Here is a 72089-nt window from a genome sequence, read left to right on the forward strand (position 1 = left end):
GACTCCCCAGCCTTTGGGAACATCCTCCCTGCTACTTGTGTTCCACTGGTTGGCAAATCAGTAACAGGGGAGGGGGGCAGGGAAAGAGATCAACTCAATTATAACAAAGGGGGAAGTTGGAAGACATTTTTTGCAACCGAACATGGAATGCTTTAATCATGTGTTTATTGAAGCAGATACATTTAAAAGGGAACTGTGACAAATCCAACTAGGAAAAAATACTATTCATATATCACTCAGAGAAGAAAACTAGTCAAATTCAAGTATGCAGCATTTATTATTGTTAATACAAGGAGATAGCAAGTCATGCAAACATTCAGACTCCTGCTCAACAAGTCCTATTATAAGCAACTCTGTGTATAATTGTGGTGTCAAGACAATTCCTATATTTTGCACAAGTTTATAAAAATAGGTACATTGTGTGCAAAGAAAATAAAAAGGGAGAACAATGCTAAGTGCTTTGAAGAGCTTATGTGCTACACCAAAGAGAGCTAATACAATAATATATCTACCTACAATCCTCAACATGCAGCATTCCTCATCTCAGCTGTAGGGAGTCAAGGCATGGAGGCGAGGCACTTCCTTTTTGGAAATTTGACAGAGGGAGAGAGAGGGGCAGGCAAGAGTTGAACAGGTCATTCCACTCATCATGGTGTCAAAAAACCATTGTGCTCTACATAGGAACCCTTATTCCCTGCTGTTTAATCTTACGCGAGAGTGGTTACAACACAATGGTCGGGGACAAACTACAAAGTTTCACCCTCAAACTGACATGTGCACCATCTAGCTTTATTACAGTGAAGTTCAAGAGGTGGTTTTAAAAAGATGGTAGACTGTTTCATCTTGATTACTTCGACATTCACAGCATGGAACAGAAAATTGCCAGTTAACATACAGCCCTCTTATTTTGTAGGTTAATATGGAAATGTGCGTGAGCAAATGCTGCTCCAGGGCAAATCTTTTCTATTATAAATTGTACAATGATTTGAAATCAAGTGCAGAAATCAATGATTTTGGTTTCTCCAAAATACAGTAATTGAAGCAGTTTAAAATAGATACAACAATTCAGCCAACTGATCCTAAGTTGCTATTTTTTCTGCTTATGCATCAGTTCTTGTAATTTTCCTCCCCCCACCTCAATCCCTAAAAACAAACATTTAGCAACATTTTAAAACTACCCTCGACAGGACACAAAAATAAAATAAAAGCAACTGTTAGGAGGAACAATACCTCTGATCAATTATGTCTCCATTTAATTACTATGGATCTTTAAAGCATTTCTTATTCCTCGAATTTAAATACAACATCCACTCACTTAGTTTTCTGACAACAGGTAGTCTACTTTCTAAACAAGAAAGCAAGTGTCTTCATTAAACTCTCAGCTCTTACCTAGAGTTCATTTCCAGTGGATAATTCCTATAGAGTAAAATGAGCCACTGGGAAAGGGGCTTTACAAAGGAATGGTCACAATTACAAACAATTCCTACAATAAAAGTGGTCATGGAAATCCCATTGACACTAGTAAACTACTGCAAACAATTAAAAATACCACAAATTCAGCAATTAAATAGATAGAGAGTAAAAAGGAGTTACTTTATCACTGCTCCTCTTGAAGCAGATATGCTTTCAGTACATGCGGTCTTGAACAAGTCACACAACATAAACAATTCTAATGACAGAACAAAATTATAATCAACCACTGCATCTAACCAGGAGTAGATGGCTCTGATTTGGAATAGAAAAAACTAGCTACCCATCATTAAATGTTTGTGAAACTTTAGATATATTTCATAACTGACAATAGTCATGTAGTTTATTGGGGTTTCCTGTGCTTCAGTTGAGTTCAGGCTAGGGACTGAGCAATCTCCCTAATTTGTACCTATGACACATAGGGACAACTGGTTGGGGAGGTTACAAATGAGGCAACTTACTGCTATTCTTAATGACCCAGTCAAGATAAATAATTGGGCAACTGAAGAAACATTATTTTTCTTAAGAAAAAGGAATTCAAAAATTTGATGTAAAGTTGCACAAGCCATTTTTAAAAGCTGACTTAGTGCCAAATTTAAATCAATGCATACTCTTATTGTTTATAATGAATCCTGTCTAAGGGTAGGAGGTAGATAAGGAAATTACTAGTATTTTGATGAAAATGTTGTAATTTAGGCAACGAGTTGGTGTTTTTCAAAGCCACAATTAACTCCACAATTGCCATTTTTCAGATGCTGACATACATGTCAAGTGATGTAACAAATTAAACATTAAAACATACACTGCATAGATCAAAGTATTTATGCCTATATCAGCACAAACCACCATTGAGGTGGCTTAACAATTTAGTCTCAATTGACGGAATATAGAAAAAGAATTTTTTTTAAAAAAAGGATTTCATTTAGATCCTGATATCGGCACTCCAGTCTGTTGCAGTATCAAGGAAATAAAGGTTTTTTTTGAAAGTTATTCAGAAAACACCCCATTTATTCCAAAAAGCTTTGGTATCCCACGGAGCCACTCAGCATTGCACACCCCACGGATTTAGGGCAAAAACACCATTATATAGCAGCATTCTGCAAATATGAAAATTCCTAATTATCATTAAGTTTATTAAAAAACAAATACATTCTGTAAACTTTATATTGAACGTATTTGCAAGAACATCCAAGACCGATTTCTAAGGAAACAAAAGCAGTACAATCTCCATTTTGAACGCTAAAAAAATCTTAAAGCCACATTTTATACAGAAACTCAAGATTAGTTCTTAAAATTAAAGTGTGATTTAAAATTCAAATTTATTTCACTAGTTTTGGTTCCAGCAAGCATTCTTGATTCTCAAAGTTTAGGGATTGGAGTAGCTGCTATAGCAATGCTTTCAATCGCACATTCATCACTACCTCGAAGGATTCGAAAGTATCCATCTTCTCCCCATGCTGTTCCCCAGCTATTCTTAACTATCCAGTAATTTTCCTTTGTTTGAGGGTCACTGCCATAGCCTACTAGCAACACTGCATGATTAGTAATCTCAAAGGGGTTGAATGGATCACGTAATCCAGTGTGGCGATAGATTCCTTCATGGTAATACATAAAATCATCATAAACTTCAAAAGCAACAGACACTGGACCATTTTTTACCAGCTCCAGTTTCATCACTGCTTCATTGCAAGCACCATAAAACCCACCCACATAATAATACTGAGAAATGTAGTAATGGTAGCAAGACTTCTTAATGGTGCAAGGAGTATCCATTCCAACATAAGGGAAGCAAAGTTCTTCAACCAAACCAAAATCTTGGGCATACTTTCCAGCAATCAGGTATGGAAATCCTCCATCACATCCTGGATGGGATTAAAACACACAAGTAATCTGATTATCCACATCTACAGATCATGTTGCATTTATACTAGGGGGGAAAAAAAAACTACAGCTGTGACCGTTCCCCCCCTTCCCCCCCACCAAACCAAAGAGAAGTGACATTTGTGTAGGAAATTCCAGTAGGAATCACCCATTGTAATGAAACATGTTGAAACTAAATTCAGCTGAAGTGTATTATTTATATTGCAAGTTGTAAAATTATCCAGTGCCATTATAGATTTATTTCCTCATTTTATGCCTTAAAAGGTGAGGACATTTAAGTGGTAATTTTGCCTATAGGTATAGCAATTTAAATCCAAATGCATCTGGTCAGGAAAGTCAACTTAGAGAACTGGATTGACGATTGCATACATGAACAAATCTGTCTACCAGCAAATAACTATACTGAAAGTACTAGACATGCATTTAGATTTTGATCATTAAAATATCCATGCTGACTGAAAAAAGAGGATATGTCATAACCAGGAGTGTAATACAATAATCTTAGACAAAGACACCAATTTCCACACTTGACAATGACATACTGTATGCATTTGCTAGCATGTTTTGAATTAAAATGTATTTTAATTCATATTTTGCAGCCCAAGAATTAGTTAAAAGTGTTTTGTGAAGTCACAACCCAAAATCAAAAAGATTGTTTTTAAAGTGCAGAAGGTAAATACCGATGAATCGAACAATACTGGTTTTAGTCGATTACCTTGCGAATATTGACTACAGGAAATTATCTGCTGTGTGCTCAGGATTGGTGTCTGTGTGTTGTTCGTCAGAATACGAACACGGGCTTCAAGCATCCCCATAGAAGAAAAGGAATAACAACTGCCACAGCTGCCTGGAGTAGTAGAAAGAGACAAGTGGGGTCAGACAGAACAATGTATCAACAGAAAAAAAAACTATTTATTGAAGTATCAAATAGTGGAAAGTCAAGAACATAATCCAAGTTAAAAAGGGACACACTTAATCTCCTGTATATGGATCCTTTACTCAACTATCGTACCTTAGCATGGCATGCTGACTGGAATAAAGCCCTCATAGCACTAGGGATTCATCAACCAAGCAGCTGTTGCCTAGACAGCACCATTCAAAGAAACAAGAGTGCCCCAAATCTTTCAGGACAGTAGGAAGAACTGCAGACAACCTAATTAAATGGGGATTCATGAAGGACTAGTGGCATGGATGGGGAAAACAGCAGTAAGTATATGTTCAGTCTAGATAATTTAAAAACCAAAAATAGCAACCCAGCTACAAGATTTTACCAAGCTGGATAGTGAAAGCAGTTGAATCTAATTCTCCAAGGAGTGATTCTAAAAGCAGCTCGAATAGGTTAGCAATTCCCTGTGCAGAATTTAGGCTGCAGTCAAGCTTTTGAATCTCCAAACAATGCAGTCAACAGCAAGATTGTCTTGCACCTAAAAGGCAAAGACTACAAATGAGAACCCAGAATTACAGGTGTGCTGATTGCCACAGCATTCCCCCCTCCCCCTACCCACAGTTCAATGTTTGCAAGCTGGGGACTGAAATACACAAGGTCCACATATTACATTTTCAACAAAGCAGTGCAATGGCCCTACACTTTGGAAGGTTCAATTCCTCATGCTATTCCAGTCCAATTTCAGGCACAATCCACTAGAAAACAAAGTTAGCAGGAACGTGCTCATTGTTTGGTATTGTATAGCCCCAGTCAAAGAATAGCATAACTGCTGGTCAGGAATCAAATCACTGACCTGTCCTTATGGTGGCAAATAAAATGGCAAAGACAATCTTTCATTTCCCCCCCCATCCCCCTCCAAAACAAAGACACCCAAACCACCCGCACCCCCTAACAAAGACAAGCAAGGACACTGGTCTGCATAGAATCCCCAGGTTCATTATTGAATGAACTGTCACTACTTTACATCCACTGTATGCATGTCCATCCCAAGATTGGAATGGATTTTCTGCAAATACCAAGCTGGGTATTGTAGCACAGTGGTTATGTTACTGGACCCCATGAAATCTCATGGCATCATGGGCAAGGAAACCTCCTGTTGATTACCACCTACCGCCCTCCCTCAACTGATGAATCAGTCCTTCTCAATGTTCAGCACCACTTGGAGGAAGCACTAAGAGTAGCAAGGATACAGATTGTACTCTGCGTGGGGGACTTCAATGTCCATCACCAACAGTGGCTCGGTAGCACCACTACTGACCGAGCTGGCCACATCCTGAAGGACATAGCTACCAGATTGGGCCTGCGGCAGGTGGAGAGAGAACCAACACAAGGGAAAACCTACTTTTTAAAAAAAAATTTGTTCATGAGATGTGGGCGTCGCTGGCAAGGCCAGCATTTATTGCCCATCCCTAATTGCCCTTGAGAAGGTGGTGGTGAGCCGCCACCTTGAACCACTGCAGTCTGTGTGGTGAAAGTTCTCACACAGTGCTGTTGTTAGATAGGGAGTTCCAAGATTTTGACCCAGCGACGATGTAGGAACAGCGAAATATTTCCAAGTCAGGATGTTGTGCAGCTGCTGCCCTTGTTCTTCTAGGAGGTAGAGGTCGTGGGCTTGGGAGGTGCTGTCGAAGAAGCCTTGGCGAGTTGCTGCAGTGCATCCTGTGGATGGCACACGCTGCAGCCACGGTGCGTCGGTGGTGAATGTTTAGGGTGGTGGATGGGGTGCCAATCAAGTGGGCTGCTTTGTTCTGGATGGTTTCGAGCTTCTTGAGTGTTGTTGGAGCTGCATTCATCCAGGCAAGTGGAGAGTATTCCATCACACTCCTGACTTGTGTCTTGCAGATGGTGGAAAGGCTTTGGGGAGTCAGGAAGTGAGTCACTTGACACATAAAACACAGCCTCTGACCTGCTCTTGTAGCCACAGTATGTGTGTGGCTGGTCCAGTTAAGTTTCTGGTCAATGGTGAACCCAGGATGTTGATGGTGGGGGATTCAGCAATGGTAATGCCATTGAATGTCATGGGGAGGTGGTTAGTCTCTTGTTGGAGATGGTCATTGCCTGGCACTTGTCTGGTGTGAATGTTACTTGCCACTTATCAGCTCAAGCCTGGATGTTGTCCAGGTCTTGCTGCATGCAGGCATGGACTGCTTCATTACCTAAGGAGTTGCGAATGGAACTGAACACTGTGCAATCATTATCAGCTTCATCAATGACCTTCTCTCCATCGGATTACTAGTCCAGTAACATAACCACTATGCTACTGTACCCTTATGAATTTGCAACCATCTTCAGCCAGAAGTGCCAAGTGGATGATCCACATCGGACTCCTCCCAATATCCCCACCTTCACAGAAGCCAGTCTTCAGCCAATTCGATTCACTCCATGTGATATCAAGAAACGGCTGAGTGCACTGGATACAATAAAGGCTATGGGCCCCGACAACATCCGGCTGTAGTGCTGAAGACTTGTGACCCTGAACTAGTCGCGCTTCTAGCCAAGCTGTTCCAGTACAGCTACAACACTGGCATCTACCCAACAATGTGGAAAATTGCCCAGGTATGTCCTGTCCACAAAAAGCCAGATAAATCCAATCCGGCCAATTACCACCCCATCAGTCTACTCTCAAATATCAGCAAAGTGATGGAAGGTGCCGTCGACAGTGCTATCAAGCTGCAATTACTCACCAATAACCTGCCCACCGATGCTCAGTTTGGGTCCTGACCTCATTACGGCCTTGGTCCAAACATGAACAAAAGAGCTGAATTCCAGAGGTGAGGTGAGAGAGTGACTGCCCTTGACGTCAAGGCAGCATTTGACTGAGTCTGGCATCAAGGAGCCCTAGTAAAACTGAAGTCAATGGGAATCAGGAGGAAAACTCTCCAGTGGCTGGGGTCATACCTGGCACAAGGGAAGAGGGCAGTGGTTGCTGGAGGCCAATCATCTCAGCCCCAGGACATCACTGCAGAAGTTCCTCAGGGCAGTGTCCTAGGCCCAACCATCTTCTACTGCTTCATCAATGACCTTCCCTCCATCATAAGGTCAGAAAAGGGGATGATTGAACAATGTCCATTTGCAACCCCTCAGAAAATGAAGCAGTCCATGCCCACATGCAGGAAGACCTGGACAACCTTCAGGCAATGGCCATCTCTAACAAGAGAGAGAGTCTAACCACCTCCCCTTGACATTCAACAGCATTACCATTGCCAAATCCCCCAAAAACATCCTGGGGGTCACCAATGACCAGAAACTTAACTGGACCAGCCACATAAATACTGTGGCTACAAGAGCAGGTCAGAGGCTGGGTATTCTACAGCAAATGACTCACCTCCTGACTCCCCAAAGCCTTTCCACCATCTATAAGGTACAAGTCAGGAGTCTGATGGAATACTCTCCACTTGCCTGGATGAGTGCAGCTCCAACACTTAAGAAGCTCAACACCATCCAGAACAAAGCAGACCCTTGATTGGCACCCCATCCACCACCCTAAACATTCGCTCCCTCCACCACTAGCGCACTGTGGCTGCAGTGTGTACCATCTACAAGATGCACTGCAGCAACTCACCAAGGCTTCTTCGACAGCACCTCCCAAACCTGCGACCTCTTCCACCTAGGAGGAAGAAGGGCAGCAGGCACATGGGAGCCGACACGTTCCCCTCCAAGTCACACACCATCCTGACTTGGAAATATATCGCCGTTCCTTCATAGTCGCTGGGTCAAAATCCTGGAACTCCCTACCTAACAGCACTGTGGTCGAACCTTCACCACACGGACTGCAGCGGTTCAAGGCGGCGGCTCACCACCACCTTCTCAAGGGCAATTAGGGATGGGCAATAAATATTGGCCTTGCCAGCGATACCAAAATCCCATGAATGAATAAAAAAGTACTGTACTATTAAAATGATACACAAAATATACTTGGTAAACCTGAATGAAAAAATAGTCGGATTGCAAAAATCTTACTTTATTTGGTTTGCAATTATTTCATGTTGCCAAAATTAATTGTATGTGGCTCATTACTAATTTGATTTTTTTAATAAAAACTGTGGCTTAGATTTAATGTACCTATGATCCCTTTAACAATTTTCTAATCTTTACACCACAATACATTGTAATAACTACAGATGCTATAGAAACACAGGTGCTCAATTAAACTGAATAAGCAAATAGAAATTGAAAATCCCAATCCATTTTCACGCATTATAGTTACTCCCGTTAAATAAAACTTTATGTACATTTTACTATATTTACATAAATTTACAAAATCGAAAGAAGCTGCCATTACATTTGCAAGGAAAACTTTCAAAAAAAATTTCCAAGTACTTTATTGACCTGGCCCCTCCAAACATTGCCATGACTAGCAATTTATAACAGAACTTGTAACAATTAAGTTACTGCATTTAGTACCACAGCACCAGGTCACTGTGCTAAAATTAATTGAAAGCAAGGGATGCCCCCTTACTGTCAGCATCAAGCATCTTAACTTAGTTATCAACTCACATTAAATTCTATTCCCCAATCAAAATAATTTCCTACTGTAGCAGAGAATATTCCCTTTCCTGTATTAATCATCTCTGCAGCCTCTCTAAACAGGCTAGTTTATACAAACTGTACAAAATTATAGGTAGTTTTGTGATGTGCACCCATTCCCATTAGAAACTTGACTGCGATTATCCAAAACCAGTAATGTGGATTTTCATGTCAGTCCAGGCTGGATTCAAACTAAGCAATAAAGGCATCAAGCTGAACTGCTGCATCACGGAAACATTCAAGATATAACATGATTTTAAGAGGTAGATGATAGAAGGCATGCTACGGAGCTACAGTCGGAACCTTGTTGCCACACCCACAACTGCAGGAACGGTCACATCCATGTAGCAATGTCTATGGGTAACTGGATTCACAAGCTTGGAGTCAGCAAGTGAGCCAGATGCCAAGCTGCCACCTTCTGCAATGACACCTGTACCAACATGCACCTAAAACAATCTTTCAGCCCTTGCCTCCTCCCACCCAATATTAGGCTACCTCCTTTACAAGGTGAAAGCCACACATGGAATGATGAACAATTATGCTAATGAGCTGATTACAGAAAGTTACAGCACACTACACTTCTAGCCAGCTGTGCATTTGTTCCAAGCTGTCTGCACTGAACTTCTCCAAGAAAGTCTATCCTAAAATATCTTGGAGTATTTCTTTGATATTTGGGCTGTTGGCCACTATTACATTTTCTCAAAGCTTTGTTCGATATTTGCTTTCAGAAGGTGTTGACAATTGTTCTTTCTAGCTTGCAGAAGTTACAGTAAACTGACAATTGTTTTTGTAAGTCAGGTCCCACCTGTATGCTATAAACTAAATAAGTTGCCTGCTTAAGAGGGGATAAATTTCAGATCTCCTGGCAGCCAGAATCAGTTTGTCTAGCATGCCTTCTGAAATCAGATAAAACAGTAACACTGAACATAAGCCTGACTCAGTTACATAGAAACATAGAAAATAGGAGCAAGAGTAGGCCATTCGGCCCTTCGGGCCTGCTCCGCCATTCAAAATGATCACAGCTGATTGTCTAACTCAGTACCCTGTTCCCGCTTTTTCCCCATATCCCTTGATCCCTTTAGCATTAAGAAATATATCTATCTCCTTCTTGAATGTATTTAATGACTTGGCCTCCACTGCCTTCTGTGGTAGAGAATTCCACAGGTTCACCACCCTCAGTGAAGAAATCTCTCCTCATCTCGGTTCTAAATGGCATACCCCGTATCCTGAGACTGTGACCCCTGGTTATGGATTCCCCAGCCATCGGGAACATCTTCCCTGCATCTTGTCTGTCTAGTCCTGTTAGAATTTTATATGTTTTGATGAGATCACCTCTCATTCTTCTAAACTCGAGTGAATATAGGCCTAGTCGACCCATTCTCTCCTCATAAGTCAGTCCTGCCATCCCAGGAATCTTCGTTGCACTCCCTCCATGGCAAGGACATCCTTCCTCAGATAAGGAGACCAAAACCGCACACAATACTCCAGATGTGGTCTCACCAAGGCCCTGTATAACTGCAGTAAGACATCCCTGTTCCTATACTCAAATCCTCTTGCAATGAAAGCCAACATACCATTCGCCTTCCTAACTGCTTGCTGCACCTGAATGCTCGCTTTCAGCGACTGGTGTACAAGGACACCCAGGTCTCGTTGCACCTCCCTTTTTCCAATTTATCACCAGATAATAATCTGTCTCTGTTTATACAACCAAAGTGAATAACCTCAGATTTATCCACGTTATACTGCATCTGCCATGTTCTTGCCCACTCACCCAACTTGTCGAAATCACATTGGAGCCTCTTTGCATCTTCCTCACAGCTTACATTCCACCCCAGCTTTGTCTCCTCTGCAAGCTTGGAAATGTTACATTTAGTTCCCTCATCCAAATCATTGATATATATCGTGAATAGCTGGGGCCCAAGCACTGATCCCTGCGGTACCCCACTAGTCACTGCCTGCCACCCAGAAAAAGACCCATTTATTCCTACTCTCTGTTTCCTGTCTGTCAACCAATTCTCAATCCATGCCAGTATATTCCCCCCAATCCCATCTGCTTTAATTTTGCACACTAACTTCTTGTGAGACCTTATCAAAAGCCTTCTGAAAATCCAAATACACTACATCCACTGGTTCTCTATCTATTCTACTAGTTACCTCCTCAAAAAACTGCAGTAGATTTGTTAAGCATGATTTCCCTTTCATAAACCAATGCTGACTTTGTCCAATCCCGTTAATGCCCTCCAAGTGTTGTTATCACATCTTTTATAATAGCCTAACATCAGTAGTGGGGAAAATGCTAGAGTCTAACTGGTCTGTAATTCCCTGTTTTTTCTCTCCCTCCTTTTTTAAAATAGTGGGGTTACATTTGCCACCCTCCAATCTGTAGGAACTGTTCCAGAGTCTATAGAATTTTGGAAGATGATCACCAATGCATCCATTATTTCCAGGGCCACTTCCTTTAGTACTCTGGGATGTAGATTATCAGGTCATGGGGATTTGACAGCCTTTAGCCCCATTAATTTCCCTAGCACTATTTTTTTTTTTGCTAATACTGGTTTCCTTCAGTTCCTCCCTCTCACTAGACCCTAGGTTCCCTAACATTTGTGGCCGGTTATTTGTGTCCTCCTTTCTGAAGACAGAACCAAAGTATGTGTTTAATTGTTCTGCCATTTCTTTGTTCCCCATTATAATTTCCCCCATTTCTGACTGTAAGGGATCTACATTTGTCTTCACTAATCTTTTTCTCTTAACATTTATAGAAGCTTTTACAGTCAGTTTTTATGTTCCCTGCTAGTTTACTCTCATACTCGATTTTCCCCCTCTTAATCAATCTCTTTGTCCTCCGTTGCTGAATTCTGAACTGCTCCCAATCTTCAGGCTTGCTGCTTTTTCTGGCAATTTTATATGCCTCCTCTTTGGATCCAATACTGTAAGCCACGGTTGAGCCACCTTTCCTGTTTTATTTTTGCGCCAGACAGGAATGAATAATTGTTGTAATTCCTGCACACATTCTTTAAATATTAGCCATTGCCTATCCACCGTCATCCCTTTTAGTAAAGTTCCCCAATCTATCATAGCCAACTCGCACCTCATACTTTCGTAATTTCCTTTATTTAGATTCAGGACCCTAGCTTCGGATTCAATTACTTCACTCTCCATCTTAATGAGGAATTCTATCATGTTGTGGTCGCTCTTTCCTAAGGGACCCTGCACAACAAGATTGTTAATTAATCCTCTCTCATTGCACAATACCCAGTCTAGGATTGCCTGTTCACTAGTTGGTTCCTCGTATTGGTCTAGAAAACCATCACGTACACACGCCAGGAATTCCTCCCCCACAGTATTATTGCTAATTTGGTTTGACCAATCTATATGTAGATTAAAGTCACCCATGATTACAGTTGTACCCTTTTGCATGCATCTCTAATTTCCTGTTTAATGCCCTCCACTACATCTCTACTACTGTTTGGGAGCCTATAGACAACCCCCACCAACGTTTTCTGCCCCATGGTGTTTCTTAGCTCCACCCATACAGATTCCACAGTGATTTTCTGAGCCAATATCCTTCCTCACTATTGCATTGATTTCCTCCTTTACTAACAACACTACCCCACCTCCTTTCCCTTTTTGCCTGTCCTTCCTAAATATTGAATACCCCTGGATGTTCAGTTCCCATCCCTGGTCACCCTGCAGCCATATCTCCGTAATCGCAACTATATCATAACCGTTAATATCTATCTACGCTGTTAATTCATCTATCTTATTGCGAATGTTCTGCGCATTTAGACACAATGCTTTTAGACTTGTTTTTTAAGATTGCTAGTCATCTTAGTTTTATTTTGCACTATGGCCCTATTTGTCTTTCGCCCTTGTTTTCTCTGCCTTCCACTACTGCTTCTTCCCTTTCTGTCTTTTGTTTCTATCCTTGTTTCCCCCTCTTCTGTCTCCCTGCTCAGGTTCCCATCCCCCTGACATTCTAGTTTAAACCTTCCCCAACAGCACTAGCAAACACCCCCATGAGGACATCGGTCCCAGTCCTGTTCGGGTGTAACCCGTCCCGCTTGTACAGGTCCCATCTTCCCCAGAACTGGTCCCAATGTCCCAGGAATCTAAATCCGTCCCTCCTACACCATCCCTGCAGCCACAAATTCATCTGATCTATTCTCTTGTTCCTATGCTCACTAGCACGTGGCACTGGTAGTAATCCTGAGATCACTACCTTTGAGGTCCTGCTTTTTAATTTATCTCTTAACTCCTTAAATTCATCTTGCAGGACCTCATCCCATTTTTAAAAAAAACCTGTCGTTGGTACCAATATGGACCACGACTACCGGCTGTTCACCCGCCCCCTCCAGGATGCCCAGCAGCCACTCCTTGACATCCTTGACCCTAGCACCAGGGAGGCAACATACCATCCTGGAGTCACGTTTGCGGCCGCAGAAATGCCTCTCTGTTCCCCTTACAATTGAATCCCCTACCAATATAGCCCTGCCACTCTTATTCCTCCCCTCCTGTGCAGCAGAGCCACCCGTGGTGCCACAAACTTGGCTCTTGCTGCTTTCCCCTGATAAGCCATCTCCCCCAAAAGTATCCAAAGCGGTATATCTGTTTGAGAGGGAGGTGGCCCCAGGGGACTCCTGCTCTACCTGCCTAGCCCTTTTACTCTGCCTGGCGATCACCCATTTCCTTTCTGCCTGCGTAACCTTTACCTGCGGTGTGACCACCTCACTGAACGTGCTATCCACGATAATCTCAGCATCGTGGATGCTCCACAGTGAATCCACCCGCAGCTCCAGCTCTGAAATGCGGTTAGCTAGTAGTTGCAGCTGGACACACTTCCTGCACAGATGGTTAGTAGCACCCTCAAGTCAGATAGGGTTTAAAACCCACCCAAGAAACACAAACTAGGTGAATACTCCAGTACACTAATGTGGGACTGTTGCCTAGTCAGGTGTGGTCCCTCAGAGGCCCATATGTCTGTCCCTGGACAGTACAGAACCCATAATGCTAGTCTCCTGATATTCTAGCCAACTTTTCCTCCCTCAACCAACACAAGAAATAGATTTCTCTCTGCCATATATAGAATCTTGCTGTAGTTGCCATATTTGCCTGCATAATGGTCATTGCAATATAAATGCAAGGCTTGCTTTTAATTCTGTACAGCAACCACTTTCAGAGCCTCCCTGTCCAGATATCAAGATGTGGTATTAAACTCTTCTCTTAGCCTCGAGTGTTGTAATGCTCAATACAGTTTTTGGGAAACATTGGATCCTGCTACTGAACATATTTCAGGTGATCAATTTTTTTTCAGTCAACAAAGGGCTCAGGCCGTGTTTTGGAATATGGTTCCTATAAGCTCCTGGCATTTCAGACCTTTTTTTTTTGCATGTTTTGAAATATTTTATGCTAATAAAATGTTACGCAAATCATTCATTTTTAATGCAGAATGGACTATACCTTGATTTCGAACAGGAGTGACATAATTCACTCCAGCAACATTCCTCCAGTCCCATGATTCTGGCAAAGACTCTGCAAACTTCTGGTTCTCCTCCGACACAGGCATAGGTCTTGGACGCCTATTAAAGAGCATCTAATTACTATTCAGAAATCTCAATTTGAAGTATCATGCTTCATTACTGTCTACTATTAATTCAAAATAATTTAATTGGAATTAGAATTTTTTGAGCACAAGGTAAATACTGTTTTAATTTGCTTAATGCAAAAGACTAGATCATTTCATTCTTTTCCTCATACTAAAAAATAAGCAGGAGTAGACAGCAATTTAAATGGTAGTTGCAGACTGAGTAAAATAAATAATTCAGTTAACAATGCAGGTGGCCAAGTTAGTTACCTTGTCTTAACATTAAAAAAAAGCAAACTTTAGATGAGTCAATTCCCCCTGCCGTTTCAAAATTCTTTCCCTCCAAACAAAACCTCACTTTTACCTCCCCTTTTCTCCATAGCCCCACCAAAAAAAAATTATTTACCTAATGCACTCTTGACCAAGCTGCTAAGCATCCCAGGGCCTCAGATTTTTTCTCTCCATGCAAGGATGCACACAGAGATTTACTGAGGGGAAACCTTTCATAATACAGTTTAGATTTTTTTTAAAAGTGGTGAAATTGCAATACCATAGGATATAAGAACATTAATGTATTGTGTAGAAATGAAGAATAGAGCTACCTAATGTATGCATACATGCATATTAGCAGCTTACACCTTACAAGCAGGAAAGTATCAGCAAAAAAGGAAGAACTAGACTGATAGAAGCACTGCTAACGAGGACACAAGAAACATGGATAATTAAACTAAAAGGTACGGGGCATGACAGAACACACAGGAAAGACTTCTGAAAAAGGGAAAACAGCCAGAAGTCAAGGTTAATGTAGGAACCAAGGACACAGGAAAGAGTACAATGGAGATCTTGAGTTTGAGAATTTAGGATCTAGATTAAAAGACAGACAGATGTTAGGAATGCAATAGCAATAGGAGTCTTGATAGTTAGATGGGTGGGCACTTTATTTTGCAGTCCAGATTAACAGTGCTGGGATAAGGGGTTTTTCAGTAAGACTGGAAATGGAGAGAGCAGTCAGTCATCATGGTCCACATGTGAACCAATAGTAAGAAAGATAGGTCTGAAGTCCTGCAAATGGAGTTTAAAAATCCAGGCTTAGCTGCAGTACAAGGGTGGTGTTCTTTGGATTACTCCTCCAGACACGTGGTAGAACAGGGAAGGTTAGAAAGCTCAAAACACGACTAAAGTAGTGGTGTCATGAAGATGGTATTTGTTTTGTGGAGCATTGACATCAGTTCTGGGGAAGATGGCAGCTATTCTGCAAGGATGGGCTACATCTGAACAGGATGGGGGCTAATGAATTAGCAAAAAAAGGAGTCATTTAAACTAGGTAGGAAGGGGGCAGGGAAAATAAAAGCAGTCAAATAACAAGTAGAAAAGGTAGAAATAGATGAGATAACTGTACAGAAAGAATTTAGCAAAAAGGTTATTATGCAGATGGAATAAAGGGAGAAGGGGAAAAAAATCAAATTGCCCTGTTATAAGCAGGAAACAGATAAAAGGAATGAGGTGCTACTTGGCCAAAAAAACAAGGGAAAATTAGCAGCTTTAAATATAAAAATAAAGTGCATATATTGCAATGCTTAACAGGAAATAAACTGGGGAAATTAGTGCTGTTAAATCTATACCTTCCTGTGAGACAATTGATTCTAACTGAAGCTTGGCTGAAAATTAGGCAGGGGTGGAAAATAAATATACTGGGTTGTAATATTTTTTAGAAGGGACTGAATAGGTCAGAGAGGAGGAGTGGCAATATTGGCAAAGGAGGGAATACATGCTGTAGAGGACTAAGGTACAAAAAAGATTTAGACAACACAGCTAGTGATCAAAGATTTTAAAAAGTGATTGTTACATTATTGGGCTGTACTACAGACCCCTTAATTGCAGGAGGAAAATGGAAGAGAAATTCTCTAGACAGACTGGGGAGATGAGTAAAAATAAAATTGTTCTAGGAGATTGCAATTACCCACTGATTGATTGGGATAAGGAAGGAATAAACAGAGAAGAGAATGGAATTCCTAAAATGTGGGCAAGATTTCTTCCTCAAGCAGTATGTTCACATGCTTACAATGGAAGACATGCTGCTAGATCTAGTTATGAGTAATGAAATAGATCAAGTAGATGAGTTAAATGTGGGTGAGCACCTCAGGAGAAGTTATCATAATACAATGAGGCTTAAGGTTCAAATAGAAATGGTATAAAACAAGGACCAGATTGGAACAAGGTATATTTTAGAAATAGGAGTGAGCTACTTGAGGTGGAAAGAGAATTGGTACAATGGAGTATACATCAATGAGATTTTTAAAGAAAATAATACTGCAAAGTTGCAGAATAAATGTATACCATAAAAGACTTCAAGTTTCAGAATGATGGATATCAGAAGTCAGGAACAAAAACTGAAGAGGGCCGATGGGGCTTACAAGGCATCATAAAAATGATAGACGTGAGAGAATAGAAGAAAATAAGGAAAGAGGTTAAGAAAGGGACAAGAAGGGTATGGAGGAAAGAATCTGAAAAAATATTAAGAACAGTAAAATTTGGTGTTAAGGGCAGCTTCTCAGTAGTTTAAAGTAGGTAAGTGTCCCACAGGGGTCTCTTTGGACCGCTTCTGTTCACTGCTTACATCAATAATTTGAAAGTAGGGCTAAAGGGAGTGGTGTTCAAATTTGAAAATGATACTGAAATAGGCATAGTAAATAATTTTGAGGACTAATACAAAGGATATACTGATAAGATGGTGGAATGGACAAAAAAAGTAGCAGATGGAATTTAATGTCAGTAAATGTACGTTGGTACATTTTGGGTTTAAAAAAAAGTAATTACACTTTGAATGATGGAAAGCTGGGTGATGTGGAACAGAAGAGAAATTTGGGGGCCTAGGTTTGCAAGACAATAAAAGCAGCACCTCAAGTGGATAAGGCCATGAAAAAGCTAATGGAATACTGGATTTTATGGCAAGAGGTATAGAATATAAAAGTAAAGATGTAATGGTCAATCTATATAAAACCTTAAGACCACAGTTGGAGGACAGTGTGCAGTTTTGGGCTCCACACTATAGGAAAGATGTTGAGGCAATAGAGGGTACAGCAGAGATCCCCTAGGATGCAGCCGGGCATGAGGAAATACAAATACAAACACAGCTGAAAAATTGGGGCCATTTCAATAAGAAATTAAGGGGCGATTTAAAATTATGAAGGATGGAACAGGCTTTCTGGTGAGTGTGGGGTCTAGAACACAGGATTAAATTTAGGAGATTTAGGACTGAGATGATTTGTTTTTAAAAGAGAGGATTGTGATGCTGTGGAACGCACTATTGAAGTTAGTGACTGAAGCAGAAGCCACGTCAATATTTAAGAATAAGTTAAACAGGTCGTTGATGTAAGAGGAAAAGAATATGGGAACAGAATTAAGACTATTGCTCATGTGGAGGACAAACACCAGACTGGATGTGCCAAATGGCCTGTTTCCAGGTTGTCATTCAATCTCACATGGAACAAATGGTTAAAGAACATGAGCAGGGCCACTATTAGACCAGATAACCAGGAGATGGTATAGCAGGTCAGAGAACTCAATGTGTCAATAGTGTCCACAATATTGTGAAATTTAAGATTAGGCTTAGTAGAATGAATGAGAATAGAAACATTAAAATTTGGAAAGGCTGATAAATGAGGGGCAATGGAGACTAGAAACTGCCAAGTAACTTACAACTGCACTTATAAACTCCCAAATGCCTAGTCTTTGGCCTTCTATTCACAACACCTCCAACTGTTGATTTACTCCTCACCTCCACCTTTGCTGCCCTTGTACACAGCAAAATCTTCACCGTCTCCCACCCTGACTGGCCTCTATCTTCGCTCCCACAAGTCCTAGGGATGCAAACGCGAGCATATTTTGCACACAAATGGTTTAGCCGTCTATCTTCAAGACAGCAAAGATAACTGCTCGCTTCTTTACTCCACTACCAGCTGCCTCCTTAAATCCTCTCCCCTTCACGCTAATCTCAAAATGTGAGGAACTCATGGATTTTGTCAGCAAGATAGAGATCATTCATGCAGATTCCTCTTCTGCTTCCCCACTCACAGTTTCCCTTGCCCAAGCCAAATTTTCCCCCAGGCCCCTGTACCCTAGCCCTGAACCCATCTCTCTAGTTCACCTTCCATCCCCCATCTTTTCTCTCTCTCGACACAAATCGACCATACTGTTCTCCAACACTTCTCCAATGTCTAGTATGGTGAGACTGCCCTCACTTGGTACCCCTCTTGCTTATCAGATCATAACCAGAACATCTCTACCAATGGCTTCTCTTCCTACTCCCACTCAATCACCTCGGAAATCCACCAAGGATCTATCCTGGGGTACCTCTTGATGACATTATCCATACATTGTGTGGAAGCTGACACCCTTACACTGATGATACCCAACTCCACCTCTCGACCCTTCCCTGCTTGTGCTGCAAGACTGCTCATCAGACATCCAGTCTTGGATGAACCACAATTTAGTTTAGCTAAACACTGGGAAGATCATAGCCATCATCTTCACCACAAACTCCATCCCCCTCCCCGCCCAGTGTCTCAGACCAACCCATACTGTTTGCAACCTTGGCATCCTATTCTGAATCAAGTCCTGTTGCCCATCACCGTCATCCTTGCTGACCTGCATTGGCTCCCGGTCCCCCAAAACCTCAAATTTAAAATTCACATCCAAGCATGTACAACTCTCCATAGCTTTTCCCCACCCATAGTCTCGCCCATCTACCTCTAACCAAGCTCAGCTTCTCACTCCATATCCTCTCTGTCACAAACAGCACTTACTACCACATCACATACCTCTTCCCATCTGCTTCGGAAAACCTTCTCCATGCCTTTACGACCTCCAGATTCTACTATTCCAATGCTCTTCTAGCTGGTCTCCCATCCTCCACGTCAGTAAATTTCAGCTCGTGCAAGGCTCTGCTGCCTGTATCTTATTCTGAACCAAGCCCTGTTCGCCCATCACCCCCATCCTTGGTGACCTGCATTGGCTCCCTGTCCCCCAACACCTCAAATCTAAAATTCACATCCATGCATGTACAACTCTCCATAGCTTTGCCTCATCCCATGGTCTCGCGCATCTACCTCTGATCAAGCTTTCGGTCACACTCTTTCCTCACCCTACCCCCACAAAAAATATCTCCTTGGCTTGGTATCCATTCCACTTCCCCCTTATGCCATAGGTCATTTTTCTACATTAAAAGATGCTATATAAATGTAAGTTGTTGTAGATTGGACATCATAAAAAGCATGGAAGAAAAATAGATCAGGTTTAGAAGCACCATACAGAACAGATATAAATCATTAAGGAAGGAGTATAACTAGGGAAGGACCTATGTGGGCAACAATGGAAGTAATGCAGGGAGTAGGAATTGTCCCTGAACTATAAGGCTAGTGAACCAAGAAATATGAAAACAAGATAAAAGGAGGCCAAGAAACTGGTCAGGGGAGCAAATGAAAAAAAAGCGAGGTTAGGATAGCAGGGAAATTCTAGAAGAAATGGCAGGCATTGCTATAAATATATTCACAGCAAGCAGATGAAAAAGGAAATGGTGGAGCCATTGAAAGTCCCAAACAGTGACATACCAAGTGACTAAGAGATAGCAAATACAGTAAATTAATTCTTCCTTTGTATTCATGGAGACAACCATGGAACGGTATCACCAGCACAGAAGTTGAATTTCCTGGAAGGAGGAGAAAGGAGAAACAGCGAAAAAAGAAATAAAAATTTCAATAAGGCAGTTAAGATAGGCTGAGGAAATTCAAAGGAAGACAAGACACCAGACTCAGATAGACTCATTCAGTAGTACTTCAAGTGGCTAGCAAAAATTGGTTCTCTCTTTGCTCCTTATTATACATTGGCATCACATACTCTTTTTTTTTCCCCCCATCTTCATCCACACTTCCATGGATTCCTTAAAGATGCCTGCCAGAACATATTCATTAATGGATTTTTAAGTACCCTAGGGTGTAGTCATGACCCAGGGCCTTGGTTTCCTTCAATATCTTCAGCTTGTCTGTTCAGCTGGCACAGGCATGATGGGCCAAATGGCTTGCTTCTGTGCTATATGATTACCTCCATCAGTTACATTTCAGTAAAAGGTCAGGCAAGGTATTATTCAGGATGTTTAAGGGATCAGGTAAATTCAACTCCACGAAACTGCCACAAATTCTAGAAGCTGAAGACATGGGTTCAAGCTTAAAACAGGGAAGGTGCAGAATTTAGTTTTAAATATCTTTCACAGATGTTGGCGAATGTATGGAATGGACGATCCAGGAGGCAGATAATGTAGAAAATTTTAAAGGGAAATTTGAATGCACATTCTGAGAGGCAGCAGTTTGTGTGACCAGCCATATGGACTACACCATATGTATACTTTCCTATGTACATGCACTTAAGACTTAAGAGTACTATCAAAAGAATTTAGGTAGGGTTTGCAGGAAAAAGCAAAAGAATACAAAGCACTAACATTTTTACATTTAAGTACAACTTCTGGACTTGACAAACTGTTTAAAGATTAGATTGCAATTTTGAATTAATGGAGATCACTTAACTACCTTCAACTCTACTCACTGTTCAATAAATGAAGAGATTGAAATGTTGCCAATCTTTAGCCATTATTTTCACTTTTAGCCTTTTTGTCATCTCACATCCCCAAACAGTATCAGTGCCACTCTCCACAACTGCTCCTATGCCCGCTTTAAGCATATTCTGTCCATTTTACAGCACAAAGATCAAATTACTGAAATATCTAAATAAATTCAACAATTCTCCCAGTTCAGGGAGCATTAACAGTATATTTAAGACTACACAACCTGAAATTGTACAACTTGAAAAAAGTTAACCAGTTTTCAGACTTTTAAATAGTTATGTTGCTGAAATGGTTGCAAAATTGCAGAGCATTTTGATAAACTACAGTACTGTTGTTGTACAGCATCACAAAACCTACCTCGGGATCCTTGAGCTATGACCACCGGCTCGTCTGATCAATTCTAGGATGGTGAATTTTTCATACTCTTCATAAACCTTTGCTTTCCAAGATTTCTGAACTGTATTTATTGTTTTCACAAAATCCAAGTTAGACCTATAGGGTCTCTGTGACAGGCTGAGAGGGGGGGCGGGGGGGAAGGAAGAAAAAGAGGAAGCCATTAAAACAATTCCCATGTTGCAAAGACAATATTTATCGAGTTGCATCTGAATAAGCATTTCAGTGCACAAAATCTTTTTTCTAAACTGGGGAGGGTAAAGAGAAAACAATCTGAGCTAAGACCACCACCTTTATGAAAATGTTTAGTAAAATATTGGACACAGTATACTGCCCTGAAATTCAGCATCTTGTCACTCAATATTACCCTTCCCAATTTACAAAGCTCCACTGCTGCCTGCCACCACCAACCACACCCCACCTAATGGCTTTAATGTAATAGTTCTTGGTGTGTACTTAATGAGAGAGAGAAACCAAACCAGAGACACACCCCAAATTTTTAGCATCATTGGTTATGTCCCCTCCATTCAATGTTGGAATCTTTTCCATTTAATTGCTCTCTCCCCACCACCCAAATTCTATTCATGGTTGCATCTTTGGGCTTTATCCAGTTAATTAAAATTTCAGAATTGATTTAGAAAAAATAAATTGTCTTAATAGTTTTGGTAATCCTCAAAAAAGCAGCTAAAACTTAAATTATAATAGTTCAAATGTTAAAAAAATAAATTTACACTTGACATTTTAAAACTGCATTTTCAACTGGAAGTAGATTTATCACTACTGATCAGATTAAAAGAGGACTTGTAAGAGTCAATTATTCCTGTATAGCTTTCCATGAGGCCTAAAAAGGGAACAAATTTCTGCATTAATCTAGTCTCTTTCCTACCCGCCTTTTCTCCCCCAAAATCCCTGTACATAAAAAATGGCTGCACTAAAGATGATCATGCATAAATATTTTACTTTACAAAGGGGATTAAATTTTAAATACCCATGATTCATTTTAAGAATATTTGAATTTGCTCAGAGCAGATTAACAGCTGCAATGGGAGTGGCCATTTTCATACCAAAGGAACAGCAAGCTTGCTGTTTTAGAAACAAATGCCATTTACCACCAATAGATTGCTGGAACCCAGTCTTATTGTTAACAAGAGTTGATGCTGTAGTCATAGCTACAAGAACACAAGATAGTTACAGAAAAGGAAAGCCATTTGGCCCATCTCAGTTAATCAAGGATCCTAATATCACCACATTTCAGTATCCAATTGCTTCTTAAAAGATTCCAGGGTTAATTGCCTCCGCAATCCTTCCTGGACGTCTATTCCATACGTCAATTACCCTTGATGTAGACAGAAATTCCCTGACCAGTCCTAAATTTACCTTTTATTAGTATGAATCTATATCCCCTTGTCCTGTGCTTACTATTTAAATATTCCAAGTTTATTGTTTCCATTCCCTTAACTATGTTATAAAACTATACTAGATCACCTTGCAGAACTGCTGGTTACCTTATCCCTGCGAAGTGTCTCCCCAGAGATCCTTTTTTGTTTGTCCTGCCTCCCCCATTCCACCCATTTAGTGTAAATGATCCAAGATTACTGCCCAAAAGTCTCTCTTGACTTAGTTTAGGTGCAGGTTTCTCCTGTACCAGTCCTTTTGGTTCTGAAAGTGTTTCCAGTTATTTATTGCAGGTAGCATTGTTGTTCTTACACCACATAGCCAACCACTCATTTAGATCCTCCGTCTTCTTTGTGAACTCCCCTGTTTTTCCAAACACTAGAAATATATCAGTGAATGTTACTTTGCATCTCCTATCTTTTGAGATTAAGAGGCAATCCTCATGTATGTGACCTTTAAGGTACCCATGTTATTTCTTCCTATTTCATGCCCCTCCCTGTCCGCTTCCACATGCCTTCTAACCTTTTTTTCAATAGACAACTCACCATCCTTTAGGTATCGTCTTTACAATGCACAAGACTATTCACTTTCACAAGCAAGAATCCCCCATGACTTCAACCTGACATACAAACTGCTTCTCAGTCCAAACTATTTTTTTCTAGCTGCCTCATCTTGAGACCTTAAGGGAAATTTTCTGGGGTCTGTGCTTGGAATTGCCGAGGTGTAGCCAATATCCCGGGGGTGGGGGGGGGAGGAGGAGGAGGAGAAAGAGACCATGCAGCCAGAGCACCGCCTGTAAAAGAACCCACCTTATTTTCCTTCTGTCAATTTACTCTGCTTGATTTGCCAATATCTGCTGCACCAGGGCGATCTAGTGCACCTAATCACAGACCCAATAAAATCTACCCTGGTCTCCTTCTACATTGATATAGATAGCACGCTTGGTCTACGTTCACATAATCTCAGGTATTTTCACAGTTTTCTTATTTTTACCAATCTTAATCTAACCATTACCTTGGCTTCTACCAACACTCATCTCCATTGCATGACAACCCTGCTGGTTCTCAGCTCTGATCATTCAGTCTCAAGGTCTGCCATTAGCCTGGCCGTTTCGCAGACCTGCAAAGGCTCACTTACCAAGTCTAATACTATCTATACACTCTTAAAAGTCCCTTTGTTTTTGTCTGCCATTGCAAACTCATTTACCATCTTCTCTGAAGCTATACCTTACATTAAAAAAACTCAATTACCACTTGCTTCGCCCTCCTGTGTTAGTCCTGGCTTTCTCCTCCATAAATATTGTACAGCAAACATCTCAGCCTCCATCTTGCATATACTTCTCTCTTTTGTTCTTTACTTTGCTCAGCTCATTTTCCCCCTCAATCTTTGCTGATGTTTGACAATTTGCATCATGGTTTTATCACTTTGTGCTCCTTTTGTGATAGGTATTCTTTCACTCTTGCTCCCTTTGAACGCAAGTGACTCCCTTTAACTTCCAGTTATCACAGGAAGCTGCTCGTGAAACTGACTTTCAGCAATGGAGGGGATAAAGTCAACTTTCACGTGATCTCAGCTCCTGCCTATCCAGGGGAGAGTGAGAAAAGTGGTAGGTTAGCAACACTGATCTGCTTCTTCTGAGCCCAAATGTAATTTTGTGCTCATTTAAAGGCTGGGGGAGGGAAAGATAGGCCATGGCTTGGGGGGTGGGGTGGGGGCAGTTTTGTCATTGCAAATTTACCACTGAACATGCTATGGGGAAGGATGGAAGACAAGTGCAGCTCATTGTGAAGAACTGGGATAGAAGGGGGAAAAGGAAGTTTCTGTACATCACATACTGGAAGTTAACAGAAACAAAGCCTAAATTTGGCTGGGAGAAGTTCTCTATTTAGTATAACTGTACAGTATCTTCTGGCATTATTTTCTTTTTGCTGTGATTTTGTTTTTGCAAAAAGATGCTCTGACAATCATATTTCATAGCAATTTTACAAGTTTTGTAAGACAATTACAAAGTTGAGTTAGAGTAGGATTACTTCAACTTCATGAATTTCATGTAGGATCAATTCTGTAGGTTTCAAAGCCATAAGTACTCAATTAAAAGCATTCCTTGAACACTGAGAAAACCTTGTATGCAGAAAAAAGTGTTGTGTAAAAAAATGTTATGTACTGTTACGAGTTTATACCCTCCTTTTCATAAGGTGATTCTACAACTCAATTCTTTTCAAAGTTGCTTTAAAAATCAGATTTTAACTCACTGGGTGAGAGCAAAATTTTCAGTAACGTACTGATGAGGCAAATAATCTAGAACTGCTGGCCTTTCATATACCATGCATCACATTAAATGTGAAATACACTGGCTGTAGCATACATCTATATATGCAGGACACAGAAAAAACCATCCATTTATTATTAATCTGCTTTCTTTCCTTCAGCCATCCCTCTATCCATACCACCACTACTCTTAAAATTATTTTTGCAACAAGATGATCTACTAGGGGATTGAAATTTTTCACAGCTTAATAGTGGAATTATATTAAACAAGTCTTTGCTGACCTACATTCGCTTCTAGTCTCCTCCAAATATCTAAACATTTAAGATTATTTTCCTAGTCTATAAATTTCTCCATGGCCTCAGAATCTCCACCACCCCCTCAGCTCTCTAGGCTCTTCCAGCTCCACACCTTCCTTAAATCCTCCCTTCATGACTTCAGCCTCTCATCCATCTCTTTCTCCTCTTCCCCACCCCCTCCCCCCCTATTTGCATCTGCCTAAGTCTAACGCTGGAATTTCTTCTCTAAACCTCTTTGCCTTTCCACCTCCCCACTTCCTTTAAGGTCCACCTTAAAACCCCCTGCTCAACCAAACTTTTGGTTCTCCCTACTTCATTGGTTCAATGTTCCTCAAGCCTCTGAAGTAGCCAATAGCATTTTTCTACATTAAAGGCACGTTATAAATGCAAGTTTTTATTGCAGACAATTTACTATAAATTCTAACATCAGTGTATTATTAACAAAGTTGCAGATTGTAAGTGAAATCCAAAATAGAAGCACTTCAAGTGCAGCTTGAACATGTCAAACAATCTGCTGGTGAATGGCCAAGATTGGAATTGGCTCACTTCCCCAAGTGAACCAAATTCAGTATTTCTGCAAAAGATGTATTGAATCACAATAGTGGATGCAGTTACATAGAGGATAACAGTCTGTCGGGTGTCACGGGACCAAGGCTAGGTCTTCAGTTACAATACTTATAGGCTGCATTATTCCATACAACACAACAGAAACTTGCTACATACTTAGTATTGTGTGTTTCCTTGCTGACAGGGACCAGATGTCAGATAGCAATGGAACGAAAAGTCTGCCATTCATTTTGATGAACTCTTAGATCTTAGCAGCAATGTCAAATCTGATTTGAGTTGAAACCAGTTATACATAGCTTTTGTGTCTTGTAACTGGGCAGAGATCTTCAATCCAAACAATGTAACATATTTGGCAAATAGTTACCTTTCAACTATGAACACTGATAAAACTGCCTTTTAGTTAGGAGGGAAAGCAAACAACCCACAGTGGGTTATAAATGTCTTCATGAAGTTAAAATGAGTAATTTTTGTCATAATCGTGAAAACATTCATGCAAATGTTTGGCCACTATTCTGAAAACCGTATAACCTTCTCGAGAACTGAAAAATGGAGTAGGAAGGGAGTACGAAAACTTACACCATCCTCACCCCTTACGTGGGGTGAAAGACATCAAATAACTGCCTCCTGTCTTTGCTGAAGAATCTTTGGTGGATGGATTCCTCCATAAAGCCAGAAACATTTCCTCAGAAAGGGTTTGCGGACATTACCCTTTGAAGTACATACACTACTGATTGCCTTGTAGTTGGCATGAAATAGGGAGGTATATGAATTCTATGTTTTAAAAGTTTATATTTACTATATTCAGGGCTGGTGCAAACAGTACCAAATGTGTACACACTAAATGAGCTGTACAAGTTCAAGGTGAAAATTGCATGAACCATACAGTGCTTACCTTAACAGATGCTTATGTGAGGGGACTACATTAGTTCGAACATTCCAAGTGTTCTTCTTTCCAACAAAGCAAGCCCAGTTCCGACCTAACGCATCATGCACCCATCCAGGAAGTGTTTCATGACAATAACTGGTTACATTTGAACCCTCTTTCTTGTACTGATAATGGGTACCAAGATAAAAATATAATGAACATTTATTCATATTTAGCACTTCAATAATTCAATGCAATTAGATTGGCAATATTCACAACAATTATATTTTAATCAATGATATCCAGGTAACATTGTGTACAATTTAAAAGTATCAAAATTTAACATTTCTGCAGTCTATGACATTGAAGGAGTTGTGGAAGGCCAGTCATTCAATTATCCAGAAAAATGTAATCTTGACCTCATGACCTTCTGACTCAGAGGCAAGGGTACTGATACCGAATGCCAACACCTAGGGATAGAGTTCCAGGTGTTTTGTGCCCAGATTCCAGAGCAATCGATCGAACCAGTGCAAAAGATCGGGGAATTTTAAAAGTAAGTGAGTTACGCCCAAAATCACTTGCTTTATGCTGGTTCAAGATTCAATTCACCTGGTTCAAGATTCAATTCACCTGGATCAGGCCTCGCCCACAAAACTGGCCATACCCCCAGGTCGAAACTGCAAAATTCCAAAGATTGTGCTGGTTAGGGAAGGCTCTTCAAATTGCGCTCATTTTTTAAAAAAAAGTGACACAGGCACTAATAGGCACATTTAAAGTTTTTACATATCAAAAAATATTTAATTTACTAACTGACCAGTGTACATCAATGAAACTAGTAAATGGTTCAGTATAGTTTTTTTTAAAAAAAAGACATTTTCAGTGATTTAATATCAGGTTACTTAGGGGGAGGACTAGGCACTTACTAAAAATGCTTATTTTTTGTATCAATAAAACTGCATCACTTCAACATATCACTGAATTTTTTTAATGCAAAAGGAAAAACAATTATGTTCTATTACACTGCCCAATTGTACTGGTTCATGGAAGATTTTACATTTGTGATTATGCAAATGCATTTCAGCAGAAACTTGAATTGTAACCTAACCTGGCGCAATTTCTCGATTGCGCCAAAGCAGAAACTCTACCCCTAATATTTAACTTTGTATTATTATATAAAAATTGAGACCCACCTTAAAAAAAGCAAACCATTTGTAATCACCAAGGACCACTTCAAAACCCTGGTTGTAAATCAAGGTGAAGAAACCAGTATTCCCAAGAGCACTTTCAGCAACATCAAGCGTCTGGAGATGTACAGTCACACTCTTTACAGGCCGGCCTTCAGCAAAACAAAACTTGTAAGACAACAGCTTTGCACATAAATTTAAAAATATACACATACACCAGCTCAAAATGCTGCTTTTTTTTTGAAAATAAGGATATAAGCATTTTGAAAGCCAACAGTTCCTTTTTTTTTCTACAAGCGGTAATTAAAACTTAGTGATTAAGCACTTTTTCAGAATTGCTATGAGTCAGGAACTTGTGGACTGAACTTTGTAAGTGTTCCCCATTTAAGATACACATTTCCATCCTTGCGTCTTCCCCAGATTCAGTTTCATAGCTCATCTTAACAGCCCTAGGGGGTCGAATTCGACTTCAGAGGTACATTGTGCCTACAGCACAGAAACAGGCCATTCGGCCCAACCGGTCTATGCCGGCGGGTTTATGCTCCACACGAGCCTCCTTCCTCTTTCATCTGTCCCTATCAGCGTAACGGTAGCGTAAAACGGGCGGCGGCAAATCGGCAACCTTTTTTACACCCCATTGGAAAGAAAAATCTCACTTCATTTTCTTATATCTTCACATTCTGCGAATATTTTACGGAGGGTTTTTAAGCCCTTCCTGCTTGGCAAAGTAAAAGCTTTCTCGATATTAAAACCTGCAGCTTTTAAAATGAGTTACATATTCACTTTGCTGTAATACAAGTAGCAAAATTTACCAATATCAAAGGTTGGGACTTTAACGTTAAAAGTAATGGCTTCCATGTGTTACACAAAAAAAAAGTTGATTGAAGTTCTGTAATTTTTAGCTACTATTCTTCTGGTGGCTTTAAACTCAAGCATTTTTACTCTCTGACAAAATTTAACCGTTGATGCAAATGTAGACCACAGTCTGACTGCCTATTGATCATTCTATCACTGACAAAGATTGATTACTTCATTCGCAGCAAACCCTCAGTAAATGAGGGTGGGAGAATTTTAAAACACCCATTTACTAAGTGCGCCGAGAGATTGCTCCCTAACTTACCCATCTTGGTGCAGTCGACATTTCTGTCTTGCCCTTCCTGCCCAACATGGAACACCCAGGTACCCAGCAGGTCTTCGTAAGTGCAGTTAGCCGGGGTGTCGGCGACAACTGTCCCCACTCCAAACAGACAGAGCAGCGAGAGGGCGCAGAGACACCTCGCCATCATCGCGCGGAGCGGAGCGGACCGGGCAGAGGGACAAGGGACCGGGACCAGGACCAGGCTGGAGTGAGCCTCGCCGGGCAGAGTGACGGGTCAGGCTGGAGTGAGCCTCGCCGGGCAGAGTGACGGGTCAGGCTGGAGTGAGCCTCGCCGGGCAGAGTGACGGGTCAGGCTGGAGTGAGCCTCGCCGGGCAGAGTGACGGGTCAGACTGGAGTGAGCCTCGCCGGGCAGAGTGACGGGTCAGACTGGAGTGAGCCTCGCCGGGCAGAGTGACGGGTCAGGCTGGAGTGAACCTCGCCGGGCAGAGTGACGGGTCAGGCTGGAGTGAGCCTCGCCGGGCAGAGTGACGGGTCAGACTGGAGTGAACCTCGCCGGGCAGAGTGACGGGTCAGGCTGGAGTGAGCCTCGCCGGGCAGAGTGACGGATCAGGTCGTCGGTCATGTGATCACCTCAGGCGCTCGGTCACGTGAGCCGGGCAGGCTTTGGGCCCTCCTGTCCCTGTCCCCGCCGCCGCCGGTTTGGATCTTTCGCTTTGGTTATGATTTTAAAAATTCGCAGTGGACGCGGATTGTGAGGAAGAAGTGTGGCCGAGGTGTTGCATTTCTTAATCTGATTTTCGGCTGCACCGTCGGCAGCTCTCAGGGTCGGGTCGAGTGCTACCGGGTTGGCCGCGGACCCGGGGGAATTACCTTATTTTTTTCTCTCTATTTCCTTCCTGCAGCTCGACAGGGATTTATCAAGTGACCAGAAAATACTTCCACATTGCAAACTATCGAGAAGTAAGAACGGAAAATGGTGGAAATTTTTAAAAGTAGCTGGAAAGAGAAATATTTCCACTTTAAAGGAAGTGTTTGTTGCTACATAGCAAATAATTAAACTTGCACCCAACAAACTTTTTTTTCTTGTCTGAACAGAGTAACAGAGGCTGATCCAGGCAACTTCAACCAATGGTGGAGCTTTTTTTTGTTTATAGCCCCCCCCCCTTTTATAAGAAGGTTAGGGGGGGAAGTTAGGGTGTGTTTAATTTAAAACAAATCAAAAAACAAATAACAGTGTGAAATAATAATTTTATTGTGATGATGCAGTCCAGTCCCTGCGGTGCCCACCGGTCGCGGAAACACCCGACTAACTGAACAGTGCGTAGGTCAGAACTAAAGATGTGTCGCTATGACAGCTTGTTTAGGTATCGGGTGATTTATATACTTAACACAAATTGCCTTTATTAACTATTTGAATCTGAGTACGCACGAACACAACCCGGGGGACGTTAATATTTGTGCTGACTGGAAAACTTAACATCAAGCTGACGCAGTGCGGGGCCATCAAATTGTAGTTTCCTGAGTTACGTGTGACTATATTGCCCAATAGACTATAAATCACTCACTTATGACTCAGTCACACCAGAAAAACCTCACTTGGTGAGACTATCTTTATAGATAAAAGAAAATAGACCATTTTTTGTAGTGTTTCTTGACCTTTCTCGGTCCCCTTGTAAAACTCACCATTACAAGGACAGCCAAGTGAAACTTTGGATAGCTTGTTTCGTTTGTAATATAGTAACAAGAGAAGGCCATTTAGCCCCTCGAGCCTGTTTTGCCATTCAACCAGATCATGGCTGAACTGTATCTCAACTCCATTTACCAGCCTTTGTTCTCTTGATACTTTCACCCAACAAAACTCTTGTCAATCTCAGTCTTGAAGATTACAATTGACCCAGCATCCACAGCATTTTGGAGGAGTGAGTGCCAGATTTCCAGTACTCTTTGTGTAGAAAAATGCTTCCTGATTTTACTCCTAAATGGCCTAGCTCTAATTTTAAGATTCTGCCCTCTTGTTTTGGATTCCCCCACCAGAGGAAATAGTTTATCTGTATCCACCCTATTGAACATAAGAAGTAGGAGTAGGCAATACGGCCCCTGAGCCTACTCCGCCATTTAATAAGATCATGGCGGATCTTTGACTTCAACTCCACTTTCCTGCCCGATCCCCAAATCTCTTGATTCCCCTAGAGTCCAAAAATGTATCCATCTCAGCCTTGAATATATTTAATGACTTAGCATTCACAGCCCTCTGGGATACAGAATTCCAAAGATTCACAACACCGTGAGAAGAAATTCTTCCTCACCTCAGTCTTGAATGGCCAACCCCTTATCCTGAGACTATGCCGCTGAGTTCTAGACTCTCTAGCCAGGGGAAACAATCTCTCAGCATCTACCCTGTTAAGCCCCCTCATGATCTTATATGTTTCAATGAGATCACCTCTCATTCTCTAAACTCCAGAGAGTATAGGCCCATTCTACTCAACCTCTCTTCATAGGACAACCCTCTCATCCCATAAATTTGTCAAACATGATTTCCCTTTCATAAAACCGTGTTGACTGTGCCTAATCATGATTTTCAAAGTGCCCTGTTACCACTTCCTTAATAATGGACTCCAGCATTTTCCCGATGACTGATGTCAGGCTAACTGGTCCATAGTTCCCTGTTTTCTCTCTTCTTTCTTGAATAGCGGGGTTACATTTGCTACCTTCCAATCCGCTGGGACTATTCTAGAATCTAGGGAAAATTGGAAGATCGCAACCAATACATCTACTATCTCTGCAGCCACCTCTTTTAGAACCCTCAGATGTAAGCCATCAGGTCCAGGGGATTTATCGGCTTTTAGTCCCATTAGTTTCTCCAGTACTTTTTCTTTACTGATATTAATTACATTAAGTTTTTTTTATTCGTTCATGGCATGTGGGCGTCGCTGGCAAGGCCAGCATTTATTGCCCATCCCTAATTGCCCTTGAGAAGGTGGTGGTGAGCTGCCTTCTTGAACCGCTGCAGTCCATGTGGTGAAGGTTCTCCCACAGTGCTGTTAGGAAGGGAGTTCCAGAATTTTGACCCAGCGACGACGAAGGAACGGCGATATATTTCCAAGTCGGGGTGGTGTGTGACTTGGAGGGGAACATGCGGGTGGTGTTGTTCCCATGCACCCGCTGCTTTTGTCCTTCTAGATGGTAGAGGTTGTGGGTTTAGGAGGTGCTGTCGAAGAAGCCTTGGCGAGTTGCTGCAGTGCATCCTGTGGATGGTACACACTGCAGCCACAGTGCGCCGGTGGTGAAGGGAGTGAATGTTTAGGGTGGTGGATGGGGTGCCAATCAAGCGGCTTGCTTTGTCCTGGATGGTGTCGAGCTTCTTGAGTGTTGTTGGAGCTGCACTCATCCAGGCAAGTGGAGAGTATTCCATCACACTCCTGACTTGTGCCTTGTAGATGGTGGAAAGGCTTTGGGGAGTCAGGAGTGAGTCACTCGCCGCAGAATACCCAGCCTCTGACCTGCTCTTGTAGCCACTGTATTTATATGGCTGGTCCAGTTAAATTTCTGGTCAGCGGTGACCCCCAGGATGTTGATGGTGGGGGATTCGGCGATGGTAATGCCGTTGAATGTCAAGGGGAAGTCATTAGACTCTCTCTTGTTGGAGATGGTCATTGCCTGGCACGAATGTTACTTGCCACTTATGAGCCCAAGCCTGGATGTTGTCCAGGTCTTGCTGCATGCGGGCACGGACTGCTTCATTATCTGAGGGGTTGCGAATGGAACTGAACACTGTGCATCAGCGAACATCCCCATTTCTGACCTTATGCCAGATGGAGGGAAGGTCATTGATGAAGCAGCTGAAGATGGTTGGGCCTAGGACACTGCCCTGAGGAACTCCTGCAGCAGTGTCCTGGGGCTGAGATGATTGGCCTCCAACAACCACTACCATCTTCCTTTGTGCTAGGTATGACTCCAGCCCTGGATAGTTTTCCCCCTGATTCCCATTGACTTCAATTTTACTAGGGCTCCTGGGTGCCACACTCGGTGAAATGCTGCCTTGATGTCAAGGGCAGTCACTCTCACCTCACCTCTGGAATTCAGCTCTTTTGTCCATGTTTGGACCAAGGCTGTAATGAGGTCTGGAGCCGCGTGGTCCTGGCGGAACCCAAACTGAGCATCGGTGATCAGGTTATTGGTGAGTAATTGCCACTTGATAGCACTGTCAACGACACCTTCCATCACTTTGCTGATGATTGAGAGTAGGCTGATGAGGCGTTAATTGGCCGGATTGGATTTGTCCTGCTTTTTGTGGACAGGACATACCTGGGCAACTTTCCACATTGTCGGGTAGATGCCAGTGTTGTAGCTGTACTGGAACAGCTTGGCTAGAGGCACAGCTTGTTCTGGAGCACAAGTCTTCAGCACTACAGCTGGGATGTTGTCGGGGCCCATAACCTTTGCTGTAACCAGTGCACTCAGCCGTTTCTTGATATCATGTGGAGTGAATTGAATTGGCTGAAGACTGGCTTCTGTGATGGTGGGGATATCGGGAGGAGGCCGAGATGGATCATCCACTCGGCACTTCTGGCTGAAGATGGTTGCAAATGCTTCAGCCCTGTCTTTTGCACTCACGTGCTGGACTCCACCATCATTGAGGATGGGGATGGTCACAGTGCCTCCTCCTCCCGTTAGTTGTTTAATTGTCCACGACCATTCATGACTGGATGTGGCAGGACTGCAGAGCTTTGATCTGACCCGTTGGTTGTGGAATCGTTTAGCTCTGTCTATAGCATGTTGCTTCCGCTGTTTAGCACGCATGTAGTGCTGAGTTGTAGCTTCACCAGGTTGGCACCTGGTATGCCTGGTGCTGCTCCTGACGTGCTCTTCTACAATCCTCATTGAACCAGGGTTGATCCCCTGGCTTGTTGGTAATAAGTTAAGTTCCTCACTCTCATTAGCCCCTTGGTTCCCCATTATTTTTGTTATGCTTTTTGTGACTTCTACTGTGAATACAGATACAAAATATTTGTTTAACATCTCTGCCATTTCCTTATTTACCATTATAATTTCTCCTGTCTCAGCCTCTAAGGAACTAACGTTTACTTTTGCTACTCTCTTTTTACATACTTGTAGAAGCTCTTACAATCCATTTTATATTTCTTGCTAGTTTACTCTCATATTCTATTTTCTCCCTTTTTATCAATTTTTTGGTCATCCTTGGCTGGTTTCTACAACCCTTCCAATCCTCAGGCTTACTACTCTTCTTGGAATATTATAGGCCTCTTCTTTTAATCTAACACTATCCTTAACTTCTTTAGTTAACCATGAATGAATCATTTTTCCCGTGGAGTTTTTATTTCTCAATGGTACGTATATTCATTGAGAATATTGAAATATTTCTTTAAATGTTTGCCGTTGCGTATCTACCATCATACACTTTAATCTAATTTCCCTTTGCCAATTCGCACCTCATACCTCTGTAATTGGCTTTATTCAAGTTTAAGACTCTTGTTTCTGACTTAAGTACGTCACTTCAAACTCAATGTGAAATTCTATCATATTATGATCACTCTTCCCCAGAGGATCCTTTACGGTGAGATTACTAATTAATCTTGTCTCATTACACAGTACAAGATCTGAAATAGCCTGTTCCATGGTTGATTCCATGACATGTTGTTCTAGGAAACTGTCTCAAATGTATTCCATGAACTCATCCTCCAGACTACCTTTGCCAATTTGATTTGTCCAGTCTATATGTAGATTAAAGTCCCCCACAATTATTGCATAACCTTTGTTACAAGCTCCTATTATTTCTTGATTAATACTCTGTCCAACGGTAAAGCTACTATTAGGGGGCCTATAAACTACTCCCACCAGTGTTTTGTGCCCCATGTTATTTCTTATTTCCACCCATACTGATTCTACTTCCTGATCTTGCAAGCCAAGTTCCTTTCTCACCACTTTCCTTATGTCATCCTTCATTATCAGGACTACACCACCTGCTTTTCCATTTTGTCTGTCTTTTCGAAAGGTCAAGTACCCAGGAATATTTAGTCCCCAACCTTGGTCACCTTGCAACCACGTATCTGTAATGGATATTAGATCAATCCCATTTATCTCTATTTGTGTAACTAATTCGTCCATCTTGTTACAAATGCTCCGTGCATTCAGATAAAGAGCCTTTAATTTTAACTTTTTACCATTTTTCCCCTGCTTTGACCTTATTTGCTGATGCACTATTACCGTTAAACTCTCTGTCCCTTCCTGCCACACTCTGTTTATCTTTACCCAAATCACTACGCTGCTCTGTTGCCTTGACTTTTCTCATTAGATTTCTAAATTTCCCCTGGTTCCGGCCCGTTTTAAGTGGAGCCCGTCTCAATGGAACCACTCATTCTTTCCCCAGTACTGGCGCCGGTGCCCCATGAATCGAAACTCCTGTCTCCCACATCACTCTTTGAGCCATGCATTTAACTCTTTGATCTGTTTGTACCTAAGCCAATTTGCACATGGCTCAGGTAGTAATCCAGAGATTATTACCCTTGAGGTTCTGCTTATTAATTTAGACCCTAGCTCCTCAAACTGTCTCAGCAGAACCTCATTCCTAGTTCCACCTATTTCGTTGGTTCCAACGGGGACCACGATAACTGGTTCCTCCCCCTCATGCTCCAAGTTTTTCTCCAACCGCGAGAAGATGTCCTTAGCCCTGGCACCAGGCTGGCAACACAGCCTTCGGGACTCTCGGTCGAGGCTGCAGAGAATAGTGTCTATCCCCCTGACTATACTATCTCCTACCACTACCACATTCCTTTTTACTCCCCCCACTTGAATGGCCTCCTGTACCACGATGCCTTGGTCCATTTGCCCATCCTCCCTGCAGTCTTTGCTCTCATCCATGCAGGTAGCAAATATCTCGTACCTGTGGACAAGGTCAAAGGCTGAGGCTCCTCCAAATCTACATCTTGAGTCCCCATACCTGCCTGACTTGCAGTCACGCTCTCCTGTCCCTGACCACTGAATTAATTTAAACCACTACCTAATCTAAGGGGTGTGACTGCCGTCTGGATTAAAGTGACCAGATAGCTCTCCCACTCCTGGATGCATCGTAATTTCTGCAGATCAGACTCCAGCTCAACAACTCTGAGCTGAAATTCCTTGAGTTGCAGACACTTACTACAGGTGTGGTTGCTCGGGATCTGGCTGCTCTCCACAAACTCCTACATGCTGCAGTTACGACACACCACCTACCCTGCCATCTCTATGTAACCTTGTTTTATTTATTTACTTTATTCAAGTTGTTAATCTCTCCCTGTTCTTTGTTTTATTAACTAATTAATTTATCTACTTTAAATGTAAACAATCTTACAACACCAGGTTATAGTCCAACAATTTTATTTGAAAATCACAAGCTTTCGGAGGCTTCCTCCTTCGTCAGGTGAATGTACATTCACCTGACGAAGGAGGAAGCCTCCGAAAGCTTGTGATTTTCAAATAAAATTGTTGGACTATAACCTGGTGTTGTAAGATTGTTTACATTTGTCAACCCCAGTCCATCACCGGCATCTCCACATCATATCTACTTTAAGTTATTGATTTAAGCTGTTAGTTTAACCCATTGCCCTAATCTAGAGAGAAAAATAAACAGTAATACCAACCAATCACCTACCTGCTGTCCAGTGACGTCAATCTTTGATTTTTTTTATTGTTTTTGATTTCACCAAATGCTCAGGTCCGCACTGACTCTCCTCCCCCGATACTGGTCTCGGGCCTCCACTACTCCTCACTCTGTTATTCTCTCTCAGGTCCGCACTGTCTCTCCTCCCCCAATACTGGTCTCGGGCTTCTGCTACTCCTCACTCTTTTATTCTCTCTCAGGTCCGCACTGTCTCTCCTCCCCCAATACTGGTCTCGGGCTTCTGCTACTCCTCACTCTTTTATTCTCTCTCAGGTCCGCACTGACTCTCCTCCCCCAATACTGGTCTCGGGCTTCTGCTACTCCTCACTCTTTTATTCTCTCTCAGGTCCGCACTGTCTCTCCTCCCCCAATACTGGTCTCGGGCTTCTGCTACTCCTCACTCTTTTATTCTCTCTCAGGTCCGCACTGTCTCTCCTCCCCCGATACTGGTCTCAGTCCTCCGCTACTCCTCACTCTTTTATTCTCTCTCAGGTCCGCACTGTCTCTCCTCTCCCAATACTGGTCTCGGGCCTCCGCTACTCCTCACTCTTTTATTCTCTCTCAGGTCCGCACTGTCTCTCCTCCCCCAATACTGGTCTCGGGCCTCCGCTACTCCTCACTCATTTATTCTCTCTCAGGTCCGCACTGTCTCTCCTCCCCCAATACTGGTCTCAGTCCTCCGCTACTCCTCACTCATTTATTCTCTCTCAGGTCCGCACTGTCTCTCCTCCCCCAATACTGGTCTCAGTCCTCCGCTACTCCTCACTCTTTTATTCTCTCTCAGGTCCGCACTGTCTCTCCTCCCCCAATACTGGTCTCAGTCCTCCACTACTCCTCACTCTTTTATTCTCTCTCAGGTCCGCACTGCCGCTTCTCCCCCGATATTTGTCTCCAGCCTCCGCTATTCCTCACTCTTTTATTCTCCTTCAGATCCGCACAGCCACTGCTCCCCCGAAGCTTAGATTACTATGGTCAATTTATATCTCATTCCTTCGAAATTTGCCTTACTTAAGTTCAAAACCTTGGTTTGTGACTCTCCCTTCTCCCTCTCAAACCTAACATCAAATTCAATCATAGTATGGTCACTATTTGCAAGATGCTTCCTTACCGTCAGATTGTTAATTAATTCTGGTTCCGTACTCATCACTAAATCCAGTATGGCCTGTTCCCTTGTCAGTTCTAAATGTGTTCTGAGTTGTTAGGAAAGTTGAATCTGTTTTTCTGTGTAACAGCAGATAAAGGATTAGCTTAAAGTAGAAAATTTGTGAAAGGATTAGTTTAAGTAGAGGGAAATTGTGGAAGGATTGTTCATTATTTGAGTAAAGTGGGGAGCTTTGGATAAAATGTCCTGAATGTTCTCATGGTATAAAAGCAGGACCTCTTGCTAATACTAAGTACTGTTGCTAAGATATTTGCTGAAGAAGAAAAGATGCAAATTACTTTCACTTTTGTTTGTTTTTGGTGCTCATTATATAATCCACTCTCTTGCCTGATGGAAGTCTGCTTATTTGGTAGCTGCAAGTGAGCTTGTTGCATTTGATTTTCTCTCTTAACATTTGAAAGGCTTTATAATTTGTATTAATTTCGCTCAGAACATTGAACCTCTACCAATGCAGGAAGCATAGAAGTAATGTAAAACTGATTATTTGATATTTCTGTATTTTTTAATTTGTTTTTCTTACTCTTATTTATTATCTGTAGTGCTGATCTGGCCTCGATGAAATCATTTAACAAATGTAAGATGTTGTTAATCACACTCTCTGAGAGAGATGCACCAGTGTATTAAAAGGAAATGTAATAAAACTACTGCAGCAACACAAAGTAGAATATCTACATGAAAGCAACCAGTTTCGTCACAAAAAAAGGAAGTGCCATTGTCCCCGTGACACAAGGAGACAGATGATGACCTGCCCCAAGATTTCTGGCAACGTCTGTGAACACTTAAAATAAAGTTAAAACATGCACACCCAACCAGCAAGCAAAGCAGGCAGGCTTTGTGTGGAAGAGAAAGACGTTCTCAGCACTTCAGACTTTCCCAGCTTTTGAAGGATTATTGGCTATCTGAACATCCAAAGTATCAGAACTTAGAAATGTGAGTTGCAGGGGAAATTTGGCAAATCAATGTGATGCCTCATTCTTCCTTTTCACTTCTTCATATTTATTATTACTGGAATGTTGTTGGCACGCGTTCCGGGCATAGTTCACTATCCTGTGCTCAATTGGAGCACTGACCCAGTCTGCCTCGCATGGAAACACGTCATGTTGGGAAATCAGGGCACCTTTTGCACTGCCTGAGAAGAGTGCGTGGCTAAGTCATGATAATTATTGAACTAAAAATTGGGGAAACACAGGTAAATGTTATTATATTATATATTTGACATCATTAAACACTTATCCACAAAAAAAATTCAATTAATTCTTCAGAACTTTTTTTGATTGTATTTAAACTTTATTGTCATCACCCTCCCAAGGCAGCTAATTTTTAAAAACCCCTTAATGATAAATATGAAAAATGGAACAAAATGGAATGTTACTATTCCCTAGTTGGTCCTGTTTATATTGGCTGCCATCTCAACTTATAGCCAATATGTATATTACAAAGTTTGCATTTATATAGCACCTTCAGTGTAGACAATCATCCGAGGGTGCATCAGAGACTTAATCAAAAAATGAACACCAAGCCAAAGAAGGAGATACCAGGAGGAGTGACAGAGGTGGATTTTAAGCACAGTCTTAAAGGAGAAGAGGGATGTGGAGGGCTTTAAGGAAAGAATTCCAGAATGTGGGACCTAGGCAGCTGAAAGCACAACCACCAATGGTGGAATAGGCCACCTTAGCATTTGGAAACTGAAAGGTGGCTACCATTATTTGGATCAAGCCACCTAATAATTACTTTCTTTGCAATAATTCATGATAGGTGCATCATTGTGGCCACTGACGTACATTAAAGAATAAAATTCAACTTTGAGCTTATAATTTTTCTGATTCTACTCTTATTATTTTCTGCATTAAGAAGTGCCAGATAAGCATTTATTTTGTAAATCATACAAAAACATGACCGAAAAACATATTTCCAAAGCTGTAAGAAAAATTCAGTCCTCGAAAGGATTAAGATTAAAGTTCTAAGATACTTGAGAAAAACATGATGTGCATTTATCAAATATTTTAATCTATAATCCATAATAATATGTGAAGCTGCTATGTAATCTGTGCACCACAATTTGCTTTTAGTGTTAAAAAAAATTCCCACAGGAGCCCTGCGTATGCATTTTTCAAAGTAATGAAATCTCTGGTCACAGATATTTTATTTATTGGAACATATCGTGCCTTGAGTTTGAATCTAATTTCAGATCTTCTATTCTAAAAGGAAACTGAAGTGATATATTTTCTGAAAAAGACCAAGGACATATCGATCTGTTTCTTAGTGGCTGATTTTTACAAATGCAGGTCAGCTGTAGATACCTTCTCAGGCTCAGTGGTATTCGTCGTGACCATTAGTGGTCAGAGCATCTTACTTTTATGGCATTGGACTTGCACTGACCTATATCTACTTGCACAATACCAATAATAATAGTATTCCCTTGGGACCTGAAATGGATATTTGCAGTCTCTCTAAAAGGTGGATCAAGCAAACACTTGGTGTGATAAGGCCAGATATGAATTGATAAGCTGCTTTATTTCGCAATAAGGTGAACATATAGAACAGCACTGATGATCAGACTCACTTAATTCAATCAGTACAACCTATCTTTGCGTAATAATACAAAATAAAGAACATGCCATGCTTCCTTACATTAATGGATCACCTTACATGACTTAAAAATGATTGCCTAGAAATTTGGTCGTGCAGCCTCTAAAGCTTCCAATATGGCGGGCAGGAAGCGCTCGCTCATTACGTGCCGGAAGTGTGCCGCCCGCCATATTGGTAAAGGCCAAAAAAATGGCTTACAATGCCCACACTTGAAATAGACCTTTTGCATTTGCAAATAAGGGGCTTAATGCTTGTTTGAGGCCTCACTGCAAGACTGGTTTGCCCTGAGGCAGCAGCCTAACAGGCGGTCCTTAAAGGACGATGAATTTGGGTCCAAAACCAGTTTCAAACCAAAGGCTCCTGAACAACAATTTAATTTCTTTACCTATAGACCAATAACACCACCAAGAAAAAGCAATACATTTCTATAGGTCTGCTGGGTCTACCAAGAGTCCAGGGCGTCACTGTTTTTATGCATGTTGCCGTTTATGTACTATGCACAATGCAGTGCTCTATATGAGCTACAAAGGGATTGCATGCCTTCAATGTGTAGCAGATATATGACCACCAGCACAGAAGTTTGTAGGTAAATGCCCATTTTCACATGAAGCTGGCAAAATGCTTTAATTTTATAGCAATTCTCAGTGCCACCATTATTCATAGGGATGGAAGATTGAAAAGCTTGGAAACCAATGTGATCATAACTCATGACACTTTTGTGATAATACAAATGGAAGCTGAGAGCATGTTTCAGGCAAGGATGATCATTGAACATACAACTGGAATTTTGAACTTCAGGAGGCTGATTTTTGGTTGGCCGAGCAGGTGCGTTGGGGGCGGGGGGGCTCTCCTAAAATGGCAAAATCCCGGAGCGAATCCAGAGCCCAGCTCCAACCCGCTGACTTCCGGGTTCCCCAGTGACATGTTCGGGTGCGCGCGCAGCTCCCGAATGCGGGACTCCCACCGGCAATTAAAGCCGGCGGGATGCTGCTTTACATAGGTAGATAGTTGAGGTACTTGACAGACCTCATTGAGTGGAGATTTTGGCAGGGGTGCAATTTTGAAGGATCCTCAGCATGTTTCCCGTGCTGTGGGAAACATTCCCTGTTGGAGCAGACGTGTTCCAGCCAGCAGCCAGTGGGAGATGCAAAGGATTATTTGACAGATGGGGGAAAATCCTCATTTATTGCAGCAGGGCACTCTGTCACTTAAGACAAAGTTTTGGCTGCAACACCTTTGTCTTTCCACTCAAAATTCTTAACTTATACCCTAAACTCTGCTGTGCAAACACATTTACCTACTTTGCAGAACCCCTGAAACTCACACCGTCAGGATGGGGGGGGCGCCATGGCTGCATTCATCACTTCATCCGAGGACAAGCAACATCACCAGCCTCACCAGGCACACCATCCACCTCCACCACATGGAGCTCCACAACACAGTACTGCACCACCAGCACCTGCACAACAGCACGGAGGGCAACAACAGAGAGAGCGACGTCGCAGGAAGCACTACCCTCGCCACAGGGTCTACAGACCAAGGCTCAGCTTCCTGGACCTCTCCGAGGAGCAGTGCATACGGAGGCTCAGAGTCAGTTGCCAGGTAGTCGCAGACATCGGCAGCCTCCTTCATGCCAAGCTTCTCCTGGCTGGCCCGAGCAGCATCTTCTTACCTGTCACTGTCAAAGTCACCACTGCCCTCAACTTCTTCGCCTCCGGATCGTTCCAGGCTGCCACCAGGGACATCGCTGGGGTCGCTCAGTCGTCTGTGCACAAGTGCATAAGGCAGGTCATCAACGGCTTGTTTCGCAGGGCCTCACACTATGTCAACTTCTCCATGGATGACTTCAGCCAGACGGAGAGGGCAATGGGATTCCACTCTGTGGCTGGCTTCCCACGGGTGCGGGGTGTAATTGATTGCACCCATATAGCAATACGAGCACCTCCACACAAGCCAGGACTGTTCATCAACAGGAAGGACTATCACTCCATCAACACTCAGCTCATCTGTGACCACTGCAAGAAATTCCTTCATGTGTGTGCCAGATACCCTGGCAGCTGCCACAATTCCTTCATCCTCCGGGAGTCCAAAATCCTGCCCCTCTTCCAAGCACCGAACACCCGCAAGGGCTGGCTCCTTGGCGACAAGGGATACCCCCTGCACACATGGTTCATGGCACCTCTGAGGAACCCCACCACCGAGCAGCAGCATTGATATAACGACAGACACATCGCTACCAGGTCGACAATTGAGCATGCTATAGGGCTGCTCAAGATGCACTTCAGGTGCCTTGATCATTCTGGGGGAGCGCTTCAATACGCACCGGACAGAGTGGGACGCATTATAGACGTCTGTTGTGTCCTGCACAACATGGCATAACTGAGAGGGGTGCCGCTGGAGGAGGCCCCATCCACATCTGCCACCCATATTGAGGAGGAGGAGGAAACGGAATAGGATGAGGAGGACGTGGAGGCAGAGAAAGAGGAGCAACCCATGGGCAGAACAGCGGCTCACCTGGCTGCTCATGAGGCCAGGGAGTAACTGATATGTGAACGGTTCTCCAAACATCAGACAGTGTGAAGAGTCCAGTCCTCACCACCTGGACAGAGCAGCGGCCACACCAGCCACACGCCCGCCCCCTGCTCAAAATAGTCGTGCAACTACACATACACCCACTCTAGAGTGACCCAATGGGTGGCATCAAGTGTGGGTGTTCATGGTGAACCTCATGAAAGGGCCTTATTACACAAGCCAGTCAAGAATGGCCAAGATGTGGCAATAGTGGTGGCAATAATAATATTTAATGTGCCATCAACAAAAATCAAATATAAATAAAAAACATGACAAACCATCAAACACCCTTGTGCATCCCCGTTCTGCTCACAAAAACCTTCGCCTTAGGCTTACGAGTACTCCTACCTTGTGCCTCCCCTGTGGCTGCAGCAGAGGTAGTGGCAGGTTGCTCTTGTACAGGCCCTGACTGATTAGATGCTTTGGGCTTACGCCTTCTGGGTATCGGTGTCCGTGAGGACCCCTCCACAGACTGCTCCTCCTGCACCTGTGAAGGGGCAGACTCGGCCACCTGGAGAGGAGGCAGCATTGCGGGTACTGGTTGAGAGGGGTCAACGGGTGAGACGTGGGAGCACTTTGAGTGGCATCCCCACTTCCATATCCCCTTTCACCATCTTCCGTCCCCTGGGCCAGGCCCACATCACTCCTACCACTCTGCTGGACGACAGTTTGGAGGACATGTGTGAAGCTTTGTAAAGCCAGTGCCAGAGTATCTGCCTGCCTGTTTAAGGCGGCAGAAAGTTGCTCACCCTGAGTCCGAAGGGCCGTTGTCAGGGCCTCAATGGAATCATTGGTGAGCAGTGCCTGAATCTCCATGGAGGCTAGCCTTCCCTCCATCGCAGATATTGTAGTTGATTCTTAATTGCCCTCTGAAATGGCCTAGCAAGCCACTCAGTTGTACAATCTTGCTAAAAAAAGTCAGAATAAGAATAAAACCGGACGGACCACCCGGCATCGGACCACTAGGCACCGGACACAACAAAGGCAAACCAAGCCCAGTCGACCCTGCAAAGTCCTCCTCACTAACATCTGGGGACTTGTGTCAAAATTGGGAGAGCTGTCCCACAGACTAGTCAAGCAACAGCCTGACATAGCCAGACTCACAGAATCATACCTTTCAGCCAACGTCCCAGACCCCTCTTCCATCACTATCCCTGGGTATGTCCTGTCCCACCGGCAGGACAGACCCACCAGAGGTGGCGGTACAGTGATATACAGTCAGGAGGGAGTGGCCCTGGGAGTCCACAACATTGACTCCGGACCCCATGGAATCTCATGGCATCAGGTCAAATATGGGCAAGGAAACCTCCTGCTGATTACCACCTACTGCCCTCCCTCAGCTGATGAATCAGTCCTCCTCCATGTCGAACACCACTTGGAGGAAGCACTGAGGGTAGCAAGGGCACAGAATGTACTCTGGGTGGGGGACGTCAATGTCCATCATCAAGAGTGGCTCGGTAGCACCACTACTGACCGAGCTGGCCGAGTCCTGAAGGACATAGCTGCCAGACTGGGCCTGCGGCAGGTGGTGAGCGAACCAACACGAGGGAAAAACCTACTTGACATCGTCCTCACCAATCTACCTGTCGCAAATGCATCTGTCCATGACAGTATTGGTAGGAGTGACCACCGCACAGTACTCATGGAGATTAAATCCCATCTTCGTACTGAGGACACCATCCAACGTGTTGTGTGGCACTACCACCGTGCTAAATGGAGCAGCTCAAAACTGGGCATCCATGAGGCGCTGTGGCCCATCAGCAGCAGCAGAATTGTATTCCAGCACAATCTGTAACCTCATGGCCCGGCATATTCCTCACTCTACCATTACCAACAAGCCAGAGGATCAATCCTGGTTCAATGAGGAGTGTAGAAGAGCATGCCAGGAGCAGCACCAGGCATACCTAAAAATGAGGTGCCAACCTGGTGAAGCTACAACTCAGGACTACATGCATGCTAAACAGCGGAAGCAACATGCTATAAACAGAGCTAAACGATTCCACAACCAACGGATCAGATCAAAGCTCTGCAGTCCTGCCACATCCAGTCGTGAATGGTGGTGGACAATTAAACAACTAACGGGAGGAGGAGGCTCTGCAAACATTCCCATCCTCAATGATGGCGGAGTCCAGAACGTGAGTGCAAAAGACAAGGCTGAAGCATTTGCAACCATCTTCAGTCAGAAGTGCCGAGTGGATGATCCATCTCGGCCTCCTCCCAATATCCCCACCATCACAGAAGCCAGTCTTCAGCCAATTCGATTCACTCCACGTGATATCAAGAAACGGCTGAGTGCACTGGATACAGCAAAGGCTATGGGCCCTGACAACATCCCGGCTGTAGTGCTGAAGACTTTTGCTCCAGAACTAGCTGCGCCTTTAGCCAAGCTGTTCCAGCACAGCTACAACACTGGTATCTACCCGACAACATGGAAAATTGCCCAGATATGTCCTGTCCACAAAAAGCAGGACAAATCCAATCCGGCCAATTACTGCCCCATCAGCCGACTCTCAATCTTCAGCAAAGTGATGGAAGGTGTCGTCGACAGTGCTATCAAGCGGCACTTACTCACCAATAACCTGCTCACCGATGCTCAATTTGGGTTCTGCCAGGACCACTCGGCTCCAGATCTCATTACAGCCTTGGTCCAAACATGGACAAAAGAGCTGAATTCCAGACGTGAGGTGAGAGTGACTGCCCTTGACAACAAGGCAGCATTTGACCGAGTGTGGCACCAAGGAGCCCTAGTAAAATTGAAGTCAATGGGAATCAGGGGGAAAACTCTCCAGTGGCTGGAATCATACCTAGCACAAAGGAAGATGGTAGTGGTTGTTGGCGGCCAATCATCTCAGCCCCAGGACATTGCTGCAGGAGTTCCTCAGGGCAGTGTCCTAGGCCCAACCATCTTCAGCTACTTCATCAATGACCTTCCCTCCATCATAAGGTCAGAACTGAGGATGTTCACTGATGATTGCACAGTGTTCAGTTCCATTCGCAACCCCTCAAATAATGAAGCAGTCTGTGCCCGCATGCAGCAAGACCCTGGACAACATCCAGGTTTGGGCTCATAAGTGGCAAGTAACATTCGTGCCAAACAAGTGCCAGGCAATGACCATCTCCAACAAGAGAGAGTCTAACCACCTCCCCTTGACATTCAACGGCATTACCATCGCCGAATCCCCCACCATCAACATCCTGGGGGTCACCATTGACCAGAAACTTAACTGGACCAGCCATATAAATACTGTCTCCTTTTTCTCTCTCTCTTAATCCAATCTCTTTTTCCCTCTCTTTATTTTTCTTCCTGCACCTGATTTGACTCTAATTCACCCACTTTCTCCGTCATTCCTCTGATACTTTCTAAATCCTTAAATCTCATTGGTTAAGGAGATAGACTGTTGATCCCATCACTTACTGATGTCCCAGATGTCCCGTTGCCCTCGCTGTGCCATTATCATCTCGCACTTCCAAACAACTTACAGGGCAAAAACATTTCGAGCTGAAGGGAAAAAAGGGGCACACCACGAGATGCCTCACTCCAGCAAACTCTGTGCCAATATATTATTTGTTTAAATGATCAAGCTTGTCATTTCAAAATTTCTGAATCACAGAGCGTTCCAAGCTTGCTCCACAAGCATTGTCTGTGTTTGAATATTGCAAAAGAGCAGCCCATCTATGTAATTAAAAGTGCTTCAGTTTATTAATATCTTTTGTCGCAAGATGTTTTCAAAAGATCTTGAAAACTGTCAGTCACGTTATCTGGCACAGGTCAAAGAATCAATCCAGCCTGGGGTAGTTTTGATTTACCTTATATATATTTGTTCTTGAGATGTGGCCGGCACTGGCAAGGCCGCATTTATTGCGTATCTCTAGTTGCCCTCAGAAGGTGATGGAGGGCCACCTTCTTGAACACCGTAGTCCTTGTGGCGATGGTATTCTATGTTAAATAAATTGTCTTAAGGTTTATAAGCCTGAGCCTCAGTCTGATAGGATATATATTCAGTTCGCCTACTGAAGACAAGGGAGACACATGCCAGGATTTGGCACATGCCAGTACGCCAGTATACAGTGGCAAAGGTTCTTTATTCAGTCTCTGGTTCTCACTACTATCTACCTGGATATTGGGCTGGTGAGGTGCACTCTGCATCATAAGGGACAAAATGTCTACTTACAGGAACGGTCAGTGATATTGAACCCATGTAGAATATTTAGCATAAAACCCAAAATGTAACAATGTCTTTGAATAAAAATATTTTAGCACTTTAAAAAACCCAACATTCCACAGATGCCAATGTTTTTTGCCCATACCACCTTCTCCTGCACTTTCCTGAACTGTTCTTCCATATCATCTATTTCCATGTGGTCCGACAGCATCCTTTGAAGTCAAACGTAAGTACTCTACATAATACATAATTTAAATATAGTGGGCACTAAATTGGGCCATGTAGTGCCCGTTGTTTCGGCACTACATGGCCTCTTGAACATCCAAGATGGCACCTTGGCTGTGCGTGCACGTTTCCAGCGTGACGTTTGCCGGATGCCATCTTGGTATAGGTGTTAGCGCATGCGCAAATACCAAACGCTGGAAGCATGTAAAGTAGGGAGAAAATGCATGCAATCAATGTGCAATGCTGATTTAAAGTGATAGACACCATTTTGGACCTTAACGCTCAACTCAACTCACAGTCTTAACCACGCACACCTGAGCACACCTGAACCTGAACCTGAGTGCCTGGAGGACCCCCCCACCAGCGCTATTTAATGGGACCATGCAGGATTTACAGGTCAGTTGCTGGATTATTGCTTCTGGCTGCTGGTGGAATAGGAAGTGTTTTTTGAAGCTCCCTATATTTGCTGAGAGTTGCTAGAGTACATTTGAGAGTGGTTTGGCAGGTACTGCCTTACGGTTCAGAAAGTTACAACCGTGGCTGGACAACATTCCTGGCAACCATGGGTGGTTTGCTAGGGCTCCCGCTGGGCATTGAACATGACTGGGAGCATGCTGAGAGGTCACGCACGGCAGGTCAAGCTGCAAGGAGAGGGAGGACTAGGAGATACAAGGCACTGAGCTTGAGGCCGTATCCAATGAGGGCCTTCCAGGATCAATTCTCTTACCTCAACATGACCGAGGAGGAATGCATCCAATGCCTGAGGTTCACCAAGGAAGTTGTGCTCGAGATCTGTCAACTGGTGCGGCCACAACTGCAGCCTCAGAGCAGGGCGAGGACAGCATTGTCTGTGGCTGTGAAGGTCACTGTGGTGCTGAATTTCTATGGCTCAGGATCATTTCAGGCCTCTGCTGGCGACATGTGCAACATCTCGCAGTATGCAGTGCACTGCTGCCTAAGGGAGGTCACAGACGCACTGTACCAGATGAGGAACAGGTTCATCACCTTCCCTCTCCACAGAGACAAGCAGAACGAGTGAGCGTGGGGGTTCGCTCGCATTGCTGGCTTCCTCATGTTGCAGGGTGCTATTGACTGCATGCACATTGCCCTGCGTGCCCCGCATATCAACTCGGTTGTCATCGTCAACCGAAAGAGCTTCTATTCCCTGAACGTGCAGCAATTGTGCGACCACACGCATCGAATCATGGAGTTCGATGCCTGCTACCCTGGGACCCGTCATGACGACTTTGCCATCTGGCAGTCCAACGTGCCAGCTATCTTTCACCCGCCTCGGCAAGTCAAAGGCTGGCTACTGGGCGACAAGAGTTATCACCTCATTCCATGGCTCATGACTCCGGTCAGGAACCCACGCACACGTGCACAGCAGGCCTGTTGTGAGAGCATTGTTGCCACATGCAACATCGTGAAGCACACCATAGGCCTCCTGAAATGATGCTTCCGCTTCCTGGACCGGTCTGGAGGAGCCCTGCAGTATTCCCTTGAGCGGGTGGGCAGATTTGTGGTGGTCTGCTGCATGCTGCACAACCTCGCCAGCATGCGGGACCAGCCTTTGCCACCAATGATCGGAGAAGACCCTGAGCCAGAGGTGGAAGAGGTGGAGGCTGAGGAGGAGGGGGTGGAGCCGGAAGAGGAAGTGGAGGAAGACACAAGGGTGCAACAAGAATCACATGCCTTGTCTGCAAGGGCTCTGCATACTCGCCTGATCCGTGCCCCGCTATCAATAATGTCAACTACATCCCCCAACTCACCAACAGTCCTACACTCCCCACCTTTCCACTCCCACAAGACAATCAAATCATCCTCCATCTGATTACGCATTGGTTTCCCACTCAGCTCATCACACAAATAAAAACCACCACCAAATGCAAATTCAAAGTCGTATTTATCAATGAATAAATGAAATTATGGAAACAGAATAGAACTATTCACCCTTGTGCATTCCCTTAGTGCCTGTTTTTCGTGTGCCTTTACCTAACCTAGTACTCCTAAAAGGTGCTTCCCCAGTGGCTGGAGCATGAGTGATGGAAGGCTGCTGACCTTCAATGGAGGAGCGTACAAATGGCCTTGGAGGACGACCTCGAGCAGCTCTGGGCCAGGAGGGCCTGGCTTCAGGCTGCACCATCTCAGCAAGGGCTGCAGCAGTCTGGCCTGGTTGGCCGATAGGCCACAACAAGGGCACTGGCGGAGTGGCAGAGGTGGGAGCAGGAATGCTGTCGTCCTGAGAGAGGACAGCAGGTCCGACTGCCATGGCACCACTGCCACTCTCCCTGGGTTGCGCCTCAGCAATCCTGGTGATCAGCTGGAGAACGGATTGCAGGAGTGCTGTGACGCCCTGGAAGCCCCATTCCACAGTGTTCCTTAGAGCCACGATAGCAGCAGTCTGAACTTCCATTGCAGCAGTCTGAATTTCCATTGCAGCAGTCTGAATTTCCATTGCAGCAGTCTGAATTTCCATTGCAGCAGTCTGAACTTCCATTGCAGCTGTCTGAGCAACAACCGTAGCTTGCAGACCTTTGATGACATCAGTTTGTGCTGCAATGGAAGCTGTGACATGGGTCATCAGACGCTGCATCATGGTGGGTTCCACAGGTGTGCTGATGGAGGTGACCACCTGTTCCAGTTTGGAAAGGATGGGCTCCAAGCTCTGCACAAAGCCCTGTGCCAAGTTGGAGCTGGACTCCTCCATGCCCCTTGTCATTGTGCCCAGCGACCTCATCCTCCGGTGAGCTGGCACCTGTGGTATCCGTTCCCCCCGCCCCAGCTCCTGGGCACTTGTGCCCAGTGTCTCACCACGTGCAGATCCCTCCTCTAACCTAACCTCTAAAGGACGCGCAGTGTCAGTCTCTGAGCTGGTGGAAGCAAGTGTCAGATTGAGTGACGGTGTGGATTCAGTGTCCCCCTCCTCCTTCTCCTCCTTGGACGATGCCACCACATGTTCTTGGGTATCTGCAATGACAAAGGGAAATATGTTGAGTTGTGGAGCGGGGAGAGGAGCAAGCAAGATGTGCGTGTCAACAGCATCTGCAGCACGTAAATCAGAAAAGATTATGGGAGGAGGGAGATGCGGGAAAGAAAAAGGAGCATTTGATATGCAGAGATCCCCTTCATCGGGACCGCCAACACGGCATGTTGTGACGGCTGCAATGACGGCCCACCCAATGATCCTGAGCACTGTCTCCTCTAGGGGGGTGAGGATGTGTAAGCATTCCCGTCCACCCCTCAGGTCTCTCCTGCTGCCGGCTGTTATGCTCCACCTTCTCCTGCAAGACAGAGAACAGTGTTATCAGTGAGTATCCTGCAAGGTGTGTGGGTGATGAGCCTGTCATGGTCAAATAGCTGCCAGTGTGTGTGACCTGTGAGTGGTGGTTGTGTGGCCTGCAAGCGTGGTACTATGTGCGGGTGAGATGCAGCATTTGAGTGCAGCATTGCGTATGGATGGGCAGTGTTTGTTGGTGGGTGGGTGATGGGGGGTGTGATGCAGGGAGCAGTGGTGCAGTTGGTAGGATGTGCCAATTGTCACTTGCATTCACTCACCTTGACCACTCGTGTCAAATCATTGAACTTCTTTCGGCACTGCACCTACGTGCGTGGTGGCATGCTCCTGGCATTCACTTCCTGCGCCACGGCCTGCCAATGCCTGCGGAGCTGGAGTCTGGAGGGTCTCCTGTCACCTTGCAGGTACATGTTGGCCCTCCTTTCATCCACCCCCTCCACCAGGGCCTCCAGTGCATTTTTGGAGAAGATTGGAGCCGCTCTCCTGCCGGTCCTGCCATCCTTCCGGCCATCTTTCCCTCCTCCCAGTGGACTGTGTGTGTGCCATTTAAAATGTGCACCTGCACCTTTAAGAGGTGCAGGCTGCTGATGATGTGCGCTGAGCACACCCCATTTCTGGCTTCCTCATTCTCTGTGCAGCCTCTCAGCAGCACGGGTGGCGCTGGCTGCACGGAGATATCATGGTAAGTAGCAGGCAGCTCGAAATTAACGTGCTGCCTGTGTAGGGGCCATCGGGCGCAGGGTAATAGCGGACCATGCTACCCCGCCCAAAAATGGCCCTATCGAATATTTCCCCCGGTGTATTTCCTTCTACCATTTTGTGTCTAATGAATGTTAGTGTGATTTTCCATGGTTCTTTTTTGTTGTACTTTTATATGAATAAAGTATAGGACGTCTAGTCTACTGTTGCTCCTCAGTGATGCTATAATGTATGGGTGTGCTAGCTGGCTGCAGGGTTCCCTGCCAGACTGCTGGGATTTCAGTAACACAAGGTTTCTATTTGTTAAGGGCTCCGAAGGCCCTGAGTCAATTATGCTAGATGCTGTTTTGGCTGCCTGCTCCTGTGTGCATTCTGCCATATCTATTGTTATTTCTCATGAAGACACTACATCCAAGAAACTAATGCCTTGGATCTAGTGCCTCCATGAGAGCTAATTGCTTGATACTTGACTACTACATGCATACTCCTGTTGGAGGTCACCTCTTCCACATATCCACTGATATGTCTGAGAAGAGAACTAGGCATCTGTGAGATGTGTGAATCCCTCTCTTTAAGATTATGTAGTATCCATTCTTCAAGTATTTTGATGCTAGCAAGCAGTGCATCCTGAGAGATGCTTCCTGTATCCCTATAACCATAGAACCATAGAAGCAAAGAAAAGATACAGCACAGAAGGGGGCCACTCGGCCCATCATGTCCACGCCGGCTCGAAGAACAACCAGGTGCCCGTTCTAACCCCACCTTCCAGCACCCATTCCGTAGCCCTGCAGCTTACAGCACTTTAGGTGCAGGTCCAGGTACTTTTTAAAAGAGTTGAGGGTTCCTGCCTCTACCACCAATTCGGGCAGCGAATTCCATACTCCCACCACCCTCTGGGTAAAAAAGTTTTTCCTCATGTCCCCTCTAATCCTTCCACCAATCAGCTTAAATCTATGTCCTCTAGTTCTTGAACTCTCCGCTAGGGGAAACAGGTACTTCCTGTCTACTCTATCTAGGTCCCTCATAATTTTGTACACCTCAATCAAGTCACCCCTCAGCCTCCTCTGCTCCAGGGAAAACAACCCCAGCTTATCCAATCTCTCCTTGTAGCTGCAATTTTCAAGCTCTGGCAACATTCTTGTAAATCTTCTCTGCACCCTCTCCAGAGCAATTACGTCCTTCCTGTAATGTGCTGACCAGAACTGCGCACAATACTCCAGCTGTGGCCTTACTAGCGTTTTACACAGTTCCATCGTTACATCCCTGCTTTTGTATTCTATACTTCAGCTAATAACGGCGAGCATTCCATATCCCTTCTTCACAACCTTATCTACCTGTACTGCCACCTTCAGGGACCTGTGCACATGCACTCCGAGGTCTCTCACTTCCTCTACCCCTCTCAATATATTCCTGTTTACTGCATATTCCCTTTTACTGTTTGCCCTCCCTAAGTGCATTACTTCACACTTCTCTGGGTTGAACTCCATTTGCCGCTTTTCTGCCCACTCCACCAACCCATTGATATCTTCTTGGAATCTACAGCTATTCTCTTCACTATCAACTACACGGCCAATGTTTGTGTCATCTGCAAATTTGCCAATCATGCCCCCTACATTCAAGTCCAAATCATTAATATATACCACAAACAGCAGGGGACCCTGTGGCACACCACTGGAAATGGATTTCCATTCGCAAAGACATCCATCGACTTTTACCCTTTGTTTCCTGTTACTGAGCCAATTTTGGATCCAAATCACCACATGGGCTTTTACCTTTCTGACCTGTATCCCATGGGCTTTTACCTTTCTGACCAGTCTGCCATGTGGGACCTTGTCAAATGCCTTACTAAAATCCATGTAGACAACATCCACTGCACTACCCTCATCAATCCTCCTTGTCACTTCCTCAAAGAATTCAATCAGATTTGTCAGGTGTGACCTTCCCTGAACAAATCCATGCTGATTATCCCTGATTAAACCATGCCTTTCCAAGTGACAGTTTATCCTATCTCTCAGTATTGATTCTAATAGTTTGCCCACCACCGAGGTAAGACTGACCGGCTTGTAATTGTTCGGCCTTTCCCTCTTACCCTTTTTAAACAATGGTACTACGTTTGCAGTTTTCCAGTCCTCCGGTACCTCCCCGGATCTAGTGAGGATTGCAAAAAGATCCCCAGAGCATCCATTATTTCCTCCCTGGCTTCCTTCAACCGGCCCTGGTGACTTATCAACTTTCAAGGATTCCAGTCCCTCTAGTACTTCCTCTCTCGTTATGTTTACCTTATCCAATATTTCACACCTCTCCTCATTAACTCCTACGTCCAGATCATCCCTTTCCTTTGTGAATACGGAGACAAAATATTCATTTAAAACCTTACCCACATCCTCTGCTTCTACACACAAGTTACCCTTAGCATCCCTGATAGGTCCCTCCTTTTCCTTAGCTATCGTCTTGTTCTTAATGTACTGATAAAACATCTTTGGGTTTTCTTTAATCTTACTAGCTAATATTTTTTCATGCCTTCTCTTTGCTTTCCTTATTTCCTTTTTAACTTCATCCCTTTACTTTCTATACTCCTCTAGGCTTTCTGCAGTATTTAGTTTTCTGCTTTATCTTGCCCCGTATACTTCTAGACAATCAGGGGGCTCTAAATTTGGCAGTGCCACCCTTTTTCTTTGAGGGATTGTACCCGTAGAATTTCACTTTTTGGTGCCTCCCACTGGATTGCCACTGATTTCTCCTCAAGTAATTGTGTCCAGTCCACTTCTGCCAAATCACCTCTTAGTTCTGTAAAATTTGTCTTCCCCCAATTTAAAATGTTTACTCCTGATTTAACTCTGCCCTTTTCCATAATAATGCTAAAACTAACTGAATTGTGGTCACTATAGCCAATATGGTCACGCATTGTCACTTCACCCACTTGCCCATCTTCATTTCCCAGGACTAATTCTAGAATTGCATCCCGTTTTGTTGGGCTTGTCACGTACTGCCTAAAAAAGTTCTCCTGGACACCGATCAAGAATTTTGTGCCCTCTGTGCCCCTCACACTGTTTGAATCCCAGTTGATGTTAGGGTTGTTGAAGTCCCCTATTATTGCCCTCTTATTTTTGCACTCAGAAATTTGCCTACATATTTGTTCTTCTATCTCCCTTTCGCTATTCAGGGGTCTATAGTACACTCCTAGTAGTGTGACTGCCCCTTTTTTATTTCTTAGCTCATCCCATATGGCCTCGGTTGATGATCCATTTAGCATATCATCCCTTCTCATAACTGTAATTGATTCTTCAACAATAATGCTACCCCCCCTCCTTTTTTATCACCCACTCTATTCTGCCTGAAAACTCTATATCCAGGGATATTGAGCTGCCAATTATCCCCCTCTTTAAGCCAGGTTTCCATTATAGCAATGATATCATGCTGCCATGTGTCTATCTGTGCCCTTAGCTAATCTGCTTTGTTTGTAATACTCCTTGCATTGAAGTATATAACCTTTAACCCCGACCTGCATCACTGGGGGCTCCACTGCAGATGGCCCTGGAGTTGCCACCTGCTCAATGGCATGCTGTAGTACAGACTACTGTTCAACCTTGACTGCAAATTCTTGGGCAATGGACTCTTCCACACTCCTCCCAAGAGCTTTCAACTTGTGTTCCATGGAAACAAGTGGATTGTGAGGATGATCCTGCTCAGATAGCAATTGCCATTTGTAAGCAGACTCTGTGTGGTCTGAATCTCTAGATGCCACATCATCACTAATCATGCTAAACCACAGCCGAGCAGGTGCCTGGCCTTTTGTAGCAAGTACCATTTGCAATTACTCTATTTTTTCTCCCATTGTCCAGTCTCTCTCAACTTACATCCTCGACTCTTCAGATGCCCTCCGCCACTTTAATAGTTCCCATTTCCCTGGCCCTAACCGTTTCCTTTTCACCGTGGACGTCCAGTCCCTTTACACCTCCGTCCCCCATCAGGACGGCCTGCGGACCCTCCGCTTCTTCCTTGAACGGAGGCCCAACCAGTCCCCATCCACCACCACCCTCCTCTGTCTGGCTGAACTTATTCTTATGTTGAACAACTTCTCCTTTGACTCCACTCACTTCCTCCAAATAAAAGGCATCACTATGGGAACCGTATGGGTCCAGCTATGCCTGCCTTTTTGTGGGATACGTGGAACATTCTTTGTTCCAGTCCTACTCAAGTCCCCTCCCTCACCTCTTTTTCTGGTACATTGATACCGTATTCGTGCCGTTTCCTGCTCTCGTCCCGAACTGGAAAATTTCATCAACTTTGCTTCCAATTTCCACCCTTCCCTCGCCTTACATGGTCCATCTCTGATTCTTCCCTTCCCATCCTCAACTTCTCTATCTCCATTTCTAGGGATAGGCTGTCAACCAATATCTACTATAAGCCCACCGACTCCCACAGCGACCTTGATTACACTTCCTCCCACCTGACTTCCTGTAAGGACTCTATTCCCTTCTCCCAGTTTCTCCATCTCCGTCGCATCTGTTCTGACGATGCCACCTTCCACACCAGTGCTTCCGATATATCTTCCCCTTTCCTCAACCGAGGATTCCCCTCCACTGTGGTTGACAGGGCCCTCGACCGTGACGGTTCCTTTTTCTGCACTTCTGCCCTCACCCCTTGGCCTCCCTCCCAGAACCATGATAGGGTCCCTCTTGTCCTCACCTTCCACCCCACCAGCCTCCACATTCAACGTATCATCTTCCGCCATTTCCACCACCTCCAGTGCGATGCCACCACCAAACGCATCTTCCCCTCCCCTCCCCTTTCATCATTCTGAATGGACCACTCCCTCCGTGACACCCTGTTCCACTCTTCCATCACCCCCAACATCCCCTCTTCCCCAAGGCACCTTCCCGTGCGAGCGCAGGAGATGCAACACCTGCACCTTCACCTCCTCCCTTCCCACCGTCCAGGGTCGCAAACCTTCCTTCCAGGTGAAGCAGCAATTTACTTTAATTTTTTCAATTTAATACACTGTATTCGCTGCTCACGATGCGCTCTCCTCTACATTGGGAAGACCAAACGCAGATTGGGTAATCGCTTTGCTGAACACCTTCGCTCAGTCCACAAGTGTGACCCTGACCTTCCAGTCTCTTGGCATTTTAATTGCCCGTCCCACTCCCACTCTGACCTCTCTGTCCTCGGCCTCTTACACTGTTCCAATGAACCTCAACGATTAGGCACTTTACAACCTTCTGGACTCAACAATGATCATAACCACTGCTCCCATTTTTTCAGACAGCAGGTGCTGGAAAAGGTTCTGATGTTGCCATTTACAGCTCCTCTAGACCCATCTTTTGTTTCTTTACTTGTCCCATTACCACCCTCCTCGCCTTGCACCATCATCCCTTTTGTCATTTAATCACTCCTGCCCCCCACCCTATCACAACCTTCCCTTTTGTTCTTTCCCCTTCCCCCACTTTCCCAGGCTCTGTACTTGCTTAAAAATAGTTCAATCTTCAACTTCTACCAGTTCTGAGGAAAGGTCATCAACCTGAAAGGTTAATTCTGTTTCTTTCTCCACAAGGTGATTGACAAAAGAACCAAAGGCAACATGAAATGGAAAAAAGGAAAAACCTTTTTACGCAGCGAGTGGTTATGATCTGGAATGCGCTGCCTGAAAGGGTGGTGGAAGCAGATTCAATTGTGGCTTTCAAAAAGAAATTGGATAAATATTTGAAGGGAAAAAATTTGCAGGGCTATGGGGAAAGAGTGGCAGAATGGAACTAACTGGATTGCTCTTACAAAGAGCCGGCACAGGCTCGATGAGCCGAATGGCCTCCTTCTGTGCTGTAACGATTCCAAGGTTCTAGGATTCTATGAGATGCTGCCTGACTTGCTGCATTTTTTCAGGATTTTCTGTTTTTATCCCTGGAGTTAAAATACTCAAACTGCTGCTCACCTGTCGAAACCTGGCCTGAGTTAAAATGTATAGTTTCACAAGCCTGCTTTAGAATACCAAATCAGCACAAACAATGCTCAGTTCAACCTTGACTATTGCAAAAAGAGTTGTTTCTAGCTATAGTGATTAGAAAATGATTTCCCTCTCGCTGATATGTAGCAGTAAAACTTGTCTCCATTAACATAATACTGGCAAAGAGATATAAAGCATGGATGCAAAAAACTTCATTCAATACAAAGGACCGAATATTTCAGGAAGCAAACAAACAAAATAATGAATGATTGAATGGGTAAGGATAAAACAACAATTTTTCAAGCTGCTGATTTCTTTTTGTTTTCCAGGAAATCAAAGCTGAAATGAGACACACTCCTTAACAAGTGGAAATTTCTATCCCTCGCACAGGTGCACATAAAGGCTCACTGCTAATGTTTATATCGTCCAAAAGTGCTTATGACTACAAAGAGAACTGTGGAGCTTACTGATCTTCTTATAAATTTTGCTCCCAATTTATATAGCATATGAGATTGTGATGAAGGTTTTCTGACTTTAGATGAACATTATAAATGTGAATGTAAAAACAGGTTTCAATTAGCTGTTGTTGAAAAAAAATCTTTTGTCACCTTGACAGGAAGCAGGCAATAAATGAAACTGTCCAGAGATGTGCACAATTTCATTAAAAGATAATCAGTCTTTCTTGTCAGTCCCACTGTCTATACTCAGAAACTGATTAGGTCGAAACGTGCTTGATGGCTAGACTATCTTTCTTTGAAACGTTCATGTGAGTTTGCAAATTGGAGGAAGTAGCTGAAATTTGTTATGTCATATGTATATACTATCAAGGGAACTTTATTCTAAAAATAAAATCAGGTGTCAAAAGCCAATGAGCCAATACATTGGCCAAGTGACTGCTGCTCATACTTTATTTTTTGGACACTAAGGGAATCAAAGGATATGGGGATAGGGTGGGAAGGTGGAGTTGAGGTAGAAAATCAGCCATGATCTTAATGAATGGTGGGAGCAGGCTCGAGGGGCCATATGGCCTACTGCTCCTATTTCTTATATTCTTATGTTGTATTCTCTTTAAGTGTTAGAAATGGCTAATATCTCAATTGCCTGGCCATTCAGAATAATTTGTTTAATAATCAAATGAACCTATTTTAACATAAAAGGAAAGGCAAACATATAATTCAGGAACAGTCCTCTGGTTCCCAGTTCCCTGCTTTGCACCTCCTCAACCACGAGATGGGCCTAATGGTGTCTCTGTGCAAGGTCAAGCATTCACATAACATCCATCAGAGGCTCAGCTAATAAATGGAATTAGAAGTAGCTTGGACTATCTTTTTTTTGGTTTTGATATAGTTTATCTCTTGTATAAGTCAATTACTGTACTGCTAGTTTATTTCTGTGCCTTTTGTTCTCACTTGTGAGAATCTAACCATTAGTTTAATCCTGAACATTGTATGCACTGCCTTTTGGAGCAGGCAGAAGAATGTGGTGGGAATCCCATGTGATCTCCGATGTGATATACCATAGTTAAGGGATAATTGTTGGTTCTATGACATGCAATCCTACTGATAGTATGTTTAAAGGTCCAGGTTTAGGTTCACTGTGGACTTAGTCTGCTTATGGAAACTGCCTTTTTGCTGTTAACACAAGTTAAAAGAGAAAGCACTATTCCCAACAGAAATATTAACAACTAAGTCATATTTTACAATAATGCATTTATTGAATTTGCTGATGCTCCATAATATCTGTCATGAATCTTTCACAGGTTGAGGACAATTATTATTGAGAACTGGAAAAAGCCTGTAAATACATCAAATGATATTAATTTGATTTCATCATCACTTGATACCAAGTAATTGGCTTCCATTTTAAACATTTCAAATTAACTTTACCTATTTCTATTTTGAGAAAAGTATTCCGTATTAGATATAATTTTATAAATCATAATTTTACTCCAAAGGAATTGGAATAGCCACTTGGGAATGTGAATTAATGCTATTTATGTATCTTTATAATGTCAGGAATTCACACCGAGACTGGAGGCAATTTCTATGAAGCAGTTGTTAACATTTATTGTATAAAAGTTACATTTTTTGACTCAGGACTCCTCTGAGTGGATTACTGATTTGTAATAACTTTAGAAAATGGGAAGGGAGATGGGAACAACAGACCAATTAAGCACAACCTTGGGGACAAAATTGTATTCTAGAATCATAGAATGACACAGCAATGAAGAAGGCGATTTGGACCATCGTGCTTGTGCTGGCTCTTTGAAAGAGCTATCCAATTAGTGCCACTACACCAACAGGTCTCTCTGTTCCTGCACCCCCTTTAAAATTGTACCATTTAGTTTATATTGCCTCTCCTCATTCTTCTTACCAAAATAAATCACTTCAAATGTCATCTGCCACGTGTCTTTCCATTTTATCAGTCTGCCTATGTCCTTCTGAAGTCTGTTATGATCCTCCTCACTATTTACTACGTTCCCGAGTTTCGTATCATCTGCAAACTTTGAAATTATGCCCTGTATTCCCAAGTCCAGGTCATTAATATATATCGAAAAGAGCGGTGGTCCCAACACTGATCCCTGGGAGACACCACTGCACACTTCCCTCCAGTCTGAAAAACAACTGTTCACCACTACTCTCTACTTTCTGTCTCTTAGTCAATTTCGTATCCACACAGCAAATGCCCCTTTAATTCCATGGGCTTCAATTTTGCTAACAAGTCTATTATGTGGCACTTTATGAAACGCCTTCTGAAAGTCCATATACACAACATCAACTGCACTACCCTCATCAACCCTCTCCGTTACTTCACCAAAGAACTCAATCAAGTTAGTCAAACACAATTTGTCTTTAACAAATCCATGCTGACTTTCATTTATTAACCAATATTTTTCCAAGTGCCAATTAATTTTGTCCCGGATTAATGTCTCTAAAAGTTTCCCCACCACCTCATTAGGCCGACTGGCCTGTAGTTGCCGGGCTTATCGCTCTCCCCTTTTTTTGTAACATTTGCAATCCTCCAGTCCTCTGGCACCACTCCCATATCTAAAGAGGATTGGAAGATTGTGGCCAGAGCCTCCGCAATTTCCACCCTTACTTCCCTCAGCAATCTAGGATGCATCCCATCCGGATTGGGTAACTTTTCTACTTTGAACGCTGCCAACCTTTTTGTTACCTCCTCTTTATCTATGTTTATCCTATCCAATTTCTCTATTACCTCCTCCTTTACTGTGACATGCGCTGCATCCTCTTCTTTAGTGAAGACTGATTCAAAGTATTCATTGAGTACCTCAGCCATGCCCTCTACCTCCACAAGAAGAACTCCTTTTTGGTCTCTACTCTGCCCCACCCTTCCTTTGACTATCATTTTACTCTTTATATGTTTTTAAAAGACTTTTGGCATTCCTTTAATTTTATCCGCTAATCTATTCTCATACACTCTCTTTGCCCCTCGTATTTCCTTTTTCAGTTCTCCCCTGTACTTTTTGTATTCAACTTGATTCTTTATTGAATTATGAACCTGACATTTATCAGAAGCCTCCTTTTTCTTTTTCATTTTAATCTCTGTATCTTTAGTCATCCAGGGAGCTCTAGCTTTGGATGCCCTTCCTTTCCCCCTTGTGGGAATATCTGCATTTTGCATCTAGATTTTATAAATTAAACAAAATTTACAATTTTGCCAAAGTTTAATCTTTGGGCCTCCCCTTAAACTATTTCCTCATATTATTGTAATCCACTCTTATTTCTGGAAAATGGTGTTATATAACAAAAAAGTTCAGATTCCTTCTGGAAACCCTGTTGCACATAACATTGTACGACATTGTATACAACATTGTTGGTTATGTTCAAAGTCATTGGCCTAGAAATTGTCAGCACCAACTGGGCCCGAGCCTCACCCAATATTGGGCCCCAGGCCTCATTTACATAAGGCCGGTGAGGTGCAGATCCCTACTGGGCGTCCCCGGACACTTCACTGGAGAAGACGACCTGAATTTTGGGCCATGGCGTCACTGGCAGCGGCCCTCAGGTAGGTCTTGGAAGAGAGGAGACAACAATCGGGGTGGGGGGGGAGGGGATCAACTGGGAGAGGGGGTGGCAGCAATTGGGAGGAGAATCTAGTTCTATTCATTGTTAAGTCATTTCTTTATTTTAAACATCTGAATAAGTAATCTAATGTTAGTTATACTGATTCTGCTATAAAGAGGTAGAAGCAGTAATTAGTATTTAAATGTGGACTAGTTCATTTGCCTTGGTAAATATAATCCCTCAGTAATAATTTTATGATTTTCTTTTTTGTTCAGGGGTCAGCTCAGTTTGACAGGTTTCAGGCATGTCTGCTCTGTATTAATATTCTTTTCTGTTGTGACCAAATGCCCACAAGTCAGAGGTTCTGAGAAGAATGACAGTAGCTGATTGTATATTTGTGACAGAATCTTTTTCAATAGGTAACTAGGTCAAACACTGGGAGGTATAGTAGGTTGGCTTCCTGCAGATAGCTGTAGACAACACTTTATTGTTTTGATCTGTTAACATTAGAGCAAGGTACTGTGCTCTTTCAAATGATTTCATTAAAAGCTGACTAAAGCTTTGAAAGAAACTGTAGTCCAAATGTTATGGTTAGGTTGTCAGTCCTTTCAAGGTTATGACTGAAGCAGCAGTACAAGAGCTGCTATTGTTTGAATCAGGTATCCATACTTATGCCGAGAGCTGCTGTAGCTGCACCTTAGTATTCTAGAGCAGATATTCTGATACAGCTGCAGTTTACTCTCAAATGGTTACTCATGGGTGCAAAACTCACCCAAAGTGGAGTGTGCTGTGTGCATGCAATTTCCCATGGTCAACTCATTATCAAAATTATGCATAACTCCAGGTGCAGATCTGGATGGGTGCAGGGAGCATGCTAGTGATAGGAGTAGAAAATTACAGTGTAGGTAAAATTGAAAGGGATGAAGAAAATTAAATTGTGGTGTCAGAATAGAAGATATAGCTTTGCAGCCTTAATGAAAGCTCAAAAAGCATTTCAAATCATTGGCAATCTTAGTCAAGGCTCAAGGGAGACAAGGCTAAAAGTGATAGACAAATGAAAAGAAAGGAAACCGAAGGTGCAAGCATGAGTCTGCAGGCAAGTGATGGAGCAGCCCAACACTTGACTCCCTGGTTTATGGCTGCTAAAGTGGATGTGGTGCTGTGCAAGGTGGTTGCGAGGAGGGTAGGCTTGTTTACCACTCTATGGTGCCATTCCAATAGGTTAGCATTGCAACCTACCTAAGAGGAGATGGAAGTCATTTGAAGCTGCACCTGTGCCAGCCCTATAGTGCATGGTAGCTGCAGGTGCCTTTGCAGCAAATGGCACAGCTATCTACTGATCTGAATCATGTGAGGACATTCCCCATGGCCATGGCCTGTAGATACCATTGGAGGCAACTTTGTAGGTGTGCTCAATCAGGCTATACTACCTGTTAATTACCCTGCAATGTCTTTTTTTCATGTAGTATCACTGAAAGCATGACATATGGTATTGCATTTGAAAAGCTATCCAGTAAGGCATTCACATATCATACTTATAACATGAGGTGTGCTGTCACAACAGTGGGAATCAGAGCAGTCACATGCACTAATCCTCTGACACAGTGAGGTCTGCAGATGGCGGTATAAGGGTACTGTGGGTGGATACAGGACATTTCTGGTGCAGCTTCATTTGCATGGTATTGAATAATTCCTTCCTTATCCTTTTAACAGATTCGAAAAGCTATAGACAGTAATATGTCTGACAAGTAACTTCATTTATTATTGTTTCAAAACATTCATTGAGTTACATTGAAACTACAGCACAGAAACAGGCCATTCAGCCCAACTGGTCTATGCTGGCATTTATGCTCCACATGAGCTTCCTGCCTTCCTACTTCATCCAACCCTATCTGAATGCCCTTCAATTCCTTTCTCCCTCATGTGCTTATCTAGTTTCCCCGTAAGTGCATCTATATTATTTGTCTCAACTACTCCTTGTGGTAGCTCGTTCCACATTCTTACCACTCCTTGGGGCAAGAAGTTTCTCCTGAATTCCCTATTGAATTTATTCATGATTATCATATATTTATGACCTCTTGTTTTGGACTCCCCCACAAGTGGAAACATTTTCTCCACGTTTACCCTATCAAACCCTATCATTATCTAAAAGACTTCTATCAGGTCACCCCTCAGCCTTCTCTTTTCTAGAGAAAAGAGTCCCAGTCTGTTCAGCCTTTCCTAATAAGGATATCTTCTCAGTTCTGGTATCATTCTTGTGAATCTTTTTTGTACCCTTTTTAATGCCTCCACAGCTATAATATGGAGTCCAGAACTGTGCACAATACTCCAAGTGTGGTCTAACCAAGGTTCTATACAAGTTTAACATAATTTCTTTGCTTTTCAATTCTATCCCTCTAGAAATGAATCCCATTGCTTGATTTGCCTTTTTATGGCCTTATTAACCTGCGTCACTACATTTAGTGATTTGTGTATCTGTACCCCCAGCTCCCTTTGCTCCTCTATCCCTTTTAGACTCTTATTATCCAAGCAGTATGTGGCCTCCTTACTCTTCCTACCAAAATACATCAACTCACATTTATCGATATTGAAATTCATTTGCCCATTACATGCCCATTCTGCAAGTTTATTAACGTCCTTTTGCATTTTGATGCATTCTTCCCTTGTATTAACTACACCCCCCCAATTTGATGCCCGCAAATTGTGAAATTGTACTTCCGATTCCCGAATCCAAACCGTTAACGTAAATTGTGAACAACATTGGTCCATTCATCTTAAAACTTCATACAGACTAGTACACATTAGCCTCACGTCTAAAACTTGCGTGCAGAGCACTTTAGCGGGAATCGTGAGTGTGGCTTATCCAAGCTTGTTCACGCTACCTCATCTTGAAAGTGGTCAAAAGTTCTGACTGAGTATCTCTTTTTATACCATTTTCTTTCATTGTCTAGTTCGTGCTGGGTTCAACTCTAGCCGGTGTTTCATGATCCTTAGATCATTGAACAGAATGCTGGACAATGATGGGGGCCTTATGCCCTGTGACATTGTACATTTACTTCCTATCTTTTCTTTTCCCAAACTATAGCCTTTGTTGTACAAGCCTTTGACATCTTATCCCTTGCAATCTCTATAGTAAAAAGAACATCTTCCTTAATTAGTACTGCAGTAATTTCCTTCTTTTACATTCCCCCCCAATCAAAAGCCTGTTTTTTAAAAGGGCTATATGTGTTTTAACCTAACAACCATTTTAGGTCCATATTATATCATTAATGCCAATTAAATTATTTATTAAATAATCTATAAGTGCCTATTCTTGCACAATAATGTCTTCAGCCCTGAAATTCATCCTTGTCCAATGTTATCAGTGTCATTGAAATCAAAAGTAAGGAATCTTACAAAACCAGGTTATAGTCCAACAGTTTTATTTGAAAATCACAAGCTTTCGGAGTTTACCTCCTTCGTCAGGTGAGTGAGGGAGTGAGAACCCCTCACTCACCTGACAAAGGAGGTAAGCTCCGAAAGCTTGTGATTTTCAAATAAAACTGTTGGACTATAACCTGGTGTTTTAAGATTCCTTACATTTGTCCACCCCAGTCCATCACCGGCATCTCCACATCATTGAAATCAAAAGATAGAATTAGCCAGTTTAAATCAATTCTGTCTACGTTAGCTGTTCTGTCTTTGTTCTGGATTAGAATAATGTAAAAATATATCTATATTCTTACACTTGGCATCCCTACACTGATCTTTCCCACTTCTTCCTCCACAGATAGGGGGAATTTCCAACGAATTGGTAACAATAATTAAGTTGTAGGGAAAAGAAACCATCGAGCTGTTACCACAAACTCTTCAAAGCCTAAGTGGCAGCAGAAAAAAAAGAAAATGATGCAAAAATAGTTTGCAAATGTTTAGAAAGATGTGACAGTGCCTACGAATTCCCTAGCAATCCTGGATACCCATGGGCATATATATGGTTGAACATCCTGCACATACGAATGTCGAGAAATTGTGTGCAGGTTTTTCCAGCTTAATTTCTAGTTCTGATGAAGGGAATACACCCAAATTATTAATTTGTCTTTTCTTGGAAAGATATGTTGTGTATTTTCAGCATTTTCTTTTTTGCATTCACTCATATCTAAAGTTGTTTTGATTGGAGAAAAGAAGATTGAGAGAAAATACCATTCAGGTTGCTGATATGTGAGAAGAAAAGATAATATAGGTGCGAGCAGAATGTTTTACTTGGATCATGAGAATAAACAAAAACATATGAGTATAAAAGTAACAAGCTTGTCATATGTGGCCAGAACCTAGGAGCAGGAATTAGAAAGAATGCTTTAGTCTATGCAAGGTTACCATGATGAGTGAGCATTTTTTTTCATTCGTTCATGGAATGTGGGCGTCGCTGGCGAGGCCAGCATTTATTGACCATCCCTAATTGCCCTTGAGAAGGTGGTGGTGAGCCGTCTTCTTGAACCGCTGCAGTCCGTGTGATGAAGATTCTCCCACAGTGCTGTTAGGAAGGGAGTTCCAGGATCTTAACCCAGCGACGATGAAGGAACGGCGATATATTTCCAAGTCGGGATGGTGTGTGACTTGGAGGGGAACGTGCAGGTGGTGTTGTTCCCATGTGCCTGCTGCCTTGTCCTTCTAGGAGGTAGAGGTTGCGGGTTTGGGAGGTGCTGTCGAAGCAGCCTTGGCGAGTTGCTGCAGTGCATCCTGTGGATGGTACACACTGCAGCCACAGTGCGCAGGTGGTGGAGGGAGTGAATGTTTAGGGTGGTGGATCGGGTGCCAATCAAGCGGGCTGCTTTGACCTGGATGGTGTCGAGCTTCTTGAGTGTTGTTGGAGCTGCACTCATCCAGGCAAGTGGAGAGTATTCCATCACACTCCTGACTTGTGCCTTGTAGATGGTAGAAAGGCTTTGGGGAGTCAGGAAGTGTGTCACTCGCTGCAGAATACCCAGCCTCTGACCTGCTCTTGTAGCCACAGTATTTATGTGGCTGGTCCAGTTAAGTTTCTGGTCAATGGTGACCTCCAGGATGTTGATGATGGGGGATTTGGTGATGGTAATGCCGTTGAATGTCAAGGGGAGATGATTAGACTCTCTCTTGTTGGAGATGGTCATTGTCTGGCACGAATGTTACTTGCCACTTATCAGTCCAAACCTGGATGTTGTTCAGGTCTTGCTGCATGCAGGCACGCACTGCTTCATTATCGGAGGGGTTGCGAACGCAACTGAACACTGTGCAATCATCAGCGAACATCCCCATTTCTGACCTTATGATGGAGGGAAGTTCATTGATGAAGCAGCTGAAGATGGTTGGGCCTAGGACACTGCCCTGAGGAACTCCTGCAGCAATGTCCTGGGGCTGAGATGATTGGCCTCCAACAACTAACACCATCTTCCTTTGTGCTAGGTATGACTCCAGCCACTGGAGAGTTTTCCCCCTGATTCTCATTGACTTCAAATTTACTAGGGCTCCTTGGTGCCACATTTGGTCAAATGCTGCCTTGATGTCAAGGGCAGTCACTCTCAGCTCACCTCTGGAATTCAGCTCTTTTGTCCATGTTTGGACCAAGGCTGTAATGAGATCTGGAGCCGAGTGGTCCTGGCGGAACCCAAACTGAGCATCGGTGAGCAGGTTATTGGTGAGTAAGTGCTGCTTGATAGCACTGTCAATGACTCCTTCCATCAGGTTGGCACCTCATTTTTAGGTACACCTGGTGCTGCTCCTGGCATGCTCTTCTACACTCCTCATTGAACCAGGGTTGATCCCCTGGCTTGTCGGTAATGGTAGAGTGAGGAATATGGTGGGCCATGAGGTTACAGATTGTGGTGGAATACAATTCTGCTGCTGCTGCTGATGGCCCACAGCGGCTCATGGAAACATGGCAGCTGAAGGGAGGCAAGAATGGCTGAATAGAACTGGTACTGCCTTTCCAGCACTGCTTGTGAGCCAGAAGGAGCAAGAGTACTTCTCCCCAGTCCATCAAGGTCACCTGCTTCCATTCCTGTGAGCTGACCCTTTTCGATCGGCTGGCCAACCCCTAACCACCATCAGACCCCTGATGTCTGATCCCCCCATGCCCAATGTCCAACTCCCCTCCCGATCTCCGATGTTCAACTCCACCACCCCCCCCAACTCCCAATCTCTGATGTCCAAGCACTCCCCCCAACCCGATTTCCTCCTCCCGGCATCGGAACCCCCTATCTCCTCCTGGCATCGGAACCCCCCTCCCACCATCTCCACCTCCCAGCCCATGATCTCTCTCTGCCTCCCTCCTTTCCGCTCTCCGGATGCGGCCTGGTGCTGTAGGCCGTCCCACCTGACAGCCAGCCAGCCTCTCAATCTGGCTGGCTGCAGGCGGGAAACTGATTTTAAAAATTTAAAACAGGCGCTGCCGTAAAATTTGGCAGCACTTCTCCCCCCCCCCCCACTCCTTTCCTGCCTCCCCGTTATTATCAGGGCCATTGTGTCCAGGAGGCTATTTTTGAAGGGTAATGTTAACCTAAAACTGCACTGATCTGAATTTGACAAATCTTGGTATTCTGACTTTACTGGAAGTTGCTTAAATTGTATTACTTGGGTTTAAAATTTGTTTTGGCTCATATCTCCATATTGTGTTTCAAGTTGCTTTGTTTGTACAAGAATATATAAAACTCCCTTTGCCCTGAAGATGCTTCACGGTTTGTACTGTTACAGCAGTGATCCAGTCACTTACCATCCCCCAATAGTTAATATTTTTATGTAGAAGCATAAACTAAAGCAGACCATGATTTCTTTTCAAGATATTGTTTCCTAGCAAGGGCGGATAACTGGAAGTGAGTACCATGACATTAATCTTCACCCTGGTTCCTGGCTGTGTAAGAGGCAGAAACCAGATGTGAAGAACAGTTGGCTAGAAATTGCTGCAATGGCGGGTTTGGCGACGAACAACGTTAATTGGACTTTTATGCTCTCCATTAACATCACACTATATCTGTGCTGTAAATTGTTGGAACGCTGACCTGATAACGGCTCAGCAATGTCAATGTCACATCTGGTACTTCGTGAACTTCGTGCCCTATGGGTTATCTCCTTGACCAATGAAAGAAAGGGATAAAGAAACAGAACTAATGATGGAGAAGGAAATAGGGTGAATTAGAGTCAAATGAAATATATAGAGACAGAAGTTAGGATAAAGAGAGGGAAAGAGAGTGGTTAAGAGTGAGAGAAAAAGAGACAATGAAAAAGTAAGAAAAGCATTTAAAAGAACAAGCAGAAGAAAAGGACATTGTAACCCAGTTGTGTTTGGGAAATGCTATATTGGACCTTGAGAAGTTAATGAGTGAATGGCAGGGTAGGTCTGTGAAATGTGCAAACATTCTTGACCCATTAAGTATAAAAGCAGCCATTCTGTCCATCATGATCAAGAACAGTGGAACACCCAGTGGGAATGCCATTGCACTGCTTTCATAGGACAGCTAGATGAAAAAAGATAAAGGTCCATCTAGTTTGCCTTCTACCATCCTTGTAGTTGCATGATACAATGAGAATGGAGTCGTTGACTAATCATAGTAATCAATCTCTACCGCTTAGTCTACAACAGACCCAGAAATGGCATGGGGAAAACCCCAGTGGTGAAGAGCTTTGGGAATCATAGGTCCAAAGTCACCTTGTCCTCTCAAGCATGCTACACTTACCACAGGTCATGTCTCAAATTACTCATATACTGTATCCCAATATGGTATTTTCTGAAAGAAATCTATCTAATTTGTATTTGAATGAGTGCCCTCTTCTGAGTATCGAAACAGCTTTGTGTCCTAAAAATTATTGCCTTTCTGGGCCTCCAAAGTTGAGTGTCATGTCAGGACCATAAATCATGTCATTAACATAAATCATGACATTAATTACCAGTCCTAAATGGCTGTGGCAGGAATAATTTGTAATAACATCATAAATCCAGCAATTTCACGATCGCCATTAAGTCCATTGGGGAGCCTCATGGTGAAAACAAACGTTTATCAGCTTTGGCGAGGCTTACAGTGGAGCGGCGCAAATCACCCAGCAATTTGCAGAGAATTGGAACTCTTTTACTCCCCAAATTCCAGGATTTTTTATGAATTATTAATAATGGTGAGCACCGTTAATGAGTCATAATAATAACATGACTTCCCAACAATTTCTGGCCCAATGATCATCACAAGTCAGTGTACAAAATGTCTGTTTTCTGATCCATATTGCTGCTAGAAAAAAAATCCAGCATCTTTAATAGGGTATCGTTTGAGCTATGTATGAATTGTTCAATTATGTAATCATAAATTGTTATGGACTCCTAACCAACTAGAAGCATTTTACAAAGCCAGAAGACAAAGTCTCAACCAGGCTGTGTTCTGTTTCCATGGCAACTCAGCCCTAAGCATTCATTGTTGGGTTCTACCAATTAAGATATTTAAAATATTTTGCTCACTTCTATCTTCTTTCAGCAATTTATAACTTTTATTGAACCACTGAGTTTGTGATGTCACTGGAACTCAATTTACTATATGTAGCTTTTGATTTAAACCCTGTGCAAGAAACTACTGACATTGTGGAGATGCAGCTAATTCAATTCCCTTCTGAGTGTAGCCTGTCAGAACTAGTGTTCCAGTCAAAAGTCAGTGAATGCAGAGGTGGCATTTCTCACCTCATAAAAAAGTTTTGGCCTCTCTGGCTCCATTCACAATATACAGTGAGATTTCGGAAATTAGATTTTGATTGAGTTTAAAGTTAAATGCACGTGGAATACCCATGAAGACTAAAGTTAAAAATGTTATCATTATTCATGGACAAAACTGATTGGCTATTTCATGGGAGGAAGTATGAAAAAGCCATCCTCAAGGAAGGTGTACCATTATACAATTATGTTTCCTTTCTGTTGTGCTTGTAAACAACCATGTTGAAAACAGGACAGAAAGAGGCCATTTGGCCTATTGCGCCTGCGCCTTCTCTCTGAAAGAGCTCTCCATTTAGTCCCATTACCAGGCCTTTCCCTATATTCTTTTAAAATTTTCATTTTCAAGTGTTTATTCACTTTTCTTTTAAAAGCTGTTATAGATTTTGATTCCATTACTGTTTCTGTTCCATGTTCCAACAATTCTGTGTGTAAAAAAAAATCCCCATACCTATCCCTTTGTTTTGTTGGTGATCTTAAATTTATGGTCTTGGGTTACCAACTCACCGACCGATAGTTCTTCCCTATTTACCTTAACAAAACCCATAATAATTTTCAGCACCTCCATAAGTTCTCCTCTTATAATAAATTCTATTAAAAGGACTTTAGTTTCTCTAGTCTTTGTTCAAAACTAAAGCCTCTCATTCTTGGTAGCATCTTAGTGAATCTTTTCTGTACTCTCTCCATGGCCTATACATCCTTCCTAAAGTCGATTGCCCAAAACTGGACACGATATTTTAACAGTGACCTAGCTAATACAAGAGCAAAATACTGTGGATGCTGGAAATCGGAAATAAAAACAGAAAATGCTGGAAAACACTCAGCCGATCAGGCAGCATCTGTGGAGAGAGAAACAGAATTAACATAGGAAGATATGTAAGGGGTTTCTTTTTTTACTGTTTCTCGGGCTTATAATAGGTCAGCCAGTTATGTTTTCCTGAGCTGCCCTGCCCGCAGTGCGGTTGCGAATCGCTTACCCCTTCCTGATTCTGAGCTGAGGACTTATCGAGTGGTAACAAAGACAGACAAACAGACCAGTGGATTGGTACAAGGAAAACCAATGTTTATTAATAAGAAAACTAAAACTACAAGGTAAACAGTATAATACAGAAGATAAAAGAAATCGCTATAGATACAATACAGTCTTACGCTTAACGGGTTGGACGAAACGGACACATCGAGGGAAAATTCTAAAATCACAAGTTTAGCAATATCCCCTTTAACCCCCAACCTTACACCTATGCTAAGTTGTCTTGTGGCGGCCAGAAAATTAATGCTCACCGGTGAAAACAGATGAAAAGGCCTGGCCTCCTGCTGCGTTTGCGAGGTTTTTCTGGATGGCCTTCCTTCTCAAGTCTGAGCTAGTGAGCAGCAGGACCCCGGCCACCAGGCGAAGAGAGAAGAGAGAGAGAGATACTGGGCAGCCCCAGTTATACCCTCTTGGTAACAGGTTTTTTTCATACCTCATCAGCTTGCTTCATTGTTTGATTTAAGCACGTAACGTAAGACAAAGGACCCCATCTCTGGCCCATTTACATTAATGGCCAATTCCTGTATTTCTGAGTTCCATAACTGCTTTAAGACAAAGGACCTAATTTCTGGCCTATTTACATAATGGCCGGTTCCTGTATCGATCTGTTCGCTAACTGCTTTACCATTGTTCCGAATGTACCTTGATGGTTCACCTTTTGTCCTGCGATCACTTCCTGCTCGAATTTTGATGTGTTGGCCGGCCATGTTGATAGCTTGCCTCAGGGCTAGAATGCAGCTGCATTGTTTAAAGAAATCTGTCTGAAACACGAAGCCTGCCGAGTTGTTGAGAATGCAATTTCAAATCTGCCGGTCCTCGGCCATGTGTCTGACTGCAGCCATTTTGAGAGACCTTGGATTTTTTAAAACAGTCACACCAGGGTTTCTTTAATAACTCCAATAAATCTTCGGGGTGGGGGGAACATGTGAAATTTTGCGAATCCC

The 72089-nt window shown here is 43.3% G+C and overlaps 1 protein-coding gene and 1 long non-coding RNA gene across 2 annotated transcripts; one reads left to right on the plus strand and one right to left on the minus strand.

Annotated features, from left to right (window-relative positions):
* Positions 1-258: 258 nt before the first annotated feature.
* ctsc (cathepsin C) lies at positions 259-29927 on the minus strand. Its single transcript, XM_067986326.1, has 7 exons — positions 29111-29927; positions 27997-28142; positions 26834-26991; positions 21379-21534; positions 14282-14400; positions 4067-4198; positions 259-3332 (listed from the first exon to the last, which is right to left on the minus strand). The coding sequence occupies exons 1-7, from the start codon at positions 29274-29276 to the stop codon at positions 2830-2832; spliced, it is 1380 nt and encodes a 459-aa protein (XP_067842427.1). The 5' UTR covers positions 29277-29927; the 3' UTR covers positions 259-2829.
* On the plus strand, positions 29208-39723 carry LOC137323002 (uncharacterized). Its single transcript, XR_010963273.1, has 2 exons — positions 29208-29863; positions 38449-39723. It is a non-coding gene; the product is annotated as an uncharacterized lncRNA (long non-coding RNA).
* The last annotated feature ends 32366 nt before the right edge of the window (positions 39724-72089 follow it).

The sequence above is a fragment of the Heptranchias perlo genome, chromosome 6, assembly GCF_035084215.1.
Source record: "Heptranchias perlo isolate sHepPer1 chromosome 6, sHepPer1.hap1, whole genome shotgun sequence".
In the NCBI taxonomy this organism is placed as follows: domain Eukaryota; kingdom Metazoa; phylum Chordata; class Chondrichthyes; order Hexanchiformes; family Hexanchidae; genus Heptranchias; species Heptranchias perlo.

Excerpts from the sequence above, each read along its gene's own strand:
- ctsc (XM_067986326.1), bottom strand. The coding sequence starts at position 29,276 with ATGATGGCGAGGTGTCTCTGCGCCCTCTCGCTGCTCTGTCTGTTTGGA. Across the intron at positions 14,401-21,378 it reads CATAGCTCAAGGATCCCGAG|GCGTCCAAGACCTATGCCTG; the intron begins GTAGGTTTTGTG and ends GCTCTTTAATAG. Across the intron at positions 3,333-4,066 it reads CTGTAGTCAATATTCGCAAG|GATGTGATGGAGGATTTCCA; the intron begins GTAATCGACTAA and ends AATCCCATCCAG.